This window comes from Lolium perenne, chromosome 2 (genome assembly GCF_019359855.2).
Source record: "Lolium perenne isolate Kyuss_39 chromosome 2, Kyuss_2.0, whole genome shotgun sequence".
NCBI lineage: Eukaryota > Viridiplantae > Streptophyta > Magnoliopsida > Poales > Poaceae > Lolium > Lolium perenne.
In genome coordinates, this window is record NC_067245.2 from 243164985 (window position 1) to 243237073 (window position 72089).

A 72089-nucleotide genomic window follows, 5' to 3' on the forward strand; every position below is an offset into this window, starting at 1 on the left:
CCAAAACCAATTCTCTTCATGCATGCTTGACTTCATAAGACAGAGTTTAGGGTTAGGGGGTTAGATACATTATTTGTCTAGTTTGAATATGTCTAGACTTTGTATATCAACTTGAATATATTATTGTACCATGACTCCACACAGCCCAAAATGCACATATTTTCAAAAGTTTTCATGCATGAGTACTTGTAACTAGTAAAAATAGAAAGTAAAAATAGGAACCCCATGTATGAAGGATACTAAAAAGAACTCTTTCACATTTTTTTGGTATAGATTATGAGTTTGCTTGGCTTCATACACAAGTGAGTACATGTCATGCAAAAATTAACACGAAATTTAGTTATCATGACCCATTTTTGGCAGGCATTGTGCATATCGCCTTGAGAAACATCTTTGCGAGCTAGTGTATTAAACGTTTATTCACATATAATGGATTTTTTTTTACTTTATTAGTGCACACAATGACAGAATCGGCCAAATGTGTATGATTTTTGTGAAGGTGCTAGAAAAACAAGATGCACTACGATGAAGCATGAAAGGAGGCAAGGGGAGGGATAGTGAAGAGGTGGGAGAGACCGAGAGATGAACCGCAAGGTAATTAAAAAATTGGGGCCAAAACGATTCCAACTTCCTAGGCATTGACCAACTTTGCCCCTCTTAACCCAACGTGGCAGTGAACCCGTATAAGCAACAACTTCCTCTTACTCCGCTTCTCCGAAATGGTAAGAGAACCTCTCCAGCTTAAGTAACCAATCGACATAGCTATGGCCTTCCGACTTGGCTCTGGTCGCCGCGCGCGTAGTCCTACCACCGACGAGGAAGCGGAGAATCAGCGCCGCCTTCGCTTCGTCCATCGCACACCAAGGCATAACCCGCCCGCTCTGCACTGGCCGGTTGTTAAGCCCGCGGCGGCGGCGCTGGCCGTGGAGCCCCTCGCCAGCCGCTTCCCGTGCGGGCCGATGGATGCAGAGGCAGGGATCTCCCACGCAACCCCGCATGCGACGCCCGCTCGGCCCTGGCCGGCTTTTCCGCCCGCGCATGCCGCATGGTTTTCTTTGCCAGCAGGTGAGATCCCCTTCCCGGCCGGCGCGAACGATGCGGAGGCAGGGAGCTCCCGTGGCCAGCCGCCTAATCCGACCGCACTTCAGGCGGTGCCGGCCGTGGAGCCAGGCCGTTCTTTCGAAGCGCATCACGGCGACGCCCTTTGCAGGAGCAACACCGCCAAGGAGCTCGTATATAACGTGATGTTCCCGGCACTCTATAGATGCCGGGATGCTCTGCAAGCTTTCGTGCAGGCTAAGAATGCGGCGGCTACAAATCCCAGGGACGCAGCATTGCAGCGGCGCGCCGATGAGGCTAAGGAGGCGCACGCTTTCCACCAGGCGTGCCTCAACAGGCTTAACATCCAGCACGGTTTCGTGCAACCGCCAAACGCCGCTCCAGCTAAGATCCAAAAATACTCCGGTGAGCATATCACTCCGGAGTAGAACAATTCAATTTCTAGTACTGTAGGAGTACTTTATTAGTGCACAAACCTGGCGAAATTAAAGGTGTGTTCTTTGTGTGTGATGTAAATCTAAAAATTTGAAGGTTATAGCAAAAACATTTCTTCACAAATATTCGATGTGTTTGCTTGGCCTTATCTATATATCCGGTGAGCATATATGGATGCCAAATTCTTAGTCACTCCAAAATGTACCAATTGACAGATGTGTTAACTTTGCTTCATGGAAAAAATAATGTCATGTAATTAAATGAGTTAACTTGGATTTCCTACGCTTGAATCCATAGGAAACTTTGTTCTAATGCACTATAATAATCAACCGAGTTTTTACACCAACAGGACTGTCACTTACGTGTGGTGCCCACGCGTGAGGTCCCACACTTCAGTGAGCACAAGTCACGTGCAATAGGTACGCAAACTCCCAGCCATCTTCTTTGTCAAGAGAAGACGCATCAGGATGCGTATTGGAAGTCTCTGGGTCCTTCAGGATCCTTCGGTTGTCCCTCTCACACACAAAAAAAAACAAATCTCTCTCATTCTCGGCCTCGCTCGACTCGCTCGCTCGCACCTCCCTGCTCACTGACAAACCCTGCACAATAGTCAACATCGTCACCCGAAAAAGGGGAGACACCATAATGCTCTCCCTTCTTCTGACCTTCCGAGTGAATGAGTGATCCCTCTTCCTCCGAGTTTCACTAGCTAGACGGGCAAACACACATGTGCTGCATAGTAATAATAAAAAGGTAGAAAAATCGATATACGAATCTATAATTAAATAGGTTAAACTAGGGTTTTGCCCAGTACTACAGATCAAGGTTCAAAAAAATCCAACTACGGGGTTCGAACAACACGATTCTAATCCAAGAATTTTTTCTACCTCATCCAAATGGCCTCAAACTATAGGGTTAGCATCTATCTAGTGCAGTATGTGTGAAAATGTATGCACTATGTGTGCTATAACTTGTATGTCTTTCAAATTTGAACCAAACTTGAATAAGTTTGAAATATTTGAAAAGGGGCTTTTGGCTTAAACGTTTGAAACCCAAAACGACTTCTCTTCATGCTAGACTTCATAAGACCGAGTTTAGGGTTAGGGGGTAGATACATGATCTGTCTGGTTTGAATATGTCTAAACCTTGTTTATCAACTTTAATGCTAACTATATGACACAAGAAGACTATGTGCTTGGGTTTTTCATTTTTCTATTTTTTTAATTTTATGCCCATATATTTGAATCTTGGCCAAATCCTAGGTTGGACAAAGATTTAAACAAGTTTAAAACATGAAAATGAAAAGGGAAGCCTCTATCCTTCTTAATTAGTCACTCTAATATGAAGTTTTTGGGAGGTTTTTGAAATTTCCATGTTTGAAACCCAAAACCACTTGTCTTCATGCTTGACTTCATAAGAAAGAGTTTAGGGTTAGGGGGTAGATACATGATTTGTATGGTTTGAATATGCCCAAACCTTGTTTATCAACTTGAATATGCTTACTATATGACGTACATAAGAAGACTATGTACTTTGGTTTTTCAGTTTTCTATTTTTTTAAATTTTCTGCCCACTTGAATCTTGGTCAAATTAATCCTAGGGTTGACCATGATTTAAACAAGTCTATAACATGAAATGAAAAGGTAAGCATGGATCCTTCTTAGTCACTCTAAAATGAAGCTTTTGGGATGTGTTCTTGAAATTTCCATGTTTGAAACCCAAAACGACACTTCTTTTCATGCTTTGGTTTTTCATTCTTTTGATTTTTTTCTGAATTTTTATGCCCATTTGAATCTTTGTCAAATATATCCTAGGTTTGACCAAGATTTAAACAAGTTTAAAACATGACAATGAAAAGGTAATTTGTGGCACCCCGGACCAACTGTCCGAAATACCCGTTATGCATTCACTCATGATCCCATGATCAGTGTAACATGAGCACATAACCGAACTGATAAACAGAGTTACAGCATCCATTACATAGTACCGAAATAATAAATAGTCTTACAAATGGTCTTATGACCAAGCCTTACACAAATGGCCACATCGGGCTGAATTCAAACATTCAAAAGCAGCGGATACAAATCAACTTCGTCGGGCCCAAGTCATGCCTTAAACCCTACAGGCAGCTGACCGGGGAAACGTCCTAAGTCGCATAGTCGTCCTGATAACCACCATCATCTTCGAAATCCTCCTCATAGTCTGGCCAAGTAAATAGCCAGGGACAAAGCCGTGAGTACATTTTGAATTGTACTCGCAAACCATTTACAAAGTAACATATTAAAGGGAACAAGGTACCGAGAACTAAACTAGGAGATCAAGAGGGAATATCTAACTTCATTTAAGAACATGTCATGTAGGAGAGAAGAAGTGTTTTGGTGGAGTTAGCATCTCAACTTCATGGGCGAAGGAGACACTTAAAGATTCATCTAAGACATCCCTACAAGATTTAATTTAAGAAGATCCTTCACTACATAAAACACTTAGGAAGGGTAGACCCACATTTTATTTCCTTTCCGACCATCTCATTATGGTCACCACCATTTTTCCAGTACTCTAAGTACTTCCAGAAAACACTTTCTTTTCTTGTAAATCCTTTAAAAACAAAACTCAACATAGCTAAGCAACAGCCATCCCAACCGTCCATGACCGCGGACGCGGCTATTCGAATAGATTTGACTCTGCAGAGTTTGCGCACTTTCCCCACAAGAACCGATAAATCCGCCGGGATCATCCCCGGATCGTCATACGAAAGTATGCGAGACTCGGATAATCGGTCATAGTCTTTTGCCTGTCTCCCTTAACATGAGCCCTTCCCTGCGGGCTTAACCCTTCTCGGCACCCCGGCAGCATACCTCCTTTTTGAGCGTATCTCCGGCGCCACGACAGAAGACCCTCAGTAATCGTCCGGCTGCAAGTTAATGCAGTGTATTGCCTCCTTCAGAGCGCAACCCGGTGTCAGAGGTCATCGTGACCCTCCTAGAGAGTGGTGAAGGTATCCCACGTTAAATTCAACAAACTACGGACTAAGCCCGTGCCCACTTTGGATATTGTGGTTGCGCTAGAAGGTTGTTCCGGGCGAATACATAGAACCATGTGTTGTTTTTCCCAAAACCAAGTTACCATACCACTTCTCCTTCAAAACCTCAATTTTGTTTTCTTTAAACCTTTACTCAAAGTTACACATGGGCAAGATCTCATCTTCCCAAGGTTTTTAAGAAAAACTTTTACAACAAGGTAAGACCTTGAGGGTTTTCCCAACCTAAAGTTTATGTGTGAACTAAGATGTACAATAGCATCAAGGTTGCCATCATACCATGAAGGGTGTCAACAACATCCATACTTACATGGAGCATGGATGAAGATAATCAAAAATTGGAGCAATAATCATGATGTTAACCCAAGTTTGTACTAGAATTAGGAGGTGTCAAATGAGTGAGTTTTAATCCACATACTTAGAGTACGCGAATCTACCAAGAGGGGATAAATACATACTTGGCGGCAAGTATGTCAAAGAGGAGAATTATCTCACCGAAAAACGCAAAGGATCAAGATGGGGAAGAATAAAAAGATCTCAACCAAGAACATAGAAAAATCAAGGAGTCAAAGTAAATGGCTTGCCTTGGCTGGCTAGTCCCTGGTCTTCTTCAACACCTTCTCCAAAATCCTCTCCTTCGGCTTCTCCCACGTTCGTATCTAGCGTCGCGAAAACAAAAGGGCAACATACAATCAACACATAACTCAAGAATCAAGTTTTGAGAGAATATGACAAAGCATGCAGGGGTATATGTTGTATTAAAGTGAAAACATGATTTGGCCAAATTTATGATGGAAAAAGGGTTGAGGTGGAAATCAATTAAAAAGAACAAGTGTTTAAAATGGACAACATTTCATGTGACAAAACATTTTTATAAACGATCCAGAATTAATATTAACAGGGACCAATATTATTTTTCTCAGATGGACAACAATAAAACAAGATTAACACAATTGGAAACAGTCAAAAATGTTAATTCTATGATTTTAGGATTTTTGTGGAGTGTACAGAATACATAGAGCAAGTTTATTAAACTAAAATTCGTGTAAAAATCCTAAAAATATGGGGCCAGTGGCAAGTGAAAGGTGTTAAAAATCTGGTTCTAACGTAGTTGATTTCAATTCATTTCGAGTTATAGATCTCAAATTATGAGCATTTTAGTTCACAGGTTTTAAATACAAAAACAGGAAAAGTTAAAGAATTGTTTAAACGGGAAACGGGCGGGAAAGGAGCTGGGCCGCGCTGTGAGTGAAACGGGCCGGCCCAGGAGAATTGCCACGCGGGCAGAGAAGAAAAAGGAAGAAAAACAAAAAGAAAAGGGGAGGGCCCGGGTGGGCCAGGCTGTGCATGGCCACCTGGCCTGCATGGCCCATGCAGGCGTCGGATGGGGATCCGATGGCCCATGGCCATCGTCTCCTCCACGCGAGCGCGGGGCACGATCGGCGGCCGCGTCTGGCAGAGAAAAAGGAGGGCGGCGGCCGGGAAACTCACCGGAGGGCGGCGGGTCGTCGATGGCGAGAGTAGGGCGAGGCAGGGGTGGCGTGGGATCGTCCAGGGGTGGCTCGGCGGCGTTTACTCCGTCGTCTTGGCTCCCGGCAGCACCTTCTCCGTCAAGGCGTCCGGCAGCAAGGCGTGGGGCGGCGACGTCCGGCGATCCTGGCACGGCGAGGAAGGGGTTAGGGTGACGTAGGAGGTGGCAGGGAGGGGCTGGGCGAAGAAGAGAGGATGGCGGCGTTTGGAGCTCTTGCAGCACCTCCCCGTCTTCTCCGAGGGCGGTGATCACCGGGCAGGGCTCCGCCGGGTGGTGGCGAGCAGCAGCCCAGAGCAGCGCCCTGGGCGCTCTCTGGAGTGTTGGTGGAGGTGGGGGAAGGGAGTGGGGAGTGTGTGAGGGTGGAGTGGGGGTGCGGGTGCCCTTTTATAGGCGGAGGAGGGCAACGGGCGGGCGACGGGCGGTGGTTCTGGCCAACGGGAGACGAGGGCTGGCGTCATCGCGGTGGGGCCGTGGTGACGTCCGCGCGGTGGCGTCAGCAAGCGGGGGAGTCGAGGAGGTGTGCGCGTTCACGAGGCGAGGGAGGGAGTCGAGGCGCCGAGCGGCAGCCGAGGCGCGCATGCGTCGTCGCCCCGCGCGGGAGAGATTTTCTCTCTGGCGCGCGTGTCCTCCAGGCTAGGGTTAGGGTGGGTAGATGGGCTGCTGGGCGTCGGGCCAGGGGAAGGGAGAAGAGAGAGGGGTCCAGGGGGTCCAAAAGGAGGTGGGGTGCGGGCCAGAATGAGGTGGGCTTGGGTGGTGGGTGTGGCACCAAGTGCCGGCCATGAGAGAGGGTCATGGCCTCCTCAAACTATCGGCCAAGCACCAAAGAAGAAGAGAGGGAGGGGCAGGAGGGGTGGTTGCCCTCTCGGATTTGCCAAAGAGAGGGAAAGAGAGGGGTTGAGAGGCCACGGCAATAAGAGAGAAAAGAGAGGGAGATAAAAAGAATAAAAGAAAAGAGAGGGGGAAGTGTTCCCCCTTCCTAGGGTTTTTCCCCCATGGAGAGAGGCATGGTGCATGGAGAGAAAAAGGGTGTCTTGTGGTTGCATGCACTCATGCACCCAAGTTTTTGATTAAGAGGAAAATTGTTCTAAGAGGAGAAGTTGGATGTGGGTGCCTCACTAGTGATGTCATGAAGTGTTTTTCTTCCTTTAGAAATTGGTACAAAACTAGTGACTAAGAGTTTTTAGTGAGGGAAGTTGTTTATTAACAAACATTTCTAACATTCCTAATCAAAACTACAAGCTATGCACACTAGGAAGCAAGATATATAAAAGTTTTTGTTGGCCCAAATTTTTAAAACTAGGGAATATGCAGGGTTTTGAAAAGTGGGTTGTGACAGACCTTCCCCCCTTAAAAGAATCTCGTCCCGAGATTCCGGAACTAAGAGCTGAAGAGATATGGGAACTCGCTCCGAAGATAATCCTCCCGTTCCCAGGTAGCTTCTTCCTCAGAATGGTTACTCCACTGGACCTTGAAAAACTTGATCTTTCTTCTGCGAGTGACTCTCATGGCCTCTTCCAGGATTCGGAGTGGTTTCTCGCGGTAGGTTAAATCCTGGTTTAGGTTGATAGAGCGATGGTCGATGTTTTTGAACACCTCGGGCTTATCAGGCACTCGGAGGCACCTACGGAGTTGGGAGACATGGAAGACATCATGAAACTCTGACAGTTCTGCGGGTAGCTCTAGTTGGTATGAGACTTCACCGCGGCGGGCAAGGACCTTGAAGGGGCCAATGTATCTGGGTGCCAACTTGCCTTTGACATGGAAACACTGCATTCCCTTGAGAGGTGTCACCCGGAGATAAGCAAAATCCCCGGTGTTGAAGGTTAAATCACGACGCTTGGGGTCGGCGTAGCTTTTCTGGCGGGATTGGGCAGCTTTCAAACGGTCTCGGATGAGTTGGACTTGTTCTTCAGCTTCTCGAAGTATGTCAGCCCCAAACACTTGGCTTTCTCCGGTTTCAGACCAGTTAAGAGGAGTGCGGCATTTTCGTCCATAGAGGGCTTCAAAAGGCGCCATCTGGAGACTGGTTTGGTAGCTATTATTGTAAGAGAACTCGGCGAAAGGCAAACAATTCTCCCATTTGGTTCCATAAGCTAGAACACAGGCGCGAAGCATATCTTCTAGAATCTGATTCACACGTTCCGTCTGTCCACCAGTCTGTGGATGATAAGCAGTGCTGAAGGAGAGCTTAGTTCCCAGGGCTTCATGCAACTTCTTCCAGAACCGAGAGGTGAATTGAGGTCCTCGGTCAGAGACAATGGTCTTGGGTACACCATGCAGGCTAACTATCCGGGATATGTAGAGGTCGGCTAAATCTCGGCCATTGTAGGTGGTCCTAACCGGGATGAAGTGGGCGACCTTGGTAAGGCGATCCACAATTACCCAGATGGAATCGTGTCCGCGGCTTGACCGTGGAAGTCCAGTAATGAAGTCCATTCCCACTTCCTCCCACTTCCATAGAGGGACCTTCAGGGGCTGAAGTAAACCTGCAGGGCGTTGATGCTCCGCTTTGATCTGTTGACACACGTCACACTTAGCAATGAAGAGAGCAATGTCACGCTTCATTCCATGCCACCAGAAAGTCTCCTTGAGATCTTGATACATTTTTGTTCCACCGGGATGAATGGAGTAAGGAGTGTTATGAGCTTCATCCATAATCAGGTGCTTTAATTCAGGGATAGTCGGTACACAAAGGCGCCCATTATACCACAAGACTCCTTCTTTATCAATGGAAAATCCAGCTACTTCCTCCTTGTCCATACGGCGTTTGATACCTTCGATACTCTCATGACCCTTCTGGGCTTCCTTAATTTGATCCCGAAGAGTGGGTTTTACTTCCAGTGTGGCAAGAAAACCATGGCTAACCAGCTCCAGTCCGAATTCTTCAAACTCTTGATACAACAAGGGTTGCTCAACCTTGAGACGGGCATTCAGCGAGCATGGTTCGCGACTAAGGGCGTCGGCGACCACGTTCGCCTTTCCAGGATGATAATGGATACTCAAATCATAGTCCTTTATCAGCTCTATCCACCTTCTTTGTCGCATATTCAGCTCCCTCTGAGTGAATATATACTTGAGGCTCTTGTGGTCGGTGTAAATGTCACACCGGTTCCCGATGAGATAATGACGCCAAGTCTTGAGTGCATGGACTACGGCAGCTAGTTCCAGGTCATGAGTGGGATAATTTTCCTCGTGTGGCTTCAGTTGTTGGGAGAGGTAGGCAATCACCTTTCCTTCTTGCATCAGAACACTACCAAGTCCGAGCTTGGAAGCGTCGCAATAAATTACAAAGTCCTTGGTGACATCTGGCATGGTGAGGATGGGGGCGGACACAAGACGCTTCTTGAGCTCTTGGAAACTTTCTTCACATTGTTTGGTCCACTCAAATTTCTGGCCTTTCTTGAGAAGTTGGGTCATGGGTTTGGCGATACTTGAGAATCCTTCTACAAACTTGCGGTAGTATCCCGCCAATCCGAGGAAGGACCTCACTTCGGTGGGGTTTGTTGGCGGCTTCCGATCCATGATAGACTTGATGAGAGAGGGGTCGACAGAGACTCCTCCGGCAGACAGTACGTGGCCAAGAAATCCGACTTCCTTGAGCCAAAACTGACACTTGCTAAACTTAGCGTAGAGCTTATGTTCCCTCAGGGTGCCCAAAACAAGGCGTAGGTGTTCCTCATGCTCTTCTTCAGATTTTGAATAGATTAGAATGTCATCAATGAATACCACAACAAACTTGTCGAGGTAATTCATGAAGACTTTGTTCATCAGGTTCATGAAGTAAGCTGGAGCATTGGTTAAGCCAAAGGACATTACGGTATACTCAAACAATCTGTAACGGGTGGTGAAGGCTGTTTTGGGGATATCCGACTCGCGTACTTTGAGCTGATGGTAACCAGTACGGAGATCGATCTTGGAGAAAACTCGGGCTCCATTCATTTGATCAAACAAATCTTCGATCTTGGGAAGGGGATACTTGTTCTTGATGGTTACGTCATTGAGCTTTCGGTAATCCACACACAGGCGGATGGTACCGTCTCGCTTGTCCACGAATATCACGGGAGATCCCCATGGTGAGGCACTAGGTCGGATTAGACCTTTACTCAACATATCGTCCAATTGTTTCTTGAGTTCAATTAGCTCTTGAGGATTCATGCGATAAGGCCTTTGTGCTATGGGTGCTGTTCCAGGGATAAGTTCGATGATGAACTCGATATCCCTATCAGGGGGCATACCGGGCAACTCTTCTGGGAAAACATCTGGATACTCACAAACGATTGGGACAAGATCGATGGGGGTTCCAGCGACACTTTGCTTACAGAAGGCTTTAGATGAAGGCACTGTGGCGGTGTATTTTATTTGGATTCCTTCGCTATTGGTTAAGGTGATAGACTTTTGGGCACAGTCAATGTGGCCTTGGTATTTAGTCATCCAATCCATCCCCAGAATTACCTCTAACCCCTGGGCTCCTAGGACAATGAGTTCTGCTTGAAAAGGAACGCCTAGGATTTCTATGGGAACTGGTTTGCAGGATAAGCGGGCTTTAGCGGTGGATCCAGGTATTTGAACAAGCATGAGTCTTCTCATGAGGGTAGGTGTCATTTTACTCTTTTTAACAAAGGGTTCGGTAACAAAGGAATGTGATGCACCGGAATCAAAAAGAACTTTGGCGGGGGTGGAGTGGACTAGGAACGTACCCAGCACAATATCAGGAGATTCTTCAGCTTCTTCAGCATTGGCATGGTTCAGGTGTCCTCTAGCAGTATTGGCTTGCTTCTTAGGTGGGGGCTTCCTCCCAGTTGCAGCACGAGCTTGACCTTGATTTGGTCTTGGTGCATTGGGGCGCTGAGCAGGGTTCATCTTGGAGGGGCATTCACGAGAGAAGTGTCCAGGCTGTCCACAAGCGAAACATCCATCTCCCTGAGTACGAGTATTGGGGCTGTTGCGGGGGTTGTTGTTGAAGTTTCCTCCTCCAGTACGAGGCTGCATAGTCTGGCGGTTGGTGTTGTTGTTGGAGGGGCGATAAGCAGGGGCTGGCGCTCGCTGAGGCTGAGGCGCCGGCCTAGGTGGAGGCTGGCTGCGGAACCTAGCATTGCTGGGTCCACTCTGCTGTTGCTGCTGCATCTTGCGCTTGCGGGACTCATAGGCTGCCTTGCGCTTTGACTCCACCATTATGGCGGCATCTACCAGAGATTCCAGATCAGGGTAAGGAACGGCCACGAGAATACTCTGAATCTCTTCATGAAGACCATTAAGGAAGCGGTCCCTCTTCTTCTCATCAGTATCGGTGTCCTGAGGTGCATATCTAGCCAAGGTGTTGAACTTGTCCAGGTAGTCGATCACACTACCATTGTTCTGCTTAAGGTTGAAGAACTCATCTCTCTTGATCTTGATTAAACCTGAAGGGATGTGGGCTTTGCGGAACTTAGTGGTAAATTCCTCCCAAGTGATCACATGATCAGCAGCTTGCATCGCCTTAACATTCTCCCACCAAGCTCTTGCGGGTCCAGCGAGAAAGTGAGTTGCAAGGACCACCTTCTCATTCTCGCCCACGGCCGCGACTTCCAGATTGTTCTCGATTGTACGGAGCCAATCGTCCGCATCAAGAGGGGCGGTGCACTTGGTGAATACCGGTGGATTAGTATTCTGGAAGTCCCTAAGCTTGGATCTTGGGCCGTCTTCACCATCTCCTCCATTGTTGTTGTTTCCTGCGGCAAGCTGTGCAATGTTCTGCAGAGCCGCAATGTTTGCTTGGCTTTCAGCGCGGGCAGCTTGACGGTCTTCCATAAGGATGCGAAGGATTTGAGCCATATTGGGTTCAGGTGGAGGTGGTGGAGGGTCGTTCTGGTGCGCTCCGCGGCGAGTGTCAACCATCTGATGAGATGAAGACATAAGACAAAAGGGAACAACTTTGATAGGCGAGTTCTTTCTAAGGGGAAGGGATGACAAGATGCATAAAAACTTGTTGAAAAAAAAAAAAACTCGGAAGCAAAGAAACATAAAAGCAAAAGCAAGCATCATCATCACATAGGTATCACCAAAAGATCATAGTTCACCACATCAAGGTCACCATAGGACCAATATCGTTCTACGCGATTACATCAGGGACATCATAACATAACTAGCGATGGTGCGGGTGCTCAAACTAGTCGTCGTCAAGGATGATGGTGTCATCCTTGGTCGGTGGCTCCTCAAACGGCGGCTCCTCGGGGTCTTCTTCCTCGGACGACTCGCGAGGGGTAGAGGGTGCTGGCTCCTCCGGCTCATCGTTGATGAAGTCCATATCATCCTCATCTTCCTCCTCGGACGGGTTGTTCTAATCGTACCCTTCCTCGTCCATGTAGTCATCATCATCACTGAGGAGGGCAGCATTCTCCTTACGGAGGTCCTCGCCATCATCTTCTAGCTCCTCTATCTTCGTCTCAGCTTCGCGGAGGGCCGTTTTGAGGTGCTTCACCTTCACCTTGAGCATGTACTTGGCCTCTCTTGCCCGGAGCTTGAGCTTCCGCTGGCGGCGAGCTCTCTTCCTCATCTCCGCAAGGTCCGCCTTGGTCTCGTCCAGCTCGTTCTTCAGCATCTCCTGCTCCATCCGGCTGATATCGAGGCTGTTCTGGGTCTTGCCGAGGATGAACTCCATCTGGGCAGCGTGGCGTCCGAGGGGGCAGACGTACGGCACGATGGTGGGAAGCCCCTCCTCGTCACGCCGCCCAAAGTGAGCATAAGGGAGGTTCATCTCCTCGAGCTCGGCACGGTGGTGGTAGGTGAGGCGTGCAAGAGCTGCCTGAAGCGCACGGATCAAACCGTCCTCCCACGTGCGCTCGAACAGCTGGATCTCGAACTCCGGGAGCTGCTTGACGTGGGAGCCCCGGATAGTGCAGACGATCATCCAGGACAAGTCCCCGTCATGAGGCTCCATCTGCCCGCCCTTCACCTCGGGGCGAAGGCGACCGACGGCGTGACACACGTCGAGCAGGGCGGTCTCAAAGAGGAACAAAGGCTGCGACTCTCCCACCTGACGGCTCCGGGTGTACATAACTTCCTCCATCTACACAAAATTTTAAGGTTAATACAAGTAGTAATATGATAAGTGTGCCAAATTTTAAGATACATAATATAAAACAGTTAAGATTAATGCAAGTAGTTTATCTCTAAGGAGAAAAATTTAGGGGAGAGACTAGGCATTCTTTCAGCTTAGAGTCATCTCGTTTTTGATATTAAAAATAGTTTTGCCCTAATTTTAACGTCCATGCTAACTATGGCTTTCCCTAGAGTCAGGATGGCTCTGATACCAGCTCTGTGGCACCCCGGACCAACTGTCCGAAATACCCGTTATGCATTCACTCATGATCCCATGATCAGTGTAACATGAGCACATAACCGAACTGATAAACAGAGTTACAACATCCATTACATAGTACCGAAATAATAAATAGTCTTACAAATGGTCTTATGACCAAGCCTTACACAAATGGCCACATCGGGCTGAATTCAAACATTCAAAAGCAGCGGATACAAATCAACTTCGTCGGGCCCAAGTCATGCCTTAAACCCTACAGGCAGCTGACCGGGGAAACGTCCTAAGTCGCATAGTCGTCCTGATAACCACCATCATCTTCGAAATCCTCCTCATAGTCTGGCCAAGTAAATAGCCAGGGACAAAGCCGTGAGTACATTTTGAATTGTACTCGCAAACCATTTACAAAGTAACATATTAAAGGGAACAAGGTACCGAGAACTAAACTAGGAGATCAAGAGGGAATATCTAACTTCATTTAAGAACATGTCATGTAGGAGAGAAGAAGTGTTTTGGTGGAGTTAGCATCTCAACTTCATGGGCGAAGGAGACACTTAAAGATTCATCTAAGACATCCCTACAAGATTTAATTTAAGAAGATCCTTCACTACATAAAACACTTAGGAAGGGTAGACCCACATTTTATTTCCTTTCCGACCATCTCATTATGGTCACCACCATTTTTCCAGTACTCTAAGTACTTCCAGAAAACACTTTCTTTTCTTGTAAATCCTTTAAAAACAAAACTCAACACAGCTAAGCAACGGCCATCCCAACTGTCCATGACCGCGGACGCGGCTATTCGAATAGATTTGACTCTGCAGAGTTTGCGCACTTTCCCCACAAGAACCGATAAATCCGCCGGGATCATCCCCGGATCGTCATACGAAAGTATGCGAGACTCGGATAATCGGTCATAGTCTTTTGCCTGTCTCCCTTAACATGAGCCCTTCCCTGCGGGCTTAACCCTTCTCGGCACCCCGGCAGCATACCTCCTTTTTGAGCGTATCTCCGGCGCCACGACAGAAGACCCTCGATGTCGTCCGGCTGCAAGTTAATGCAGTGTATTGCCTCCTTCAGAGCGCAACCCGGTGTCAGAGGTCATCGTGACCCTCCTAGAGAGTGGTGAAGGTATCCCACGTTAAATTCAACAAACTACGGACTAAGCCCGTGCCCACTTTGGATATTGTGGTTGCGCTAGAAGGTTGTTCCGGGCGAATACATAGAACCATGTGTTGTTTTTCCCAAAACCAAGTTACCATACCACTTCTCCTTCAAAACCTCAATTTTGTTTTCTTTAAACCTTTACTCAAAGTTACACATGGGCAAGATCTCATCTTCCCAAGGTTTTTAAGAAAAACTTTTACAACAAGGTAAGACCTTGAGGGTTTTCCCAACCTAAAGTTTATGTGTGAACTAAGATGTACAATAGCATCAAGGTTGCCATCATACCATGAAGGGTGTCAACAACATCCATACTTACATGGAGCATGGATGAAGATAATCAAAAATTGGAGCAATAATCATGATGTTAACCCAAGTTTGTACTAGAATTAGGAGGTGTCAAATGAGTGAGTTTTAATCCACATACTTAGAGTACGCGAATCTACCAAGAGGGGATAAATACATACTTGGCGGCAAGTATGTCAAAGAGGAGAATTATCTCACCGAAAAACGCAAAGGATCAAGATGGGGAAGAATAAAAAGATCTCAACCAAGAACATAGAAAAATCAAGGAGTCAAAGTAAATGGCTTGCCTTGGCTGGCTAGTCCCTGGTCTTCTTCAACACCTTCTCCAAAATCCTCTCCTTCGGCTTCTCCCACGTTCGTATCTAGCATCGCGAAAACAAAAGGGCAACATACAATCAACACATAACTCAAGAATCAAGTTTTGAGAGAATATGACAAAGCATGCAGGGGTATATGTTGTATTAAAGTGAAAACATGATTTGGCCAAATTTATGATGGAAAAAGGGTTGAGGTGGAAATCAATTAAAAAGAACAAGTGTTTAAAATGGACAACATTTCATGTGACAAAACATTTTTATAAACGATCCAGAATTAATATTAACAGGGACCAATATTATTTTTCTCAGATGGACAACAATAAAACAAGATTAACACAATTGGAAACAGTCAAAAATGTTAATTCTATGATTTTAGGATTTTTGTGGAGTGTACAGAATACATAGAGCAAGTTTATTAAACTAAAATTCGTGTAAAAATCCTAAAAATATGGGGCCAGTGGCAAGTGAAAGGTGTTAAAAATCTGGTTCTAACGTAGTTGATTTCAATTTATTTCGAGTTATAGATCTCAAATTATGAGCATTTTAGTTCACAGGTTTTAAATACAAAAACAGGAAAAGTTAAAGAATTGTTTAAACGGGAAACGGGCGGGAAAGGAGCTGGGCCGCGCTGTGAGTGAAACGGGCCGGCCCAGGAGAATTGCCACGCGGGCAGAGAAGAAAAAGGAAGAAAAACAAAAAGAAAAGGGGAGGGCCCGGGTGGGCCAGGCTGTGCATGGCCACCTGGCCTGCATGGCCCATGCAGGCGTCGGATGGGGATCCGATGGCCCATGGCCATCGTCTCCTCCACGCGAGCGCGGGGCACGATCGGCGGCCGCGTCTGGCAGAGAAAAAGGAGGGCGGCGGCCGGGAAACTCACCGGAGGGCGGCGGGTCGTCGATGGCGAGAGTAGGGCGAGGCAGGGGTGGCGTGGGATCGTCCAGGGGCGGCTCGGCGGCGTTTACTCCGTCGTCTTGGCTCCCGGCAGCACCTTCTCCGTCAAGGCGTCCGGCAGCAAGGCGTGGGGCGGCGACGTCTGGCGATCCTGGCACGGCGAGGAAGGGGTTAGGGTGACGTAGGAGGTGGCAGGGAGGGGCTGGGCGAAGAAGAGAGGATGGCGGCGTTTGGAGCTCTTGCAGCACCTCCCCGTCTTCTCCGAGGGCGGTGATCACCGGGCAGGGCTCCGCCGGGTGGTGGCGAGCAGCAGCCCAGAGCAGCGCCCTGGGCGCTCTCTGGAGTGTTGGTGGAGGTGGGGGAAGGGAGTGGGGAGTGTGTGAGGGTGGAGTGGGGGTGCGGGTGCCCTTTTATAGGCGGAGGAGGGCAACGGGCGGGCGACGGGCGGTGGTTCTGGCCAACGGGAGACGAGGGCTGGCGTCATCGCGGTGGGGCCGTGGTGACGTCCGCGCGGTGGCGTCAGCAAGCGGGGGAGTCGAGGAGGTGTGCGCGTTCACGAGGCGAGGGAGGGAGTCGAGGCGCCGAGCGGCAGCCGAGGCGCGCATGCGTCGTCGCCCCGCGCGGGAGAGATTTTCTCTCTGGCGCGCGTGTCCTCCAGGCTAGGGTTAGGGTGGGTAGATGGGCTGCTGGGCGTCGGGCCAGGGGAAGGGAGAAGAGAGAGGGGTCCAGGGGGTCCAAAAGGAGGTGGGGTGCGGGCCAGAATGAGGTGGGCTTGGGTGGTGGGTGTGGCACCAAGTGCCGGCCATGAGAGAGGGTCATGGCCTCCTCAAACTATCGGCCAAGCACCAAAGAAGAAGAGAGGGAGGGGCAGGAGGGGTGGTTGCCCTCTCGGATTTGCCAAAGAGAGGGAAAGAGAGGGGTTGAGAGGCCACGGCAATAAGAGAGAAAAGAGAGGGAGATAAAAAGAATAAAAGAAAAGAGAGGGGGAAGTGTTCCCCCTTCCTAGGGTTTTTCCCCCATGGAGAGAGGCATGGTGCATGGAGAGAAAAAGGGTGTCTTGTGGTTGCATGCACTCATGCACCCAAGTTTTTGATTAAGAGGAAAATTGTTCTAAGAGGAGAAGTTGGATGTGGGTGCCTCACTAGTGATGTCATGAAGTGTTTTTCTTCCTTTAGAAATTGGTACAAAACTAGTGACTAAGAGTTTTTAGTGAGGGAAGTTGTTTATTAACAAACATTTCTAACATTCCTAATCAAAACTACAAGCTATGCACACTAGGAAGCAAGATATATAAAAGTTTTTGTTGGCCCAAATTTTTAAAACTAGGGAATATGCAGGGTTTTGAAAAGTGGGTTGTGACATAATTAATCATGGATCCTTCTTAATTAATCAGTCAGTCTAATTAAAATGAAGCTTTTGGGAGGTTTTTCAAATTTCCATGTTTGAAACCCAAAACCACACTTCTTTTCATGCTTGACTTCATTTATAAGACACAGTGTAGGGTTAGGGGTAGATGACTTGTTTGATTTGAATGTGTCTAGACCTTCTTCATGAACTTTTGAATGCTTACTATATGACATAAGAAGATTATGTGCTTTCGTTTTTTTATTTTTTTATTTCTTATTTTATGCTCATTTGAATATTGGTCAAATCCTAGGTTTGACCAAGATTTAAACAAGATTAAAACATCAAAATGAAAGGGTAAGCCTGGATCCTTCTTATGCACTCTAAAATGTGAAGCTTTTGGGGTTTTTAAAAATGATCCTTCTTAGTCCATGTTTGAAACCCGAAACCACTTCTCTTCATGCTTGACTTCATAAGACAGAGTTTAATTAGGGGTTAGGGGTATAGATACATGATTTGTCTGGTTTGAATATGTCTAGATCGACCTTGTTTAACAACTTGAATGCTTACTATATGACATAAGAAGACTATGTACTTTGGTTTTTCATTTTTTTCAATTTTTTAATTTTCTACCCATTTGAATCTTGGTCAAATCCTAGGTTTGAACAAGATTTAAACAAGTTTAAAACATGAATAATTTTCTACCACATCTCTTCATGCTTGACTTCATAATACAGAGTTTAGGGTTAGGGGTAGCCACATACATGATTTTTCTGGTTTGAATATGTCTAGACCTTGTTTATCAACTTAATTGTATGCTTATTATATGACATAAGAAGACTATGTGCATTGGGTTTTCATTTTTTTATCCCCATTTGTTGAATCTTGGTCAAATCCTAGGTTTGACCAAGATTTAAACAAGTTTAAAACATGAATAATATGAAAAGTAACCTGCATCGATCCTTCTTAGCCACTCCAAAATGAAGCTCGTGGGAGGTTTTTGATATTTCCATGATTTTTCTGGTTTGAATATGTCTAGACCTTGTTTATCAACTTGAATGCTTACTATATGACATACACAGACTATGTGCTTTGGTTTTTGATTTTTTTTTGAATTCTTATGCCCATTTGAATCTTCGTCAAATCCTAGGTTTGACCATGACTTAAACAAGTTTAAGACATGAATATGACAAAGTAATCATGTATCCTTCTTAGTCACCCCAAAATGAAGCTCTTGGGAGGGTTTTTAAAATTTCCATGTTTGAAACGAAAAACCACTTCTCTTCACCATGCATGCTTGACTTCATAAGACAGAGTTTAGGGTTAGGGGGTAGATACATGATTTTTCAGGTTTAATACGTCTAGACCTTGTTTATCAACTTAATTGAATGCTTACTATATGACATAAGAAGACCTTGGTTTTTCAAAAAAAATTTGAATTTTTATGCCCATTTGAATCTTGTTCAAATCCTAGGTTTGACCAAGATTTGAACAAGTTTAAAACATGAATATAAAAAAGTAAGCATGTATGCTTCTTAGTCACTCCAAAATGAAGCTCTTGGGAGGGTTTTCGAAATTTCCATGTTTGAAACCAAAAACCACATCTCTTCATGCTTGACTTCATAAGACAGAGTTTAGGGTTAGGGGGTAGATACATGATTTTTCTGGTTTGAGTATGTCTAGACCTTATTTATCAACTTAATTGAATGCTTACTATATGACATAAGAAGACTATGTGCCTTGGTGTTTCATTTATTTTGATTTATTTTGAATTTTATGCCCATTTTTATGCCCATTTAAACAAGTTTAAATCATGAATATGAAAAATTAGTCACTCCAAAATGTAGCTCTTGAGAGGGTTTTTGAAATTTCCATGTTTGAAACCAAAAACCACTTCTCTTCATGCATGCTTTGACTTCATAAGACAGAGTTTAGGGTTTGGGGTAGACAGCACGCGCCGACGCGTGGACGAAATTTATTCTCTGTCCCCCTGACATGCACTTGCCAGTGTCTTCAACAGTCTGACACGAGCAGTGAAGCTTTTAGGCTGGTCATAGTGGTAAGTATCATGTAGTAGTATCATGCATATAATACTTGTATATGATACTATCTCTATAGTGGTTAGTAACATGAAGTAGTATCATAGCCATGCTATATTTATTATTTTTTAGAATCTCGATGCAAATTTGTGCACAAGATTTGTTTGGCATTAACTTTTCTCGTGACATGCACTATGTTACATTATCTACCTATGTTACTCTAATCTCCTCTCTCCTCCTTAATTAGCTGCCACATCAGCATTTTTGTGGGTCCAATGTGCATGATACTAGCTATGATACTAGCACTATGACTAGCCTTATGGAGCCCAGCGGAGAGGGGCTCCATTTCTCGAGCAGTAGCTAGGTGACATGGTGACATGCACCATATCACCGTGTGACATGCGGCCTAAATCCAAATTTAAACATTGCGAAAAAATCTGAAAAAAATCATGCACGTTCACAGCTCATATTAAGATAACCCCTAAAAATTTCAGATCAAAATTCGAAACATACATCGAGAAACAAAAAAGAGAAACTCAGATGTGAATAGTCTACAGAGAAACTCAGATTTGAATTCGGGAACTATTCATGACAGATTTCTCTTTTTTGTTTCTCGATGTATGTTTCGAATTTTGACTTGAATTTTTTAGGGGTTATCTTAATATCTATGAACATGCATGATTTTTTTCAGATTTGTTCGCAGTGTTCAAATTCTAATTTAAACCGCATGTCACACGGTGACATGCAATAGGTGCATGTCACCTGATCTGCGGTGACGCTGGGGCTAAAAAGAAGACCTTTCCACCTCATTTCCTCCACTGTTTCACATATTTTAGCTTCTATTTATGCGGTGCCGTGGAGGTGGGGGTCTGGTCGTCACCCTCCTCCTCCCCACCTCATTTCCTCCACTGTCTCGCAACTCCTTAATCTACTACTCCTATCCATATAGATGCCACTCAAATGGATGTATTTGTAGATTCATCCATTTTAGTGGCAGTTAATATGGACCGGAGGAAGTACTAATAATATGAGGCATGTTTTTGAGCTGGCCCTGTTTAGTAGAGTTTACATTTGAGAGTTACATCTTTCTACCACCATTATTTTTGATTTAGCTTGTCTTTTGTGCCCACCATTTTATCGAGCAGGGTTAATGCAAGATCCATAGCAAACTAGCTTCTCATGACATTTTTTTGGCGGAGTGCATCTTCTCATGGCGAGCTAGCGACTTTGCCACTAGAGTTTTTTTTGTTGAACTAGTACATTTTTTGGATTTTCCCATTTTATTTGTGCACAAGCTATGAGCCGCCCGCAATTCAGCACCATATATTGGCGGGATTTTCTAGTTCAATTGTTTTGTACTAGGATATTAGCAGGATGCTATCTTCTAGGGCTTTCATTTCCCCTATATCCAGCCCCACCCACGGACAAGTAAGGGCCTCTCTCCCTACCTCACACCTAGTCCGTCTCGCTCCCTCTCAGTCGTCCATCTGTAGCCGACATCCACCGCGCCGGAGCCAGCTCAGCGACGCCGTCAACCACACTCCGTCCGCTTCGTCGGATCTGCTTCCCCGACTCACTGGTTCATCTTACCGGCTGGCAAGATCGGTACACAAAGCGCCACCATGATCCACCGAACCAAAACGAATGGCCAACGCGCCACCTCCCCAGTCGACCAAGGTTGAACACTTTGTCCGGCAGCTTTTGTTATGTATTTGATTTCCGAGACTAGTTTATTGCTTGCTTCCACTGCTTGTTATTAGCATCTGTTTTTTTTTGTAATGCCTGCTAGATATTCCCCTCGAGAATGCCTACGAAGAATCTCGGAGGCAAAATATCTTGCAGAATAAGATAATTGCAGCCAAGCTCGGCATACTGTGGAATGGGACAAAATCACCGCACCCCAAGTCGTTGCCGAGATTTTTCACCCGTGTGATGTGCCGCCAAAAGGACGATTCCGTGGGGCAGCTGCTGAAGAAGGTATTTAGCCGCACTGCTCAAATTTCATATGTGTTGTTTGCTGATTGATTTGATGAACTTTGATTTGCAGCAGCTAGCCACTGCTCATGTTCCTAACAAAGACAGTGAGCGCGCCAGTGATGCAGACATTGGTAGAAAGGAGGCGGGATTTGGTCCTATTGTTCTAGCAAGCAATCATTTGAGGGGCCGCCTAGGATCAGCACATCTGGATCCTCCTGAGCTCAACATTAAGGAGGTAATTTTATAATAGTGTTTTAAACATGACATAATCTAATGTACTGAAAGAGATCAAACTGTCAACTTGAGTGGAGTGGTATAGATGGTAGAGATATAGATATAGATTTCAGATTTCCTAATTTTTTCTTGAAAATAGGGTCGCCCCGGCCTCTGCATCCAAATGATGCACCCACCCTTTTATTGCAATGTTTTAGACTCCATTTAAGGTTTAGAAACTCATGGGTTGCTCAAAGTGGTGACATGAATCAACCAACATATTTCCTTTTAATCTGCTGATTGATTTTATGCATGGCAAATCGCAGAAGCAAGTGACTGCTCATGTCCCTGCCAAGCAGCATTGTAGCACAGATGTCCAGAGTTCCAGTGATGCAAACGTTTGTAGGAACAAAACAGAAGGATGTGGCAATGGGGAAGCTAAGATTAGGCGTCTTCAAAAGGACTTGGATGTGGCCACTTGGCGGAACAAAGAAATGAACCGAGGATGGAATTCTACAATTCAAGATGGCCTACATGCTGTTGCTGATCTGCAGAAGCTAGTGGCTGGCAACTTGGTTACCGCTTTGGCTGATGCAGATGTCCATGAGATCAACTGGACGATCTTGGAACAGGTGAAAGCACGAGCAGAAACTCTGCACTCATCTTTGCAGGTAGATGATTTTCAAAGGGTGATGCAAGAGCCGCTATATGAATAGATTGTTGTTTTCAGTTGATGATGTCCCTGGTTCTTTTGTTTACTTATGTGCTTGGAGTACTTAATTAGGGGAACTGGCTTGTACAAGTAATTTTTTTCCGATAAAGTTGTACAAGTAAATGGCACATGCTTCGCATGTTTGACCAATTAAGTTAAAAAGCTTCACAAAATCCTGCGTCGAAGTTGTTTCACTAAAAAAAAGAGCTCTCACGTGCAAGGCACGTGTAATTTACTAGTATATACTAGTACTAGTAGAGATGGTACACCTAGACATTAGAGATTTGTTTGTTTTAAAGATATTTTTAATTGTGTACAAGATGGAAAATATAACTTTAGGGCATCCACAATGTTGCTATTGCCAAATCTGATACGATGGTGAATTTGGCTTTGGTGTGAAATATAGCAATAGCTCCACAATGTAGTGGTTCCAAATATTTATAACGTGGGACCCGCCATCAAGCTAAAACAACACATAAAGCCAATATGGAACTACTCTCACAACGTAGGGAACTAGTTCCAAATGCCAAAAGTGAAATTTGGCATCGGAGCACCTACTTGCTCCGGTTCCTTGTTTTTCTGGTTTTGGAACTACCTCTACAATGTATGGAACTAGTTCCAAAAGCCAAAAATCAAATATGGAACCACTTTTGGCTACACGTTGTGAATGCTCTTAGCAAATTCCTAGTATTTTTCATGGTCGATATAAAAAAAGTATTTTTCATGGTTGATGTAAAAAAACAAGTTTTTTTCATGGTCGATGTAAAAAAAGAGAGAAAACATGTCTCATAAAAAGCCTTATGGTTAGCACATTTTTTTACGGAGTAACTCTTTTTTACATAGCCCAAATTACTATTCGATTTTCCATTGAAATATTTTATGTGTATAAAGCAAGCGAAGAAGTACACATGCATTTTTCGTTTTATTCTTTTTTGACATTTTTCAAAATGTATAGAATACGAATTTCGAAATAAAGAGATCATATGCACCCAAGAACCAACAAGCATATCCCCTTGACCCCGAACATACTCAGGGCCCTTTTGTTGTGGCTTTTTTTTTTTACCTTTTTGGCTTTTGGATTTTGGAAGCCAAAAACAAATATTATATTCTTTTGGCTTCCAAAATCCAAAAGCCAAAAAGCCACACCAAAAGGACCCTCAGCTTCAGACCTGGGATTTCGTAGGCTAGGGTTCCACAGTTTTCCACCAACCAGTAATAATTTCAACTCTGCCCCAAAATTCCCGCCGAAATCCCCCCCTCCCGCTTCCAAAATTCAAAGCGATGTGAAATAAGTACAGTGTCGATCTTATCCCCCCGGACCGCTCAATTCAGACCTATCACCGGCGGCGCCGAACCCCGCATCTCTCTCTCACGCTTCCACCCTGCATGACCCACCGGATCATCTCACACGCCGGCGCCGGCCCACTGTCCCACTCCCACACCAGCACTACTACCTTCTCATCGGCCACCGTAGTGACCGACGACGTTCCGCCGTCTCCCTTGCTTTTTAGCAAGCCGGAGTAGCTTCCACCTCCCCCACCCCCACCGACGACCACTGTACCATACGAGCTCCTCCGTAGCCGACTTCCACCGCCGCCTTGTCAGCGACAGTCACCATCGCCGGGTTCTCGTATCTTAATCCCCTACTCCTTCCATCCACCGGACTGGAGAGATGGGCGCCTCCATGGTCCAGGGCAGGAAACCAAAGCGTACACACGCCACTTCCAAGAAGGTTGATATGGCCGCATTCGTTATGCATGTGATTCCGAAAAGTATTTTTTTGCTTACTTGCACCGCCATCTCATTAGCATTTTTTTTTGTAATGCATGCTAGATATTATTGCAATACAGAAGAATGAATTAAAAGAGAAACGGATACGGAATATATGTAGAAGATATGCAAGCCGTGTGGGCACAAGCATTTGTAACGCTATTGCCTCTAGTGCAAACCTGAACAAAATCGGAGAAGAACCCTTTCCCCTCCCCAAAGATAAAGAACAATGTTATGATTCACAATTTGATCCTGCTGAGCCTCTTGGAGAGCTGACTCAGGAAGATGCCTTGCCTGACCATTCTCCTCAACCCCACCAGGTGATTTCTGTGTTTTTACTTTGAGATATCTGTTGCAACTTCCATGTGTTGTATACTTGTATCCTGAATCCCACCAAACATGTTCACATGCCACCTCTAGGTCTCCTTAATGCATCATATATATGTTTCAGCATGCACGTCATCCTTTACTGTTCTTCATTCTATCCCATTTGCATATCATCATATATGGGACTTCTGTAGACTGAAATATCGTTTATGTGTGCTAGGAATCTGCAGCTTCAAGTAAGAATTTCGCGGGAACCACCAATGAGAGGAAGACCATTCAATATGCACCTGAATCGGTGATAGAACAGCTGCAACCAAAAAAGAAACCTGCTTCTGCTACTAGACAGTCTCAGCGATTCATGGCACTAGTTGAAGAAAATAACGAAAATGCTAAGAGTACTGAAATAAAAAAAACGTGGTGAACACCCCAAGAGGTTGAATCAGCCACCTGTTACCAATCCAGTCAACCAGCGACAATCGGCAGCAGAACCAGTTTCCACAGCAACTTCTCAGCCACAATTGGCAGCAGAACCAGTTTCCACAGCAACTTCTCAGCCACAATTGGCAGCAGAACCAGTTTCCACAGCAACTTCTCAACAACAATTGGCAGCAGAACCTGTTATCACCAGAATTTGACCGAGTCAGAGGTGGGCCGCGATCAAGATGGGCTTGAAGATTATATACGGAAGAAATACGTGGATCGGCCTTATATGCAAAGTGGGGCTAGATTGCCCATATATCTGTAATATAGTAGATCGCATCTTAGATTAGAAGATAGAGTTTTACCCGTGCACGGTTAGGTGCACGCCTAAATTAGAAAGTCCCCTGGACTATAAATATATATCTAGGGTTTATGAAATAAACAACAACCAACGTTCAACCAACAAATCAATCTCGGCGCATCGCCAACTCCTTCGTCTCGAGGGTTTCTACCGGTAAGCATCATGCTGCCTAGATCGCATCTTGCGATCTAGGCAGCAGAAGCTTCATGTTGTTCATGCGTTGCTCGTACTGAAGCCTTTTTGATGGCGAGCAACATAGTTATCATAGATGTGTTAGGGTTAGCATAGTTCTTCGTATAACATGCTATCGTAGTGCAACCCTTGCATATCTAGCCGCCCTTACACCTATCTTAGGTGTAGGGGCGGCACCCCGCTTGATCATTATTTAGTAGATCTGATCCGTTACGGTTGCTCCTTGTTCATCAAGGATTAGTTTAATATCTGCAATAGTTAGGCCTTACAAAGGGTTGGAGGATCCAGCGGCACGTAGGGTGTCGTTTGCTAGTCCTAGACAGGATGTTCCGGGGATCAACCTCGTGTTGGTTTTTAGGCCCTATCTAGGATCGGCTTACGATCACCGTGCGTGGCCGCGAGGCCCAATCGTGAGTAGGATGATCCGATTATGCGGTGAAAACCCTAAATCGTCGTAGATCGCATTAGCTTTATCTTGATCAAGCAGGACCACCATATATTCGTGCACCTCGTACGAATCATGGGTGGATCAGCTCCCTGAGCCGATTCACAGGATAACCTGAGAGCCGATCGAGGCTCGTATTTAATGTTTACGTGTATGCCATGCAGGAAACTAAGCGAGGCATCTCCATCACCTTCCTGACCAGGTATAGGTCAGGTGGCACGCCCTTGCATCAGCATCGGACGTGTGTACCAGAGGCTTTGCGGGCCGTCGCTTGGAGGGACCTCGGCCAGCCGCAGCCCTAGGTTGTTCCCGGCTCTACTGTGTTGCCCGTCGCTGCCCGCCGGTGGGTTTTGACCGCAACACATTCTGGCACGCCCGGTGGGACAAGCTTCGTCATCGACCACATCACCATCTACATCTGAGATGGCGGACGGCACTCCAGTCACGTACGAGGATCTGACCGACGAGCTCAAGAAGAAGTATGACGAGATCAAAGTCATCCTCGAAGCCGACCTCATCGGCTCTTTCCACAGAACCCGTTCACATGGCATCAGGTGGAAGGGGTTCTCGCCTAATGGTGCACTCGATGGGATAGACCTCTCTGCCCCGTCGGAAGAACGCACCAGGTCCCTGCGGCAGGAGATCAACTACTTGGTGGCTCACTCGCTACACCGCCACTCTGAGAACCTGGTAAACACGTTGGAGCGTGTCGCTCTTCGCGTGATCCAGGAGATCATGAGGCACCAGTACTCGCCGTCAGGACCAGCTCTCGGGACGCATCAAGGAGAGTTGCCACTCCAGTCCCGTCCACCGCTGCCATTTGCGTTGGCAGCACCAGAAGTGCCGACTTCACCGGCATTCGTCGTCTACAAGATCGGTGGTGACCCTAGTGACTACCAGTTCTTGCATGAGGCGCCTAAGGAGATCCCTCACGGGTACACGTGCACGTATGTGCCAGATTGCGGCAACTGGGCGCTCACGAACCAGGCCACAACATCAGGGACTTCTGGGAAAACAGGAGGGACGTCAGCGACAGATCTTGAGAAGCAGACGTGGCTAACTAAGTACGCCACCCCGACGAACCTCCAGAGCTCAGCTCCTGCAGTTGGCTCAGAGCTGGAAAAGCAAACATGGCTGGCTAAGTACGCCACCCCGGCGAATCTTCAGAGTTCAACTCCTGCAGCCAGCACAGCGGATCAGATCAGCACCATACTGAGAGACCAGTTCGGCATGGTGCCGAAAAGGAGGGCAATCGGCTATTCCAAGCCGTACCCTGACGACTACGAATTGATCCCGCTACCACCTAAATATCGGCTCCCTGATTTCTCCAAATTCAGTGGATCAGATGGTTCCAGCTCCATCGAGCATGTGGGCCGATATTTGGCACAGCTAGGAACGGCCTCAGTGTCGGATTCACTACGCGTGAGGTTCTTCTCACAGTCCCTCACGGGATCGGCTTTCGGGTGGTACACCTCGTTGCCACCAGACTCGATCCGGACTTGGAAGCAGTTGGAAGAACAGTTCCATATGCAGTATCACTCAGAGGCTTCCGAGTCTGGCCTTGCCGATCTAGCACAAATACGTCAGAAGCGTGGAGAAACTGTGACAGAATACATCCAGCGCTTCAGGAATCTTAGGAACCGATGTTATTCGGTTCGTGTGACTGAAAAGGAAGCAGTCGAGTTGGCAGTAGCGGGCCTTGCAACACCGCTCAAGGACATGGCCTCCCAAGCAGACTACCCCTCACTGGCGCACATGGTTCAGAAACTGTCGGCATATGAACAGCGCCACCCGGACCTGTACCAGGATAAATTCAAGCGTGCAGTAGTCCTGGTCGAGGCAGAGGAAGATGAAGTTTCTGCGGGAGATCAAGAGGTAGCAGTGGCTGAATGGACTCGGGGGGCAACCCCCGTGTCCTGCAAATGGGTAAAGCCACCAGGCCCGCCCAGGGGGTTTGATTTTGACGTGACCAAAACTGAGCAAATCTTCGACCTCCTGCTCAAGGAGAAGCAGTTGACGATTCCTGAAGGTCTCAAATTCCCCACGGTACAAGAGCTGAACGGAAAGCCATACTGCAAATGGCATAACTCGCTCTCCCATGCCACCAACGACTGCAGGGTGTGGCGTCAGCACATCCAAGCGGCGATAGAAAAAGGGCGTCTGATTTTCAGCCAGTACGCCATGAAGGTCGACACCCAACCCTTCCCCGCCGTTAACATGGTGGAATGCACTTACCCTGAAGGTTGCCAGCCAGGGTCCTCGTTCAGCGTCAACATGGTAGGACCTGGGCACCACTCTGGCAAAGATGGAGACGAGGGCAGCTGCTCTCGTAGCAAGGACACAGAGGAGGCCGCTCCACGCGATCGGCTCCGTTATGATGGCAAGCGCTACGTCACAGAGGGAGAAGTGAAGAACATAAGATATCAGCGACCCCTCTCTGATCACCTCCTCAACAAGTATGTGAGTCAGTATGACCAACGCCGACGATCCAGCGATGATGATGAAAGAGATCGTCTGGCTAGAGAAGCCAGAAGATATCATCGGCATGATCGCGATGAGGAGGAGCACGAGCGCCGTGCCAAAGGAAAACCAAGGGAGCAAGATGACAACGACAGGCACTGGGACTGCCCCTTCTTCAGACACTGCTGGGATTCAGGAATGAGCCGATTGCCCACAATCGGCAATTGCCCAGAATGCAACCAGAAGAAGAAGGAGGCAGCCAACATGTCTGTGTTCAGGCGCTTAGGGCCTCTCCCGCCACAAAGCAAACGCACTGAGTCCCCTCGGTGGGAAGATCTCGAGGATTCAGAAGATGACGGACAAGAAGAAGAAGACAGGTACCACCGGCCAAGGTGGTGCCCTGATGGACTCAGCCGTTCACAAAAGCGCAGGGTTCAGCGATTGCGCGGCCTGGAGGAAGCCGAAAGGTTATACTTGCATACGCTAAGGAAGGCACGACCTGATCTGGCTGTGAAAGTTCAGCGAACCCTGGACGAAGAGGGTCGTCCACGAAAAATGGAGTGGCGTCCCAAGCAAAGGAAAGCCGATGATGAAACATCGGCTGGCACAAACATGGTGTTCATCCTCCCTTCGGAGTTCAGTGCTCCAGGATTAGACAAGGCACCTGTGGCACAACTTGACTGCGGCCCACGGCCGGTTATCTTTGAGAAGCCACGAGAAAGGAGCTACAGACATCTGAAGGCCCTGTACTTGCGAGGTTATATCGATGGGAGGCCTGTAAATAAGATGCTGGTGGACACCGGAGCGGCAGTCAACATCATGCCATACTCTATGCTACGTCGGCTGGGACTCTCTAGCTCAGATCTAATCAAGACCAACGTGACATTGAGGGATTTCAACGGCCAAGCGTCTGACGCACAAGGTGTTCTGAACGTGGATCTGACCGTAGGAAGGAAAACTATCCCTACAACATTCTTCATCGTCGATAGCACGAGCACTTATGCTGTTCTGCTAGGAAGAGATTGGATCCACGCCAACTGCTGCATTCCCTCCACGATGCACCAATGCATAATACAGTGGGATGGAGATGAGGTAGAGGTCGTCCAGGCCGATGACTCAGCCGAAATTTCAACGGCTGGCATGAACGCACGGGAAGCAGCAGGCCAAGAACCCCTCTCAGGTATCAATTTGGACGACTGCGAGCGCATCGACGTGACGAAGGGAAGGGTTAAGCTGGTTTTATCCACTGGCCTGGCCATATAGCTGAAGCAAAGCGATGAGCAAACATGGCAAGGCTGATCCTTGTGATCGGCCCCAAAAATCTATGAAGGGACATTACAGAACCTTCAGTCAGCGCTTCAATCATTATGGAGGCCGATCCCAGCAATCGGCCAAAATTATCCTCACCACATGTTCTGCTTGTGTTCGTCCTTGATCCTACCGGAGCCGACGTACGAATTACAGAGCCGACATCTGCCATTCCCTGACAGATTCGGCTCGGGGGGCACCTAAACACGATGAACATGGGAACAGGTGCAGGAGAACATGTGTGCAGTGAAATATTGGGGCCGATAGGAGAAAATCGGGCAGTAAAAAAAAAATTTACAGCCGATGCAAGGGCATCGACTTTAGAACTAAGAGGCGAAGCCGATGCGCAGCCATCGACTCTAGTGCAATTATACGAGGTTTACCGGATCTCCACCAAATCCAGTTCAGCTGTGGGGCCTTCTGCTTCTTCGCGGGAGTAAAACAATGAGAACTTCTTCAGCTGCTTCGAGCCGATCCGGGTTCCTGAACCTTCTTGTCGAGGATTTCCAACCTTTGATACTAGTTCAGCCGTGTTGACAGAAGGGGTATATCGGCTTTCTAAGGAAGAAAGGTGATCGGCTTTGGCGCATCCTCTCTGACATTCTCGCCTCGAGTAAGACTCGGGGGGCAGCAGGCCTGGTGGGTGCTCTGTTCAGGAGCCGATTGGGGTACCATCGGCTGATCTTTCGTCGCAACCTTCTTCACAAATGATGAGTGTTAAAGAAGACCACTAGGTTTGGTTGGAAGAATTCAAAGGCTTCCCTAAAGATTCTACATTATCCACCAGATTTCAAAATCATCAGTTGAAGAATGGAAGGGTGAATTTTAAAGGACCGATGCGTTGCTATCGGCTCATTACGCATTGGCAAAGGGGACAAATCGGCAAGGTCAGTATGAGAGGAAATCGGCTAAATTAAGCTCAAAGGAAATCGGCAAAATCAAATTGGGAAAAGTTCTTCATTTATAGGCGAGATTTCTTACATAAAGAGCTGATTGCTCTCAAAAGGAAGTACTAGGGGATACATTGCCCCATCTACTGCTACTAGCCCTATACTAGAGGTCCTATCTACGGGCCGTCACTGCCCTCGTCATCGCCGTCGTCGCCGCTGTCGGCGCTGCTCCCGGCGGGCTCGTCGTCGCTCCAATGGCCGCCGACCGGGCCCTCATTGTCCTCGTCCTCTTCGTCAGCGTCATCGTCGTCGCTGTCGAAGTCGCTGAGGTTTCCCGGCCAGGGGCAGAACCGCTTGGCCGGCGGCTCGTCGGAGGAGGTGTCGTCCTCCTCCTCCTCCTCTTCTTCCTCCTCCTCCTCCTCGGGAGAGGTGAAGTCGCAGGAGAAGCGATCGTCGTCGCTCTCCTCCTCCGTTTCCCCGTCGGCGAGGAAGCAGAGGTCACTTTCCCCGTCGGTCAGGGACTTGTCGTCCTCCGACCAGATGGAGAAGTCATGGCTAGACTCCTCCCCGGCCTCAATGGCGCGGCGGGTGTTGGCTGCGTGGACCTCCGCCGGGTTTGGCTCTGGCGTCGGCTCGCGGGAGGAAGAGGAATGGGTGGAAAGATCCGATGAAGCAGAGGAGGAAGAAGACATGGTGGCGCAGGAGGGCTTTTGGAGTGCTAATGCGAAGAAGATGCGGAAATAAACTGTGCGGAGCGGTTAAATAAAAGGGGATATAGTGGAAATTCAATGCCACAGCAGTTTCCGAGGAAGTGGTGCCTAAAAGAAAAAAAAACTGCTAGGTCACGCGGAGAAGTTGAGAAGGCAAGGCATCATGATGACGGATACTGCAACGGTTCTGCCACGACATGACCCAACGAAGGAAAAGCAGAGTGATTTTGGAATTACCAATTCCAAAACCAGGGGGGCATGTGTTATCACCAGAATTTGACCGAGTCAGAGGTGGGCCGCGATCAAGATGGGCTTGAAGATTATATACGGAAGAAATACGTGGATCGGCCTTATATGCAAAGTGGGGCTAGATTGCCCATATATCTGTAATATAGTAGATCGCATCTTAGATTAGAAGATAGAGTTTTACCCGTGCACGGTTAGGTGCACGCCTAAATTAGAAAGTCCCCTGGACTATAAATATGTATCTAGGGTTTATGAAATAAACAACAACCAACGTTCAACCAAAAAATCAATCTCGGCGCATCGCCAACTCCTTCGTCTCGAGGGTTTCTACCGGTAAGCATCATGCTGCCTAGATCGCATCTTGCGATCTAGGCAGCAGAAGCTTCATGTTGTTCATGCGTTGCTTGTACTGAAGCCTTTTTGATGGCGAGCAACGTAGTTATCATAGATGTGTTAGGGTTAGCATAGTTCTTCGTATAACATGCTATCGTAGTGCAACCCTTGCATATCTAGCCGCCCTTACACCTATCTTAGGTGTAGGGGCGGCACCCCGCTTGATCATTATTTAGTAGATCTGATCCGTTACGGTTGCTCCTTGTTCATCAAGGATTAGTTTAATATCTGCAATAGTTAGGCCTTACAAAGGGTTGGAGGATCTAGCGGCACGTAGGGTGTCGTTTGCTAGTCCTAGACAGGATGTTCCGGGGATCAACCTCGTGTTGGTTTTTAGGCCCTATCTAGGATCGGCTTACGATCACCGTGCGTGGCCGCGAGGCCCAATCGTGAGTAGGATGATCCGATTATGCGGTGAAAACCCTAAATCATCGTAGATCGCATTAGCTTTATCTTGATCAAGCAGGACCACCATATATTCGTGCACCTCGTACGAATCATGGGTGGATCGGCTCCCTGAGCCGATTCACAGGATAACCTGAGAGCCGATCGAGGCTCGTATTTAATGTTTACGTGTATGCCATGCAGGAAACTAAGCGAGGCATCTCCATCACCTTCCTGACCAGGTATAGGTCAGGTGGCACGCCCTTGCATCAGCATCGGACGTGTGTACCAGAGGCTTTGCGGGCCGTCGCTCAGAGGGACCTCGGCCAGCCGCAGCCCTAGGTTGTTCCCGGCTCTCCTGTGTTGCCCGTCGCTGCCCGCCGGTGGGTTTTGACCGCAACAAAACCAGTTTCCACGGCAACTTCTCAGCCACAATTGGGATCAGCAGTAGTTGTGGTAGGAAATACTGCCCAAGGACACACTGTACCAGTCCCAGCTGACACAACCACAACTGGCCAAACACTGCTAGCACAACATCAACAAACTGTTGATGATCTCCCACTGACCCATATTAGTCCTGCCATAGACAACTCCCCTGAGGATGAGCCCCACACCGAAGAAGGTACATTTTCCAATGCTTATAGTTTCATTCTCCGTTATAAAGTTATACTTTATAGATAAATAAATAAATATAGATATAAATATAAATATATATATCTACCTTGATAGCTTGATGTAATGCTTAACTTTGTAGTTGCACCACGATCAAGAAAAACGAGGGGCCCAGCAGTCGGGAAAATGTTCGTAGCTAAGCTTGCTGGGATGGAATCAAGATTTCGCCTTTCATCTATCATAGGTGGCAGAAGGCCACTGGACCCAGAAGAATCTTGTAAATTAGCATCGGATGTAGGAATTTTCGTCAGGAATGAAATTCCTATCTTCCCAACATGGAAAGAGCACGTAGACACCTCTGCGCATTTTGAAAAATTAGTGCACAGGTTACACGTAAGTCATCTTTCTCTTGGTAATGTTACTCATACTAGTATACCACATTGGCACGTCCCGTTCCTTCTAGCTTGTTGTTGGCTCTATGTATATCGCACCAACGGTTTATATTGTTGTGAACAGTTAAGGTTCGAGTTCGATGAGGACCAAGAGGAAGTAAAGCATGTTCTCAACGAGTCTATTCTCAGGTATCTGCTTGATATCGCAGCAGGCTAAAGAAGAAATACTTCACTTGGAAAGATTATCGGGAGTGTTCCAACTATATCTCCTTTTAAGCAAATGACTGACAAACAGTGGGGAGATCTTGTGAAGCACTGGTCTGATCCAAAGAATATGGTATGATTTGTAAGACTGAGACCAGATCACATCTTGGATTCTTATTTATAGCAGTGTCTCACTAGTCTCCTTTTTGCAGAATTTGGCTAAACAGAATCAGAAAAACCGCGGTAAACTACTTTTACCTAGCCGTACGGGATCTCGTAACCTTATAGTGCACATTCGGCAAAAAGTAAGGACATGTTGTTTTATACTTCTATTTAGAAATATTTTAGTAAAAGATCATGCAGAGTATATACACCAGTGTGCAGCTTATATTATGATCCTCCATTTCAACCACGTTATTCGATTTATAAATGGTAGTACTAAAATGCAGATGTTACATAATGCAAGTAAAAGGGAACCAAACAAAGAGATGACTCTGCCAGAGATTTTTGAAGCATGCCAGAAGAACAAACTTGAAGTGATTGGAGAAGTCGCACAGAGTGTTCTTGTAAGTCTACTAAAAGATTGAAATTTTGTGACGACTCACATCCCAACTTGTAGGAGTAGTAAAGTACATGTCAATATGATATTATATATGTTTATTAAAATTTATGTGATGTGAATCAGACATGCCAAACTGTAGGAATAAAAGTAGGTCATACACATGATAAATCTACTATCAGCAAGTTTCTCTGTAGTAACTATCATGTTTACACATGTGTACGAACTGAATTTTTTGCAGGAAGATATGAAATTAGAGATGGCAAAACCCGGTAAAAACGGTCTGGAAAAAACCGATGAAGAATGTGTGAAGGAATTTTCTATGGCAATAAAAAAGAAAGGCATTGCCAAAAACACTTTCTTACAGAATGCTGGACTGCTGAAGTGCAAGTCCATGTCCAAGTCAAAGTATTTGCATGCTCAAGTTCTAGAGGAGCAACTCCAAGTAGAACGAGCTGCATCAGCTGCGCTAAGACTAGAAGTCGACAATTTTAGAACGATAGCAGCACAGAAGGAGGCCCTCTTTGGAGCAGGTTAGGAATGCTAGTAAGTAGTAAGAAGAGTATCTGCTAGATAATTGGAGATGAACGGGGACGATGACAGTCATTACCTTCATCTTGTAAAATGGTTCCTTAGTCTGAGCATATTTCGTATGTGCATTTATACGCAATTGCTATGATCTTGGTGGTCGTTTCCTTGTTGTGATGTGGATTTTTTGAACCGGAACCCCGCTGATTGTTAATATTATAAGTGGATTGCCTAGCCCTTTCCATCAGTTCTGACTTGTGGTTCCGTTGGCTCGTGGATGAAGCTTGACATGGTATCAGAGCCCATAGTCTCAAGTTCGGACTTTTGGTCGCGTTGGCTAGTGCATTAAAGCTTGACACTGATGATTTTCTGTGATCCATTGATTTCCAGCTTTCTACATATAGCCCAGGTCTAGAAGCTTGTCAACTGGTCTGGTTCATTCATCGCTGTATTGAGTGCAATGAACGGAACAGTGCTTCTCCTTTGTGTTGTGCTGCAACACACTTGTTCCCGCTTCGTACAAAGTAGTTGTGAACAAAGATACTTATGTATACTACCAAATTTCGACTCCATATAATCAATAGCTTAACAACCGTCTAATTCAAAATCTCAACACTGTAGCATATACCTCCTGCCTATTGAATACAATTATTTCACACACTGAAATATTTTGTACGCGTTTTGAATTGGAGAACATGGGAACCGACTTTGGTTTCTGATTATGACTTGATGTGACCCTAGGCCCTGGATTCCTGAGCAGAAGGTATGTGTAAAAACAAAGAGATTACGAAGTGCTAATTCCCTTTTTTTTGTAAGTCCTGGTGGCATTGACACTCCTTTCTTACTTGCTATATTTTTTTGGTGTTTATATATAATAGAGAATTACCAGCTTATTGTCGAACCCGTTAGATTTTGGGCAATAATTGTTACGTGGCTGCTTCTTAATTAAAGTTTATCATGTCATGTAGATGGATTTGTGAAAGATGCAGCGGGTCGTTCTTCAGATCGTCTACATGGGATTCCCATCTACATGTATGTTCATGGTTTCATGGAGTACTTCAGCTCATAGCAGCCACATACGATCCTGCAAGATTTGCATTTTTTTTTTACCTTGCAAGATTTGCATTCAATGTATCGCCAAGGCGCGTTCGTGAGAACTCTAGAAACATCTTTGTCAGACTCATTTTGGCACGCGCAGTTCCCGAGCGAATCCAATGAATTTTGACCGTTCTCTTAAAAAAAAGGAACTTTGACCGTTGGATCAAGCGTTGGAGAACTGATGTGCCAACAGCCAATAATTATGATCGTGGTAACCGATTTTCAACGTGATGATGAATTGATGTGACATTTGGCCGTACTAGTACGGTCTCATATTTTTGTATTACTTAGTACTTGGACTGTGGCCAAATTGAAATCTCATTCCAGCGGCAAAACTTCCCTTGAAAAATACAAATATTTCACACGCTTCTAACTTCCCATTCTACCCTCGTAAAGATGACAACAATGTCCATGTATAAGTCGGTTGGTGGGGGGTCTACCCGTCATTTTTTTTTCGATCACCACCTCCCTAGCTCCGGAAACCCCCCGAAAAAAAATTCATTTCCCTCACTCTCTCCTCTGAGACCACCCACCGGAACTTCCCAAGTCCCTCTCTCTCCCACCTCCACACGGCCACCGCACCGGAACATCCCCGCCGGACTTCCCTGGCCTACCCGAGGCCTCGCGATCCTCGTCATCCGGCTGTCTGCCGGAGCCGCTTCATCGACGCCGTCATCAACCGGACCGGATCATCCCCGCCGAACCTCGAAACCATATACTCATCCAGCAGTCTACCGCAGTCGTTTCAGCTGCGGTATCGTCCACCCCACCGGAGCCGCTTCGCCGGATCCGTCGTCCACCGCATCGGATCTAGCTCACCGACACCACTGTGCATTAACCGGATCTGCTTCACCGGCGCCGTGCATGATCTAAACTCTTCTACTGTCGCTTTTCTATTGCTTGCCTGCAAGTTCTTGTTTAATCTTGGGGGAACCTGTTTGTGCTAACGACGCGCCGTTACGTTTTTGCAGATGAGATGAGTAACCATGAAGTGTAATGGCCGTCTCTCCAACCCCAAGTAGCACATGTAGCGTACTTCATCACCGGATCTATCAACCCCAGGAAGATCTGCTGTGACTCCCACAGAGTGCTTCTCCTAATGTAAGTCCCTTGTTTTAGCGCCATGTTCTGGGTTCAGATGCTTGTTTGTCTGAAGCTCTTTTAGTTCATTCCTAGCTATGACCGTAACACCTTGCTATTTTCTACTTCATTGCTAACTTTAAGCGATTGAACATTTTGGTTTGCATTCCCTGCTCTGTAGATGTAGCCATCATAACTTCTATCTTGCTCAGTCGTTGTTACAAAAATTATAGGTATTATAGTAACATCCTGCTATTATTTAGTTCATGGCCAATTTTAAGTAATTGCACATGTTGGTTCGCATTCCCTGCTCTATAGCTTTTGGCATCGTAACTTCTATATTTGGTTTACATTCCCTGCTCTGTAGATCTAGCCATCATAACTTTATCTTGCTCAGTCGTTGTTACAAAAATTATGGCCTGCTACTATGTTGTTTGTGCCAATTTTTTACTCCATGAACATGTTGGCTTGCATTCCCTGTACTACAGGTGATGCCATTGTTTTGTATCTAGTTCATTGTAAGCTAACAAAGTAAGGACTTAGTTTGGCATGCTATCACTCTGCTATCTAGCCTGTAGTACAAATATACTTGTCATACTACTAGATAATAATTTTGCGTGCCATCTTGTTCTTCAAAAGCTGCATTATTGACTTGTTTCTCTGACTTGGCATGACGCTCAAATATGGAAAGCTGAACATATTGGTTTGCATTCCCTCTTATACAAGTTCACAGGTGATCCCACTATATTCTGTATCTGGTCCATCCTAAGCTCCAGCATTAACTATATATCCTCTATGTGTTGCTCATTACAAGTTTATATCCCGAAACATCTTTATTTGCATCCCCTTCACTATAAGTTCAGGAGTATTATTTAGTTCACGGCCAAAATGAAGTAATTGCACTTGGCACATGTTGGTTCACATTCCCTCCTCTTTAGCTTTTGCCATCGTAACTTCTATTTTTGGTTTACATTCCCTGCTCTGTAGATGTAGCCATCATAACTTCATCTTGCTCAGTCGTTGTTACAAAATTTATAGCCTGCTACTATGTTGTTCATGCCAATTTTGTACTCCCTGAACATGTTGGTTTGCATGGGACTCGACAGTAGTAAGTCTGCTGTTTCATTCTAACATGCTCTATTATATTGGATGTTGGTATGCGGCATGCACTCTTTGTTTGCTTATTGTGCGCATTACAATGATCTTGTTATAACGACGAAATGATGAGTTCCAAATTCTTTGGCAAACAATATTGTAGTGTCTTTGCCTTTCCATTGTTGCTGTCTTAACTTGTAATGTCTTTGTTTCAGATATAGGTGCTGCATGGACAACTAAAAAAGATTTGCCGGATCCCTTCATTGTATTGCTAGGTTTAATTACCATTCAATTTCTCTGGGTTCTGTAATATTTTTTCAATGCCTTGCAGCTGATGTAATATTTAGTTAGTTTTTATAGTTCTTTCGCGCATTTTTTCTTTGGTGCTTGTGGTAAGTGAGGCTATCCGACAGAAATCAATGTTGCGTAAATATTCTCAGTAGCTAAATCACGAATTCCCATCCCTTAAACGGCCCAATTAAGCGAAATCACATATGTGCCGGCCCGCAAAATCCTAAAGCGCCTATTACGCCGGCATATAAACAGCAACTAAACGGGCTGGCCCACTTACTTATTGGGCCAGCCCACTTGATTTACTGTGGACCCCACACTTTTATTGGGCCAGCCCACTTGCTTTAAGTTGGACCCCACCCACTACTGGGCCGGCCCACTAACTAGTTGGGCTAGCCCAATTGCTTTTGTGGTGGCCCCCACATACTAAATGGGCCAGCCCTTTAAGACGAAAGTGGGACCCACCTGTGTTTTTGGCCCGGCCCACTATCTTGTTGGGCCGGCCCACTTGCTATATGGTGGACCCCACATACTAAATGGGCCGGACCCTTAACAGGAAAGTGGGACCCACCTGTGTTTTTGGCCCGGCCCACTAGCATGTTGGGCCGGCCCACTTGCTATATGGTGGACCCCACATACTAAATGGGCCGGCCCTTTAACAGGAAAGTGGGACCCACCAGTGTTTTGGCCCGGCCCACTATCTTGTTGGGCCGGCCCACTTGCTATATGGTGGACCCCACATACTAAATGGGCCAGCCCTTTAACTGGAAAGTGGGACCCACCTGTGTTTTTGGCCCGGCCCACTATCTTGTTGGGCCGGCCCACTTGCTATATGGTGGACCCCACATACTAAATGGGCTGGCCCTTTAACAGGAAAGTGGGACCCACCGGTGCTTTTGGCCCGGCCCACTGGCTTGTTGGGCCAGCCCATTTGATCAAATGTGGACCCCACGTACTAAATGGGCCGGCCCGATAGCAGGAAAGTGGGACCCACATGCTAATTGGGCCGGCCCAATAACTTCTTGGGCCGGCCCAGTTGCCTTAATGTGGACCCCACTTTGTAAATGGGCCGGCCCGATACCAAGAAAGTGGGTCCCACATGTCTTGTGGGCCGGCCCTTTTGCCTGTTGACCGGTCAATCGAGTGCATTCGGCCCGGCCCACATGCTTAGTGGGCCGGCCCATTAAAGTTTTGACCAGTCAACCTTAGAGGTTAGGCCCGGCCCACGTAGCGATGGACCAGCCCAGCTATATAGTTGACCGGTCAAACTAAGTCAGGCCCGGCCCGCAAACTTAATGGGCCGGCCCGCTTAAGACGTGGTAGGCCTCGTGTGGGCCTACCATCTACCACGGGTTTCAGCGGTTAACGCCGTTAATCGCGATTAACGGCGTCTGCCACATGTCAGTTTGCATGACGTCAGCAGTCAACGGGCTCCCGGAAACACTTGGGCAACGGTCCGATTTTCCGTGGCGGAAGGGCGCCCAAGCGCGACGGACCGAAAAAATCGTCGTAGGATTTTGCCTGACGCAGTTTCCACAACAGAACCCATATCGTCGGGTTAGGCCCATAGGCGACGAAAAATACCCCTTAGCGGACGATTTTGAGACGTTGTCTATCAGAACTTTTCTTGTAGTGTGGTGTACCTGGTAACACATTCCCTTGCAAGCGGGGTGTGAGGCAAGGTGATCCTCTCTCACCTTTATTGTTTTTCGCTGGAGCTGAGCTTTTACAAAAAGTAATTAACAAGGAATATCAGAATGGCAGACTCAATTTACCTATTCCCTGTGGTGGATATTTCCCAGTAATTCAATATGTCTACGACACAATTCTGGTTATGCAAGCATGTGGCACTCAGCTGGCTCATCTTAAGAGTATTTTAGTAGACTATGCAGTCTCAATAGGATTAAAGATAAATTTTCATAAATCCAACTTAGTTCCAATAAACATTTCTGCACAAAGAGCACAAGAGTTGGCAGATATTTTTGGTTGTTCAGTTGCTCAAATGCCATTTACCTACCTGGGTCTGTCAATGGGAACAACTAAGCCCACGGTTATAGATTTGCTACCGCTTGTGAATAGAATTGAAAGGAAAGTTACTACTTCAACTCTACTTTTATCTTATGCAGGAAAGCTTGCCTATGTTAATGCCATTTTGTCATCAATTTCTATGTACGCGATGTGCTCCATAGAAATAAATCCAAAGACAATGGAACAAATTGAAAGGTTAAGACAAAGATGCTTATGGGAGAAGAAAAAAGATGATTCTGAGAAAAAAATTTCATTAGCGGCTTGGGATATGGTTTGGAATCCAAAAGACAAAGGGGGACTAGGAATACTTCATATGAAAACACAGAATCAAGCCTTACTTATGAAATATCTGGACAAGTTTTATAATAAAAAGGATCTGCAGTGGGTTGATTTTGTATGGTCATCATATTATCAAAATTTAGTACCCCATGCCGCTGATAATTGTGGATCTTTCTGGTGGAGATCGGTTATGAAATTATCACCAATTTATAGAGGAGTATCCCAATGCACAGTTGGTCAAGGTTCATCAGTGTTATTCTGGAAAGATGATTGGAACCATGGTATCGTGCAAAATAACTATCCATGCTTATACTCATACATTTTAAATGAGGACTGTTCAGTGGCTGATTTCTGCTCAACCAATGACCTTAGGGATTTGTTCCACTTGCCCTTAACTCCTGAAGTTTTCAACGAGTGGGAACAACTACAAAGTACCACAGAACAAAACCTGCATATTACTTTGCAGAATGATACATGGAAATATAAATGGGGAGGGAAATTTACATCTAAAAGCTTCTACAACTATTGCTTTTGAAACATAACACCACCGACTCCTTTTTTATGGATATGGAAATCAAAACTTTGGCCAAAACTAAAATTCTTTGCATGATTATTATTGGCGGACATACTTAATACGAGAAATATGCTCAAAAGGAGGAATATTAATATTGGAAATAATTTCACTTGCCCCTTATGCAACATTGGAGAAGAAGAAACACTTGTACACCTATTCTTGAAATGCCCCTTTAGTTCTAGTTGTTGGCCCAGATTAAACATAACGTTGCTTGATGCAAACTACAAAATAGACATCATATCCCAGGCTCACTCAACGCATCAGGGTCCACTCTTCTTTGAGAAAATTATCATTCGTGCGTGGGGAATCTAGAAAGAGAGAAACAATCTTATTTTTAGGAATATTAGACCAGCTAGAGCATCTTGGAGAGAAAGATTTTACTCCGACTTACTTTTTCTTAGGTTCAGGGCACCTCAAAACATGGTGGATCACATTTATAGTCTTATAGACACATTATAATTTTTCTTTTCTTGACCGTCATTGTAAAGGTTGTTTACACCAAACTATGTAAATATCTGTGGTAATGAATGGAATACCACAGTAGGAGCCTCTCCTATCGTGTCTTTGTCGAAAAAAACACAACCAAAATACTTTGCCCCAACTTACAGTGAGGTTGTCAATCTCACTGGTTTTGCTGAAAACAAAGGATTCGACGTATAGTGTGGAAAGTGATGTTTGTTTGCAGTGAAATAAAGAGAGATCAGTGGTTTGCAGTAGATGGATTTATCAGTGTAAAAGATAGGACAGGTGTTGATACGTCTCCAACGTATCTATAATTTCTTATGTTCCATGCTTGTTTTATGACAATACCTACATGTTTTATACACACTTTATGTCATTATTATGCGTTTTCTGGAACTAACCTATTGACGAGATGCCAAAGTGCCAGTTCCTGTTTTCTGCTGTTTTTGGTTTCAGAAATCCTAGTAAGGAAATATTCTCGGAATTGGACGAAATCAACGCCCAGTATCTTATATTTCAAGGAAGCTTCCAGAGCACCGAAGAGGGGCCAGAGGAGAGGCCCAGGGCCACCACACGTGGTGGCGGCGCGGCCAAGGGGGGGGCGCCCCCCTGGTGTGTGGAGCCCCCGTGGCCCCTCCGACTCCGACTCTTGGCCTATTTAAGCCTTCCTGACCTAAAACATCGAGACGAATAAGCCACGGTACGAGAAACCTTCCAGAGCCGCCGCCATCGCGAAGCCAAGATCTGGGGGACAGGAGTCTCTGTTCCGGCACGCCGCCGGGACGGGGAAGTGCCCCCGGAAGGCATCTCCATCGACACCACCGCCATCTTCATCACCGCTGCTGCTTCCCATGATGAGGAGGGAGTAGTTCTCCCTCGAGGCTAAAGGCTGTACCGGTAGCTATGTGGTTACTCTCTCTCTCCCATGTACTTCAATACAATGATCTCATGAGCTGCCTTACATGATTGAGATCCATATGATGAGCTTTGTAATCTAGATGTCGTTATGCTATTCAAGTGGATTTTACTTATGTGATCTCCGGAGACTCCTTGTCCCACATGTGTAAAGGTGACAGTGTGTGCACCGTGTGGGTCTCTTAGGCTATATTTCACAGAATACTTATTCACTGAGTTATGATTTGAGTTGGATGTCTCTATGAAATTGTGGTGTGTTAGTACCTCCTATGAATGCTCACAGTGACAGCGTGGGGTGTTTATTAGTACTTGGGAATACATCTTTAAGGTTTACCTACATGATGAATTAGAGTTTGTTATCTTGCCAGAGTGTAATTCAGAATAGCATAGTGAAGTGCTTATTTATATTCATTTATGATTGCAATGTTGAGAGTGTCCACTAGTGAAAGTATGATCCCTAGGCCTTGTTTCCGAACATCAAAACACCGTTTATTTACTGTTCTGTTGCATGTTTACTCGCTGCCATATTTATTTCAGATTGCTATTACCACTCATATCCATCCATATTACTTGTATTTCACTATCTCTTCGCCGAACTAGTGCACCTATACATCTGACCAGTGTATTAGGTGTGTTGGGGACACAAGAGACTTCTTGTATCGTGATTGCAGGGTTGCTTGAGAGGGATATCTTTGACCTCTTCCTCCCTGAGTTCGATAAACCTTGGGTGATTCACTTAAGGGAAACTTGCTGCTGTTCTACAAACCTCTGCTCTTGGAGGCCCAATACTGTCTACAGGAAAAGAAGCCAACAGTAGACAGCAAGCTATTTTCTGGCGCCGTTGTCGGGGAGGAAAGGTAAAAGGCACTCACACTCCGGTCCCAGGTAACTAAGTTATTTTCTGGCGCCGTTGTGAGTGCTCGAAGCTATTTCCTTTAGATCCTGCAATTGAATCTTTTTGTTTCTTGTTTTTCACTAGCTAGGCATAATGGAAAGTAACAGTGAGCTTTTTAAGCTATTTCCTGAGTTAATACATGGATTGTTTGATGCGAAAATTAAAAAACCTATGGAACCTTATTTGCATGCTAGTAGTAATGATATTAGTATGAACGCTTTGAACACCATTGTTGCTAATACTATGGAAAATTCTAAGCTTGGGGAAGCTGGTTTTGATGAGCATGACATTTTTAGTCCCCCAAGCATTGAGGAGAAAATTTTCTTTGATGATACTTTGCCTCCTATTTATGATGATTATAATGATAGTAGTCTTTTGGTGCTGGCTACTATGGAGAGTAAATTTTATTATGATTATACTATGCCTCCTACACTTTATGAGAATAATAATGATAGCTACTTTGTTGAATTTGCTCCCACTATAATTAATAAGAATGACTATGCTTATGTTGGGAGTAGTAATAATTTTATGCATGTAGCTCATGATAAGAATGTTTCATTTGATAGTTATATTGTTGAGTTTGTTCATGATGCTACTGAAAATCTTTATGAGAGAGGAAAATATGGTTGTAGAAGTTTTCATGTTACTAAAACACCTCTCTTTTTGCTGAAAATCTTGAAGTTGCGCTTGTCTAATCTTTCTATGTTTGTTGCATTATGCTTCATGAATTTATTTATTTACAAGATTACTTTTCATAGGAAGTGGGTTAGGCTTAAATTTGTTTCATATTTGCTTTTTGATGCTCTCTTTTGCTTCAACTCTTATTTCTTGCGAGCGCATCATTAAAATTGCTGAGCCCATCTTAATGGCTATAAAGAAAGCACTTCTTGGGAGATAACCCATGTTTTTATTTTACTACAGCACTTTTGTTTTATATTTGATTCTTGGAAGTTGTTACTACTGTAGCAACCTCTCCTTATCTTTATTTTATTGCATTGTTGTACCAAGTAAAGTCTTTGATAGTAAGGTTGATACTAGATTTGGATTACTGCGCAAAAACAGATTTCTTAATGTCACGAATTTGGGCAGGGTTCTCTGTAGGTAACTCAGAAAAATCTGCCAATTTACGTGCATGATCCTCAGATATGTACGCAACTTTCATTAGTTTGGAGCTTTTTCATCTGAGTAAGTTTAGTGCCCCAGAAAATTTCGTCTTTACAGACTATTCTGTTTTGACAGATTCTGCCTTTTATTTCGCATTGCCTCTTTTGCTGTGTTGAATGGATTTCTTTGTTCCATTAACTTTCAGAAGCTTTGTGAAATGTCCAGAAGTGTTAACAATGATTATGTCACCTCTGAACATGTGAATTTTTGATTATGCACTAACCCTCTAATGAGTTTGTTTCGAGTTTGGTGTGGAGGAAGTTTTCAAGGGTCAAGAGAGGAGAATGATATATGATCAAGAAGAGTGAAAAGTCTAAGCTTGGGGATGCCCCCGTGGTTCATCCCTGCATATTTCAAGAAGACTCAAGCGTCTAAACTTGGGGATGCCCAAGGCATCCCCTTCTTCATCAACAATTTATCAGGTTTCTTCTATTGAAACTATATTTTTATTCCGTCACATCTTATGTACTTTACTTGGAGCGTCTGTGTGCTTTTATTTTAGTTTTGTTATTTTCATTCTCTGAATAAATGCTTGTGTGGGAGAGAGACACGCTCCGCTGGTTCATATGAACACATGTGTTCTTAGCTTTTAATGTTCATGGCGAAGGTTGAAACTGCTTCGTTAATTGTTATATGGTTGGAAACAGAAAATGCTACATGTGGTAGTGGTATAATGAAACACTTGCATAATCTTGTAGATCATTGAGCTTTGATAAGTTGATTCTTTGCAAACGTTTTGAGGTATTTAGATGGTAAGGCTTGCTGGATAAATAAGTTAAAATTAGTAGTGGATTGTTGTCTTTAAGCTTGTGTCGTACTACAAACTCTATTTAAATAGTTGAAGGTGTAGTTGGACTTGATAGCTTTCCATGTCTGAGAGTTCATCGTAATAACTAAGTTGTGCTGAAGGTCGAGGGAGCTAGCGGGGTACTTGTGCCACCGTGAACGGCCCTCCTTGGAGTAAATTTTAATCATGCTCTTAATGATGAACCTGCTAGTTGTTTGCAATAAGCTTGTGAGTTCTTTTTGACTAATGTTAAGCTACAGTTTTTGGCACTTCCACCATCCAAATTTGCTAGCCTCTTTGGTACTGTGCATTGCCTTTTGCTCACATTGAGAATTGTGCATACTTCGCCGGTACATCCAAACCCGTGGGAGGACTTTCTCTTGTTCTCCTACACATAAGCCCATACATCTCCTCAAAACAGCCACCATACCTACCTACCACAGCATTTCCATAGCTATTCCGAGATATATTGCCATGCAACTTCCATTTTACATTACATGTTGTCATTTATTATTTATATATTGCTTTGCATGATCCTATACAGGTGATGTGTGGTTTACTCATGTTACGCTAGATCATTGCACATCCTGCTACACTGGCAGAGGCATACAATTTTATATATCATGTTTTATTCATTATGAGTTATTTGTACCAAAAAGTGTGTTTTCATATTAGGATGTTGCCCCTAAAAGTAAAAAGATCCATGGAGGCCATCAAAAAGAGAAAAAGAAAAGAAAGAAAAAATAGAAAAGAAAAAGAAAAGGAAAAAAAAAGAATAAAGAAAAAGGGGGCAGCATAACTATCTTTTATCCACACTTGTGCTCATGTTTTAGCACCTGCATTATTTATAGTCATCATTTGTGCTCATGTTTAGCACCTACACTCCATATGAGAGAGTTTTCATGTTTTACTAGTATAACTATGTGGGAAATTTACACTATAGAACTTGGGTTGTATATTCCAATGATGAGCTTCCTCAAAAGTGCTCTAGGTCTTCGTGAGCAACCAAGTTGGATGCACCCCCACTAGTTCCATTGGAGAGCTTTCATACACATATAGCTCTATGTGCATCCGTTGCATGGCAATCACTACTCCTTGCATAGCTTCGATTATAAGACTTCCTCTTGTCTAATAATCACTTATAGCTTTGTAAGACTTTCATCCATTTGGCCTTCCAAACCCCCATTAACGTTCTTTATGCCATAACATCCTGGTGCTAATACCAAATTCTTGCGCTCACCGGTTGAGTAGACTTCAAAACAGTTGATTCATGACGTTCATGTTTATGTTTACTTGACTGAATCCTTCTTATGTTGTGAAAATTTACTTGATGCTTGGAATGAAGGATAGAACTTCTACGCTGAATACTTAACACATCTTTAATGAACTTTGTACGGTTTCATGTCTTTGAAGCAATAGTTCATGAAAACTTCTAGCTTGTTTAACTCTTGCATTATCATCTCTTATATCAATATAGACATTTGCTTTGAGTGATTTGATCTCAGCATATCCTTTACATTATTATTGGATCGAGATTATGTTGGTAGCATGTCACTTCAGAAATTATCTTTGTTATCGTTTACCTACTCGAGGACAAGTAGGAACTAAGCTTGGGGATGCTGATATGTCTCCAACGTATCTATAATTTATTATGTTCCATGCTTGTTTTATGACAATACCTACATGTTTTATACACACTTTGTGTCATTATTATGCATTTTCCGGAACTAACCTATTGACGAGATGCCGAAGTGTCAGTTCCTGTTTTCTGCTGTTTTTGGTTTCAGAAATCCTAGTAAGGAAATATTCTCGGAATTGGACGAAATCAACGCCCAGTATCTTATATTTCAAGGAAGCTTCCAGAGCACCGAAGAGGGGCCAGAGGAGAGGCCCAGGGCCACCACACGTGGTGGCGGCGCGGCCAAGGGGGGGCGCCCCCCTGGTGTGTGGAGCCCCCGTGGCCCCTCCGACTCCGACTCTTGGCCTATTTAAGCCTTCCTGACCTAAAACATCGAGACGAATAAGCCACGGTACGAGAAACCTTCCAGAGCCGCCGCCATCGTGAAGCCAAGATCTGGGGGATAGGAGTCTCTGTTCCGACACGCCGCCGGGACGGGGAAGTGCCCCCGGAAGGCATCTCCATCGACACCACCGCCATCTTCATCACCGCTGCTGCTTCCCATGATGAGGAGGGAGTAGTTCTCCCTCGAGGCTAAAGGTTGTACCGGTAGCTATGTGGTTAATCTCTCTCTCCCATGTACTTCAATACAATGATATCATGAGCTGCCTTACATGATTGAGATCCATATGATGAGCTTTGTAATCTAGATGTCGTTATGCTATTCAAGTGGATTTTACTTATGTGTTCTCCGGAGACTCCTTGTCCCACGTGTGTAAAGGTGACAGTGTGTGCACCGTGTGGGTCTCTTAGGCTATATTTCACAGAATACTTATTCACTGAGTTATGATTTGAGTTGGATGTCTCTATGAAATTGTGGTGTGTTAGTACCTCCTATGAATGCTCACAGTGACAGCGTGGGGTGTTTATTAGTACTTGGGAATACATCTTTAAGGTTTGCCTACATGATGAATTAGAGTTTGTTATCTTGCTAGAGAGTAATTCAGAATAGCATAGTGAAGTGCTTATTTATATTCATTTATGATTGCAATGTTGAGAGTGTCCACTAGTGAAAGTATGATCCCTAGGCCTTGTTTCCGAACATCAAAACACCGTTTATTTACTGTTCTGTTGCATGTTTACTCGCTGCCATATTTATTTCAGATTGCTATTACCACTCATATCCATCCATATTACTTGTATTTCACTATCTCTTCGCCGAACTAGTGCACCTATACATCTGACAAGTGTATTAGGTGTGTTGGGGACACAAGAGACTTCTTGTATCGTGATTGCAGGGTTGCTTGAGAGGGATATCTTTGACCTCTTCCTCCCCGAGTTCGATAAACCTTGGGTGATTCACTTAAGGGAAACTTGCTGCTGTTCTACAAACCTCTGCTCTTGGAGGCCCAACACTGTCTACAGGAAAAGAAGCCAACAGTAGACAGCAGGGGTCCACAGTTCACTAGAGGTGTCTCTCCATAAAGATAAATAACATGATGGGTAAAGAAATTACAGCTGGGCAATTGACAGAATAAAGACCATACATGATGAGGTGATTACTATGAGATTCATGTGGGCATTACAACAAGATTCATAGACCGTAATCCAACTGTATCTATGACTAATAATCCACCTTCAGGTTAGCATCCGCACCCCTTTCAGTATTAAGTTGCAAACAACAGATTATTGCATTAAGTAAAGTGTGTAAAGTAAACAATAGAATTATCCTTGGATAAAGAATTGTTGTTTTATCCCTAGTAGTAACAACACATCTACAACCTCAGGAGTTATTGTCACTCTCCCAGATTACTAGAGGCATGAACCCACTATCGAGCATAAATACTCCCTCTTGGAGTCACAAGCACATACTTGGCCAGAGCATCTACTAGCAACGGAGAGCATGCAAGATCACAAATAACATATAAACAGGTCTATAATCAACTCAACCATAGTATTCAATATTCATCGGATCCCAGCAAACACACCATGTAGCATTACATAAAGATGATCTTGACCATGATAGGTAGCTCACAAGATCTAAACATGAAGCATAATGAGTAGAAGACAACCATCTAGCTACTGCTATGGACCCGTAGTCCAGAGATGAACTACTCACGCATCACTTCGGAAGCGGGCATGGTGATGAAGAGGCCTCCGGTGATGATCTCCCTCTCCGGCAGGGTGCCGGGAAGAGCTTCATAACCCTCCCGAACTAGGGTCGACAATGGCGGCGGCTACGGAACTTTTCGTGGATGGAGGGTTAGGTGTTTAGGTTTTTCCCGAGGATGTGAATATAGGCGAAAGGGCGAGGTCGATGGACGCCCGAGGGGCCCACACCACCCCTAGGTGCGACCAGGGTGTGGCCGGCGCCTAGGCATAGCTTGGCCGCCTCCTGGATCTTCTCCGTCTCTCCTTTGGACTTTGTCTTCATGACAGTAAAATACGAACTTCGGCTTTTGTTTCTTTCAATTCCGAGAATATTTCCTGTACAACTTTTCTGAAACACAAAAATAGCAGAAAACAGGAACTGGCACTGTGGCATCTTGTTAATAGGTTAGTTCCAGAAAATGCATAAAAATGCCACGAAGTGTAAACAAAACATATAGAAGTTTGTGTAAAACAAGCATGGAGCATCAAAATTATAGATACGTTTGCTACGTATCTGCATGCCCAAGCTTAACTCCTGCTCGTCCTCGAGTAGGTAAGTGATAACAAAATTAGTTTTTGAGGTGACACAAAGCCAACACAATCTTGATCAAGTTATTGTAAAAGTATTGTAAGATGAGATCAAAGTACTCTAAACATAGGCATGATAGATATAATTCTAACAATAGAACTTAGCAACTATGTTACAACATGAGAAATAACTCAAACAAAATATCATGAATAATAGTGCACTGAAAGCAACTGTTTGTTTTTTTAGGATAGAGAAAACATAGCAAAGCGGTATTCAGCTTGTCCTTCATGGAATAGCAAAACATAAATGTCAGGACACCTTTAAAGTTCAAAAGGGTGACTAGATACAAATAATTTGAGAACAAAAAATAATATAATTATTAATCAATCAATAATAGATTTTGGGACTATGCACATTATACTCAGAATGACAACTATTCTCTATTAATTGATGCATAAAGTTAGAAGATGAAGACTAAAAATAAAAAATAAAAGAAAGGCCCTTCGCAGAGGGAAGCAAGATTACTCATGTGCTAGAGCTTTTTATTTTGAATAAAATAGAGGTGTTGAAAATGTATTTTGAGACATATGTATGTCTATGTCAACGACTGGTATCAAATGGTCTATCATCCTTTCATATTTAATGGCTTCAAGAGTGGCTCCCATAGAGAGAACAATAAAGTTCCTCTTCTCCTTTGTTTGGATAAACTAAGTTCATGATTTCTCAAGCCCATAGTGTTAGGAGATTTATTTGATTATTTGTTTATTTTATATTTAGTGGGTTGGGCACCCTCTTTCCTGCTCTTTTTGCAATATTAGGGACTAGCACATTATGCATGCTAGTCCCAAAATAAACATGAAAGAGATAATAAAGCATTCAACACTTCCTCATGAGATAAAACAGAAACACAAAACAGGTAATAATTTTTGAAGGTTTTAAAGGTAGCACACAAGCAATTTAGTTTGGAGTGGCGGTGAAATACCACGTATAGGTAGGTATGGTGGAAACAATTGGAAAATTTTAGTTTTTGGGAGTTGGATGCACGAGTAGAGATCATACTCAGTACAAGTGAAGGTAGCAAAAGAATAGGAGCGACCAATTAAGAGAGAAATAATGACCATAATCATACTCAGTACATAGTGTCTTGAAAGATGACCCGATATTTTTGTTGATGAAGAAGGAAATGTCTTGGTTATCCCCAAGCTTTGACGCTTGTAACTCTAGGATATTTATTGGGGTGCCATGGGCATACCTAAGCTTGAGCTTTTGTCCATCCTTCATCTCATCACATCATTCTTCTCTCCCTACACTTGAAAACTACCTTCATACAAAACTTCACACAATTTTCATTAGCAGTAATAGTGCAATAAAAATAACAAATCTACTTTGGTTCAGATCTAAAATAAGTAAAATATCCATTAAAACATTAGCTACTTTAGCAACTTCTTTTAAAAACTATTTCTCTCAAAATAACTTAAAAAGAAAACGATTAAGAGGCAAATGCAAATAGTGGCAGAAATCTGTCAAAACAGAACAACACGTAAAGATTGATTTTTTCGAAACTCCTCTATTGCTCAAATAGAAAAGTGCAAAACTAATGGAAGTTAGATAATAACCCGGGACATATGATCAAAAATTATCAGATCAATCCGACGTTCTGACTAAGAATACATTTTTTTGTGGCGGCACAAAATATGTTTCACGACAGCAGCTTCTTCAAATCTTACCTTCTTCCTAATAGAGGCTATCCTTGGCAAAAAAAAATGAAATAAAAAGGATAAGGAGAGGTTATTACAGAGGTAAAACTTTCAAGACTCAATAAAAAAAATTACAGAAAGAAAACATGGGTTATCTCCCAAGAGTGCTTTTCTTTAACGCCTTTCAGCTAGGCGTAGAAAACTTGAATCAACTATTTTCAAGTGAAGAAGCATCAACATCCTAATTTTTCCTAATAATAGAATCAAAAGGTAACTTATTTTTATTTCTAGGGAAGTGTTCCATACTTTTTTAGTGGGAATTGATATTTAATAATCCCATCTCTCATATCAATAGCAGCACCAATAGTTCTAAGAAAAGGTCTTCCCAAAACAATAGGATAAGAAGCATTGCATTCAATATCCAAAACAACAAAATCAACAGGGACAAAGTTATTATTAACCATAATGAAAACATCATTAACTCTCCCCAAAGGTTTCTTCTTAGCAATATCAGCAAAATGAACATCCAAATTACATTTTTTCAAAGGTGGAAAATCAAGCATATCATAAATTTTTCTAGACATAACAGAGATGCTCGCACCAAGATCACATAAATCTTTGCAATCAAAGTTATTCACTCTCACCTTCATGATGGGCTGCCAACCATCTTCTAACTTCCTAGGAATAGAACAGTGATTTGCAGTAGATGGATTTATCAGTGTAAAAGAAAGGACCGGGGTCTACAGTTTACTAGAGGTGTCTCTCCATAAAGATAAATAACATGTTGGGTAAACAAACTAGAGCTGGGCAATTGATAGAATAAAGACCATACATGATGAGATGATTACTATGAGATTCATTTGGGAATTACAACAAGATTTATAGACCGTAATCCAACTATATCTATGACTAATAATCCATCTTCAGGTAAGCATCCGCACCCCTTTCAGTATTAAGTTGCAAGCAACAGATTATTGCATTGAGTAAAGTGTGTAAAGTAAACAATATAATTATACTTGGATAAAGCGTTGTTGTTTTCTCCCTAGTAGCAACAACACATCTACAACCTCAGGAGTTACTGTCACTCTCCCAGATTACTAGAGGCATGAAACCACTATCGAGCATAAATACTCCCTCTTGGAGTCTGATACGTCTCAAACGTATCTATAATTTCTTATGTTCCATGTTACTTTTATGATGATACTCACATGTTTTATACACACTTTACATCATTTATACGCATTTTCCAGCACTAACCTATTAACGAGATGCCGAAGAGCCAGTTGCTATTTTCTGATGTTTTTGGTTTCAGAAATCCTACAAAGGAAATATTCTCAGAATTGGACGAAATCAACGCCCAGGGTCTTATTTTTCCACGAAGCTTCCAGAAGACCAAAGAGGATACAAAGTGGGGCCACGAGGTGGCGACACACTAAGGCGGCGCGGCCAAGGAGGGGCCCGCGCCGCCCTAGTGTGTGGGCCCCTCGTGACGCCTCCAACCCTGCCCTTCCGCATACTTAAAGCCTCCGTCGCGAAAACCCTAAAGAGATAAGCCACGATACGGAAAACCTTCTAGAGCCGCCGCCATCGCGAAGTCAAGTACGGGGGATAGAAGTCTCTGTTCCGGCACGCCGTCGGGACGGGGAATTGCCCCCGGAAGCCATCTCCACCGCCATCTTCATCGCCGCTGCTGACTCCCATGATGAGGAGGGAGTAGTTCTCCCCCGAGGCTGAGGGCTCTACCGGTAGCTATGTGGTTCATCTCTCTTTCCCATGTGATCCTTATGTGATCATGAGCTTTGTATCACTATTAATCTATGTGCTACTCTAGTGATGTTATTAAAGTAGTCTATTCCTCCTCCATGATGTAATGTTGACAGTGTGTGCATCATGTAGTACTTGGCGTAGGTTATGATTGTAATCTCTTGTAGATTATGAAGTTAACTATTACTATGATATTATTGATGCGATCTATCCCCCCTTTCATAGCTATTGTTGACAGTGTGTATGCTATGTTAGTACTCGGTCTAAATTGCAACGGTCTATTATGCATTCTAGAGGTTACTTAAATATGAACTCCGGATGTTGTGGAGCTTGTTTACTCCGGCTTGAGGTGTGCTTTTATAGCCCTACACAATGAATGGGGTTTGTTATCCAACAAGAGAGTGTAGAGTATTTTTATTATGTGATCATTGTTGAGAGTGTCCACTAGTAAAAGTAGGATCCCTAGGCCTTGTTTCTAAGCATTGAAACCCCATTTCCAACAAGTTCTGTTACATGTTTGCTTGCTGCCATCTTTATTTCAGATTGCAATTACTACTTACAATCATCCATATTACTTGTATTTCACTATCTCTTCGCCGAACTAGTGCACCTATACATCTTACAAGTTTATTAGGTGTGTTGGGGACACAAGAGACTTCTTGTATCGTAATTGCAGGGTTGCTTGAGGGGGATATCTTTGACCTCTACCTCCCTGAGTTCGATAAACCTTGGGTGATTCACTTAAGGGAAACTTGCTGCTGTTCTACAAACCTCTGCTCTTGGAGGCCCAACACTGTCTACAGGAATAGAAGCGTGCGTAGACATCAAGCTATTTTCTGGCGCCGTTGCCGGGGACGTGAAGGAAAAGTACACCACAGAGATTTCTAACTCCCACGTCAACTGCACGCCAGCAAGCTATTTTCTGGCGCCGTTGCCGGGGAGGTAAGGTAAAAGGTATTCACATCCTCCGACTACTAAGCTATTTCCTAGCACTGTTGCCGGTGTGTGAGTGCTCGAAGCTATTTCCTTTAGATTCTGCATATATATCTTTTTGTTTCTTGTTTTTTTATTTCACTAGTTAGGCTTAATGGAAAACAACAACAAAATTAGGGATCTTTATAGTATTTATCTTGAATTAGGACATGATGTGTTTGAAGAGAGAATTTAAAAACCATGGAACTTTGTTTGCAAAATAGTTGTAGCAATGTTATTAGCATGAACTCTTTGAACACCATTATTGCTAATGCTATGGAAAAATCTAAGCTTGGGGAAGCTGGTTTTGATGAGCATGATATTTTTAGTCCCCCAAGTTTTGAGGAGAAAATTTTCTTTGATGATACTTTGCCTCCCATTTATGATAATTATAATGATAGTGGTATTTTGGTGCCACATACTATGGAGGATAAAGTTTATTATGATTATACCATGCCTGCAATTTATGATGATTACAATGATGGTTGTGATAGTTTTACTCCCACTATTACTAATAAAATTGATTATGCTTATGTGGAGAGTAATGATACTTTTGTGCATGTGAATAAGAATGCTTTATGTGATAGTTATATTGTTGAGTTTGTTCATGATGCTACTGAAAGTTATTATGAGAGAGGGAAACATGGTTATATGCATCTAAATAATATTAAGTTTCCCCTCTTTATGTTGAGAATCTTGAAGTTGCGCTTGTGCTGCCTTTCTATGCTTGTTGCATTATGCTTACATGACTTGTTTATTTACAAGATTCCTTTTCATAGGAAGTGGGTTAGGCTTAAATTTGTTTCATACTTGCTTTTTGATGCTCTCTTTTGCTTCAACTCTTATTTCTTGCGAGTGCATCATTAAATTTACTGAGCCCATCTTAATGGCTATAAAGAAAGCACTTCTTGGGAGATAACCCATGTTTTTATTTTGCTACTGTTTTGTTGTGTCTTGGAAGTTGTTACTACTGTAGCAACCTGTCCTTATCTTTATTTTATTGCATTGTTGTGCCAAGTAAAGTCTTTGATAGTAAGGTTCATACTAGATTTGGATTACTACGCAGAAACAGATTTCTTGCTGTCACGAATTTGAGTAGAATTCTCTGTAAGTAACTCAGAAAAATCTGCCAATTTACGTGAGTGATCCTCAGATATGTACGAAACTTTCATTCAATTTGAGAATTTTCATATGAGCAAGTTAAGTGCCCCAGAAAAATTCGTCTTTACGGACTGTTCTGTTTTGACAGATTCTGCATTTTATTTTGCATTGCATGTTTTGCTATGTTTGATGGATTTCTTTGTTCCATTAACTTTTAGTAGCTTTGTGCAATGTCCAGAAGTGTTAAGAATGATTATGTCACCTCTGAATATGTGAATTTTTGATTATGCACTAACCCTCTAATGAGTTTGTTTTGAGTTTGGTGTGGAGCAAGTTTTCAAGGATCAAGAGAGGAGGATGATACAATATGATCAAGAAGAGTGAAAAATCTAAGCTTGGGGATGCCCCCGTGGTTCATCCCTGCATATTTCAAGAAGACTCAAGCATCTAAGCTTGGGGATGCCCAAGGCATCCCCTTCTTCATCGACAACTTATCAGGTCACCTCTAGTGAAACTATATTTTTATTCCGTCACATCTTATGTGCTTTACTTGGAGCGTCTGTGTGTTTTATTTTCGTTTTGTTATTTTCATTCTCTGAATAAATTCATGCTTATGTGGGAGAGAGACACGCTCCGCTTTTTCATATTGAACATTAGTGTTCTTAGCTTTACTTTTAATGTTCATGGCGAAGGTTGAAACTGCTTCGTTCATTGTTATTTGGTTGGAAACAGAAAATGCTTCATGTGGTAATTGGTGTAATGTCTTGAATAATTTGATACTTGGCAATTGTTGTGCTCAAATAGATCATGTTTAAGCTCTTGCATCATGTACTTTGCACCTATTAATGAAGAAATACCATAGAGCTTGTTGAAATTTGGTTTGCATGATTGGTCTCTCTAAAGTCTAGATATTTTCTGGTAAAGTGTTTGAACAACAAGGAAGACAGTGTAGAGTCTTATAATGCTTGCAATATGTTCTTATGTAAGTTTTGCTGTACCGGTTCATACTTGAGTTTGCTTCAAACAACCTTGCTAGCCTAAGCCTATTATTGAGAGGGATTACTTCTCGTGCATCCAAAATCTTTGAGCCAAAAACTATGCCATTTGTGTCCACCATACCTACCTACTACATGGTATTTCTCTGCCATTCCAAAGTAAATTGCTTGAGTGCTACCTTTAAAATTCCATTCTTTGTCTTTGCAATATATAGCTCATGGGAAAAATAGCTTAAAAACTATTGTGATGAAGAATATGTCGCTTATGTATCTTATTTCTTATAAGTTGCTTGTTGAGCGGTAACCATGTTCCTGGGGACGCCATCAACTATTACACCTTTGTTGAATATCATGTGAGTTCCTATGCATGTTCGTCTTGTCTGAAGTAAGAGTGATTTATCATGATCAAATGGTTTGAGTATGCATATTGTTAGAGAAGAACATTGGGCCGCTAACTAAAGCCATGATCCATGGTGGAAGTTTCAGTTTGGACAACAATCCTCAATCTCTTATGAGAATATTATTTGTTGTTGAATTCTTATGCATTAAAGAGGAGTCCATTATCTGTTGTCTATGTTGTCCCGGTATGGATGTCTAAGTTGAGAATAATCAAAAGCGAGAAATCCAATGCGAGCTTTCTCCTTAGACCTTTGTACAGGCGGCATAGAGGTACCCCTTTGTGACACTTGGTTGAAACATATGCTATGCAATGATAATCCATGTAAATCCAAGCTAATTAGGACAAGGTGCGAGCACTATTGGTATACTATGCATGAGGCTTGCAACTTATAAGATATCTTATGCATAACACATATGAATTATTACTACCGTTGACAAAATTGTTTCTATGTTTTCAAAATAAATAGCAATCCATGCTTCCCTCTGCGAAGGGCCATTGTTTTACTTTTATGTTGAGTCAGTTTACCTATTTCTTTTTGTCTTAGAAGCAAACACTTGTGTCAACTGTGTGCATTGATTCCTACATACATGGTTATTTGCATTCATCATATTACTTTGTGTTGACAATTATCCATGAGATAAACATGTTGAAGTTGAAAGCAATCACTGAAACTTATATCTTCCTTTGTGTTGCTTCAAAACTTTCTACTAAGAATCTATTGCTTTATGAGTTAACTCCTATGCAAGTCTTATTGATGCTTGTCTTGAAAGTACTATTCATGAAAAGTCTTTGCTATATGATTCAGTTGTTTAATCATTGTCTTTACCATTGCTTCGAATCACTTCATTCATTACATATGCTTTACAATAGTATTGATCAAGATTATGATAGCATGTCACTTCAGAAATTATCCTTGTTATCGTTTACCTACTCGAGGGCGAGTAGGAACTAAGCTTGGGGATGCTTGATACGTCTCAAACATATCTATAATTTCTTATGTTCCATCCTACTTTTATGATGATACTCACATGTTTTATACACACTTTACATCATTTATACGCATTTTCCGGCACTAACCTATTAACGAGATGCCGAAGAGCCAGTTGTTGTTTTCTGCTGTTTTTGGTTTCAGAAATCCTACAAAGGAAATATTCTCGGAATTGGAGGATACGAAGCTTCCAGAAGACCGAAGAGGATACGAAGTGGGGCCACGAGATGGCGACACACTAAGGCGGCGCGGCCAAGGAGGGGCACGCGCTGCCCTAGTGTGTGGGCCCCTCGTGATGCCTCCAACCCTGCCCTTCCGCCTACTTAAAGCCTCCATCGCGAAAACCCTAAAGAGATAAGCCACGATACGGAAAACCTTCCAGAGCCACCGCCATCGCAAAGTCAAGTTCGGGGGACAGAAGTCTCTGTTCCGGCACGCAGTCGGGACGGGGAATTGCCCCCGGAAGCCATCACCACCGCCATCTTCATCGCCGCTGCTGACTCCCATGATGAGGAGGGAGTTGTTCTCCCCCGAGGCTGAGGGCTCTACCGGTAGCTATGTGGTTCATCTCTCTTTCCCATGTGATCTTTATGTGATCATGAGCTTTGTATCACTATTAATCTATGTGCTACTCTAGTGATGTTATTAAAGTAGTCTATTCCTCCTCCATGATGTAATGTTGACAGTGTGTGCATCATGTAGTACTTGGTGTAGGCTATGATTGTAATCTCTTGTAGATTATGAAGTTAACTATTACTATGATAGTATTGATGTGATCTATTCCCCCTTCCATAGCTATTGTTGACAGTGTGTATGCTATGTTAGTACTCGGTCTAAATTGCAACGGTCTATTATGCACTCTAGAGGTTACTTAAATATGAACTCCGAATGTTGTGGAGCTTGTTTACTCCGGCTTGAGGTGTGCTTTTATAGCCCTACACAATGAATGGGGTTTGTTATCCAACAAGAGAGTGTAGAGTAGTTTTATTATGTGATCATTGTTGAGAGTGTCCACTAGTGAAAGTAGGATCCCTAGGCCTTGTTTCTAAGCATTGAAACACCGTTACCAACAAGTTCTGTTACATGTTTGCTTGCTGCCATCTTTATTTCAGATTGCAATTACTACTTACAATCATCCATATTACTTGTATTTCACTATCTCTTCGCCGAACTAGTGCACCTATACATCTTACAAGTGTATTAGGTGTGTTGGGGACACAAGAGACTTCTTGTATTGTAATTGCAGGGTTGCTTGAGAGGGATATCTTTGACCTCTACCTCCCTGAGTTCGATAAACCTTGGGTGATTCACTTAAGGGAAACTTGCTGTTGTTCTACAAACCTCTGCTCTTGGAGGCCCAACACTGTCTACAGGAATAGTAGCGTGCGTAGACATCAGAGTCACAAGCACATACTTGGCCAGAGCATGTACTAGCAACAGAGAGCATGTAAGATCACAAATAACATATAAACAGGTCTATTAGCAAATCAACCATAGTATTCAATATTCATCGGATCCCAAAAAAACAACATGTAACATTACATAAAGATGATCTTGATCATGATAGGCATCTCAGAAGATCTAAACATGAAGCATAATGAGTACAAGACCCTCTAGCTACTGCTATGGACCCGTAGTCTAGAGATGAACTACTCACGCAACACTTCGGAGGCTGGAATGGTGATGAAGAGGCCTCCGGTGATGATCTCCCTCTCTGGCAGGGTGCCGAGAAGAGCTTCAGAACCCTCCCGAACTAGGGTCGACGATGGCGGCGGCGATGGAACTTTTCGTGGATGGAGGCTCGGGTGTTTAGGTTTTTCCCGAGGATGTATATTTATAGGCGAAAGGGCGAGATCAATGGATGCCCGAGGGGCCCACACCACCCTAGGAACGGCTAGGGGGTCGCACGCGCCTAGGCATGGTGTGGACGCCTCCTGTCTCTTCTCTGTGTCTCCTTGATACGTCCAAAACGTATCTACTTTCCCGAACACTTTTGCTATTGTTTTGCCTCTAATTTGTGTATTTTGGATACAACTAACACAGACTAACGCTGTTTTCAGCAGAACTGTTCTGGTGTCTCATTTTTGTGCAGAAATCCAACTTTCGGGAAAATCCTCGGAATTTATGCAGAAGGCCCTATTTTCCCAGAATACTGACGGAGCCAGAAGGTCAAGTAAGGTGGAGGCCCGAGGGCCCCACACCATAAGGCGGCGCAGCCTAGGGGGGGCCGCGTGGCCCTATGGTGTGGCCCCCTCGGCCGGCCTCCGACGCCCTCCTTCGGACTATTTATCGGCCTCGACCTAAAAACGCACGGGGAGAAGTCGAAGTCGCCAGAAAGCCTCCAGAACGCCGCCACATCGCGAAACTCCATCGCGGGAGCGAGAAGTCTCCGTTCTGGCACTCCGCCGGGACGGGGAATTGGAGGAGATCATCGCCATCATCACCGCCAACGCCTCTACATCAACCAGCCATGTTTCCCCCATCCATGTGTGAGTAATTCCCCCGCTGTAGGCCGAAGGGGATGGTAGGGATTGGATGAGATTGGTCATGTAATAGCATAAGATTGTTAGGGCATAGTGCCTAGTGTCCGTAATTGGTACTTTGATGATATTGTTGCAACTTGTTATGCTTAATGCTTGTCACTAGGGCCCGAGTGCCATGATCTCAGATCTGAACATGTTATTGTTTCATCATGATATTCATTGTTTTATGATCTTACCTGCAAGTTGTATACACATGTCGCTGTCCGGAACCGATGGCCCCGAAGTGACAGAAATCGGGACAACCGGAGGGAATGGTACCGATGTGAGGATCACATGTGTTCACGGAGTGTTAATGCTTTGCTCCGGTACTCTATTAAAAGGAGTACCTTAATATCCAGTAGTTTCCCTTGAGGCCCGGCTGCCACCGGCTGGTAGGACAAAAGATGTTGTGCAAGTTTCTCATTGCGAGCACGTACGACTATAATTGGAACACATGTCTATTGATTGCATTGTACTTGGACACCGTATTATTATTATCTGCAAATGCCCTGCTATGATTGTTACATGAGTTTCTCTCATCCATGCAACGCCCGTCATCCGTCCCCGTGCCTACAGTATTTTAATCCTGCTGTTTACTATAATCACTACTGCTGTCTTTTTTACTCTGCTGCTGTTATTTCACTACTGCTACTGCTATAAAACTGTTACGACTGATAAACTCTTGCGAGCAAGTCTGTTTCCAGGTGCAGCTGAATTGACAACTCCGCTGTTAAGGCTTCCAAGTGTTCTTTGTCTCCCCGTGTGTCGAATCAATAAATTGGGTTATACTACCCGCGAAGACTGCTGCGATCCCCTATACTTGTGGGTCATCAAGACTGTTTTCTGGCGCCGTTGCCGGGGAGCATAGCTTTATTTGGAAGTTCACTTGGATTGATATTGTTCGCTGCAAATTCTCCATCATGGGTAAACCTCGCGATACTAAGGTCGCCATATTACCATCCACTACAAGAAAAGATACAACTCTGAGTACCTCTGCTGCTCTTGATTCACCATCTGTGATTGATAAACTTGTTTCACCGCCACATGCTTCACATGCGGGTACTTCTACTGAATCTAAAAATTCTTATAATATTGATGATGCTTCTGCTGTGCTTGATGATAGTGGTTCATTGGGATCTTTTCTAGATGCTACAATTGCTAGGTCTAGACAAATTGAAAATACTGAAACTCCTAATGAAAATGCTACTACACCTGTTAATTCACCTGAACTTGATTATTCTAGTGATGATCCTGATGAAGATTATGTGGAGCTTAATGATGATTTTATTGAAAAATGCAATGCTACTACTGATGCAAGAAAAATTAAAAAGTTGCTTGCAGAACATGTTGTTAGATATAAACTGTCTCCTGATCCTAAATTTGCCACATCTCCTATAAACATTAAGGATAAAGATTATGATTTTTCTCTTGATCTATCTCATATAGCTATTGTTGAGAAAACACCATTTTGTGGTACTGAAAAAGAAAGTGCTGTTGAACACATGATTGAGTTATCTACTCTAAGTAGCTTGTTTTCTGATGATGTTAAGAAGCGTACTTACTTTGTTGCTAAAATTTTTCCATTCTCATTAAAGGATGATGCTAAAATTTGGTATAATAGTTTGCCACCTAATTCTATTAAAAGTCCAAAATAATTGCTTGATGTTTTCTTCCGTAAATACTTTCCTGCTAGTGCTCAACATATTGCTTTGCAGAGAATTTATAATTTTGACCAGGAAGATGGAGAGAAATTGCCTGAGGCTTGGGCGAGATTTTGCTCTCTTATTAGAGCTCGGCCTGATCATGATTTGGAAAAGCATGATTTACTTGATATATTTTATAGTGGACTAACCATTGAGTCTAGGGCATACCTGGATAGTTGTGCTGGTTGTGTTTTCAGGAAAAGAACTCCAGACGACGCTGAAGAATTATTGGCTAAAATAGGCCGGAATCATGATGATTGGACTACGCCTGAACCAACTCCAACGCCAATATTGAAGAAGAGGGGTATGATTAAATTAAATGATGAGGATATGAGGGAAGCCAAGAAGTCTCTCAAGGAGAAAGGTATTAAATCTGAAGATGTGAAGAATCTTCCTCCCATAGAAGATATATGTGAGATAATTCCCCCTTCATCCATGATTGAGGTAAACTCCCTTCAACGCTTTACTAGGGAAGATATTCCGTATTCGAAACCTCCTGCACAATGCTTAGATGAGTTTGATAATTATATTGTTAAGCAAGAAAATTTTAATATGAGAGTAGAGAATCATTTAATGGAAAATTCTCAAGCTATTAGGAATTGCATGATATTGTAGAGAGAACCTCCAATGATGTTAAGATGCTTGTTAAACATTTTCATATGGTTCAAACTCAAATTGATCAACTCACTAAAGTGCAAAATGACTTGTTGGGAAATAATTCTAAAGAGAAACATGCTTATGAAGTAACAACTAGAGGTGGTGTCTCTACCCAGGATCCTCTATATCCTGAAGGGCATCCCAAAAGAATTGAACAAGATTCTCAACGCATTGAACCTAGTGCTCCTTCTAAGAAGAAAAAGAAGAAGAAACATAAGAATGTTGTTGAATCCTCTGAACCTGTTAATGATCCTAATAGCATTTCTATTTCTGATGCTGAAACTGAAAGTGGTAATGAACATGATAAAGATAATGATAAGAATGATGCTTCTGATAAAGAAGATGTTGAAGAAGAACCTGAAAAGCATGCTAAAAATAAAAAGTACACTAAAGAAGATTTTATTGCTGAGAAACATGGTAATGAAAGAGAACCTTGGGTTCAAAAGCAAATGCCTTTTCCTGCTAAGAAACTAAAATCAAAGGAAGAAGAACACTATAATAAATTTTGTGATTGGATGAAACCTTTATTCTTGCAAATCCCTTTGACTGATGCTATTAGATTGCCTCCTTATTCCAAGTATATGAAAGATATTGTTACTAACAAAAGGAAAATCCCCAATGAGGAAATTTCCACTATGCTTGCTAATTACTCTTTCAATGGCAAAGTTCCAAAGAAGTTGGGAGATCCAGGTATACCTACTATTCCTTGTTCTATTAAGAATAATTATGTTAAAACTGCTCTATGTGACTTGGGAGCCGGTGTTAGTGTTATGCCTTTTTCTCTTTATAAGAGACTTTACTTAGATAAGTTGATACCTACTGATATATCTTTGCAAATGGCTGATAAATCTACTGCTATTCCTGTTGGTATATGTGAGGATGTTCCTGTTCAAGTTACTACTAACTGCTTGATATTAACTGATTTTGTTGTGTTGGAAATGCCTGAAGATGATAATATGTCTATTATTCTTGGGAGACCTTTTCTTAACACCGCAGGGGCTGTTATTGATTGCAATAAAGGAAAGGTTACTTTCAATGTTGATGATAGGGAGCATACCGTTTATTTTTCCAAGAGGATTGAGAAAGCGTGTGGAGTTAATACTATTTCTAATGTGAGAACTATCAAAGTGGGAACTATTGATTGTCCTATATATGAGCCTAAAGAAGAATATCAAACTCTCGTGATTGGATCCATATCAATACAATTCAAGGTAACATGATTGATTTGAGGTTTATTTCTTCTTATGCTATGTAAAATTTATTTGGTGGCAAGACTTGATCAACCTTGTTAACAAATACTTTTTATATGCATAGAGGAGGTAAACAACATCTCTTTCTTCATCCACTTGCTCTAGTTGCTGTAGCACTTTTAATTTGCAAAGTTCCTTAGTTGTTTGGAGATTTCAAAAAATTTCCTGGCCAGTAATAATAAACTTAATACCCAGAAATGTGCATTTTTCAAAGTTTTCAAAAATTCACAAAAATTATACCGTTGGTCCTATTTTTCGACGAGGCACCTGGGAGTACCAGAGGATGACCTGTGGGGCACCACAGGGTGCCACACCACAGGCCGGCGCGGCCAAGGAGGGGGGCGCGCCACCCTGTGGTGTGGGCCCCTCCTTGCCCCACTATCTCATCTCTTTCTCCCAGCATCTTCTCTCTCCCGAAAAACTCGAACCAGCTTCCTCTCACTCGCGTTTTTGCTCAAGAACTCCAGATTTCTCGATCTCTTTGCTCAGCCCAGATTTCTGTCTGAGATTTGGCACATTTGCTCTTCGGTATGTGTCTCCTCCGATTATCCAAGTAGAATTTTGTTTGGTTGAGTATATCTTGAATATTTTGCTGCTGTAGGTAACATGTTTAGTGAGCTTGCATGCTTGTTCTAAGTTGTATAAACTAGTTTTGATGCATGATTAGTACTCTAGCAAGTTCCTATAGTAGTTCCCCTTGATTATATGTCACCAAATCAAATTTTATATTGTTTGTTGAAAATTTCAAAAAATGGAGTGGAGTAGATATCAACTTAACCAACAAGAATTGGAGGTCCAACAAGTTATGAGAGTGAATCGTGAAGAGGGAGTATACCCCTCTTACTACCCGTGCGCGGATTTCATGAGAAGCGCGGGAATATTGGAAGATGTTCGGAGTCTAATTTCTCGTGCAGGGCTGAGTGATTTTGTTGAAGGAGAGCCAAGCCAATATGCAAAATTAACTATGTCTGTTGTGCAGGACTTTAAGTTCAATTGGTCGCGATCTAACCCCATGGTTCAATATAAGATTTATAATAAAACTGTCAACTTGCCATTCAGTGATTTTTGTGCAGCAATTAGAGTACCGCAATGGGGGTCATGCGAGAAGATAAGGGGATCGCCGCAAGAACTTTTAAGCCTCTTCAAGATGATTTGCTATGGGAGGAGTTTCTCAGAGGATAGTGGTAAAATCACTAGTATTCAGCTCCCAGCTATCCGCTACTTTGCTTATTTCATTACTAAATGCGTTCTTGCTAGAAAGATTGGTGGTAGACTATCTATTCCGGATTTAGCTTTTCTAGCTGCGGCACTGCAAAGTAGTAGGACTTATAATTTGGGGGCATTGATAGCTTATAGACTTGCTACTAACCGTGAGAAAGGTGGAATTTGTGGAGGTCTCATCGCCTCTCGTTTACTAGCTTTGCATAATGTAGAACCTCATCATCTTGACATTCCACTTTCCATAGAAAAACTTGACATAGTCTCTATGATTAGACATGAATTTGTTTCTGACTCCTCCAACTTGGGTAACCTGTTTTACAAGATGACATTTTATAAGAAAGTCTGGAGAATAACTAAGAAAACTGAGAAACTAGTAAGATTGCCTGCGCCTGTTCTGTTTAACCTTGATTCCAGGGAAGATTGGTCGGTCACAGAAGGTGCACTGAATGCACACATAGAGGGAGGAGGCCATCATGCAAGAGACAACACGGAGGAGGCCGAGGAACATCTTGACTCATCGTCCGATGTAGCAAGTTCCTCGCATCAACATGTTGGGCATGTGGAGCCTCCACGCTTTTCTTCTGCACAGGAACTTTACTATGACTACGCCATGAATTATCCACCGGCGAGGAACAGCGACCCTCGTTGGGGTTGAACTCCACTTAGGCCAAAAGCCTAAGCTTGGGGGGAGGTATACCGGCATCACTCATTCTTTGCATATTATAATTGCTGGATACTTGTACATACTTGTTTTGTCTCTTTGAGTGGTTTTCCAATGAGAGGGAGATGATATTTGGGGAAGTGCTGCCTGAAAACAGATTCTGGACTGTTACTAGAAAAATTCGTGCGCACAGCCAGAACGTTATTTTGAGCTGCCAATTTTTGTGCAGGTTACCCAGGTTGTTATCTAACTTTCATTAGTTGAACACTTTTTGAGCTGAGCAACGTAAGATTTTTGTAAAAATCGATTTCTGTACTGCTGTCAGGTTTTGGCAGATTTCTGCCATCTCACTTTTCTGTGTTTCTTTTAGTTTTCATTTTCTTGTTCTTGCTTTGTTTCTTTCCTAAAACACAAAAAGACCAAAAATATTTCTGCTGTTTCTCTTCACCATTTGTTTATCTTGGTTTCTTGCATTTGTTTCGCTTTATTTGCTATTGCTAGTTTGCTATAAGAAAACCCAAAAAGATTTTGCTTTGTTTGCTTGTTTCCTTTTGTTCTTGTTTGCAATTCGAAAACACTAAAAATATTTGTTGTTCTTCTTTGGTTTGTAAAGTTCATCTTGAGTTCAATGGTCTTCGGTGGCTGGAGCATGGTTTTCATTTCATATTATCCAAGCTATACAAGTGAAAAGGCAATAATGACGATCTACGACAATCTGATTGTGGTGAGAGGCTGGTATGAACTCTATTTGTTTTTATTTTTGTACATATACTCATCCATGTGAGCATGCTTAGTTGGTTCATGTGAGGTATATGTTACTTGAGAAAGTCTAGTAGTTTATGATCTCTCATGTTTAACTCCAATTTATTAATATGAGTAGCATGTCATGGATGTTTGCTTGCATTGTTTTATTCATAAGTAGGTATGGCATTGTGGTATCCTCCTCTGAATAATTCATTTATATCGACTTGGCACATGCTCACGCATGCATATGACTGAACAAAAAGTCAATTAAGCCTCGATGATCTATATTGCTTCAGAGTTCTTGTATCACTTTTATGCCTCCGTTAATTTATTTTGCCGCAAGCATGATTATGACAGTTACTGCTCTCTTGATTTGTCGCTCCCTAGTCTTTTGCTAGCCTTCACTTGTACTGAGCGGGAACGCTGCTCGTGCTTCCAAACACATGAAAACCAAGTTATTCCAGAGTGTCCACCATAAATACCTATGCATGGCATTTCAAACCATTCCAAGTAAATTCTCATGCGCTACCTTTAAAACCTTCAAAATGCTTCTCAATTTGTGTTTATGTTTCATAGCTCATGAGGAAGTATGTGGTGTTTAGCTTTCAACCTTGTCATTTACTTTTGACGGACTCTCATATGGACTAGTGGCACATCCGCTTATCCAGTAATTTTGCAAAAAGAGCTGGCAACGGGATTCCCAGTCCCAAATTAATTAACCTAAATAGACACTCCTCCATGGTTTGTGATTGTTGGACGGCACCCGAAGGATTCGGTTAGCCATGGCTTGTGTAAGCAAAGGTTGGGGGGAGTGTCATCATCATAATAAAACTAAAATAAAAAGGCACTCCTTCATGGTATGAGATTGTTGGTAGGCACCCGAGGATTCGGTTAGCCATGGTTTGTGTAAGAAAGGTTGGAAGGAGTGCCACATAAATATGCAAATAATTCATGGGAGCCGCTCTTGAAAGTCCGGTTGGCGAGGTAGTTGGTGTACCCATTACCATTCGTTGACAACAACAAACACCTCTCAAAATGATTTTACTCCTGATTTCAAAAATGAAAAGCTCTAGCGCATGTTAATCCCTGCTTCCCTCTGCGAAGGGTCAATCTTTTACTTCTATGTTGTGTCTCCATTATTTCTTTGAGCACTATCTTGAGAGCACAACTGTCATTCTTAGTATAATATGCTTGTCTCAAAATATGATTGATTGTGGTATAACTTTGACGCTTTTATCTTTGACAATCACTACTTCTAGTCTTTCTATGAACTCCAGAGGTGCCTGGGCATTTATGTTTTGCCGATCAAATATGGGCAAGCGTGATACCACTTTATCATACTCTCTTATGAACATTGCAATCCTGCTTATATACATGGTTCATGATGCTTATTATTAATTGTTGGTACCTCTCCATGATTGACATAGCTGTTAGATGATCTTATTTGCATGTATCTCATTATGAACTGCTTAAGTATTAGCCATAGCATGAGAATATATACATCATATGAGCAAATGTGTTCGTGAAAGTTCTTTTATCGCTCAGTTGTTAACTGAATTGCTTGAGGACAAGCAATAAGCTAAGCTTGGGGGAGTTGATACGTCCAAAACGTATCTACTTTCCCGAACACTTTTGCTATTGTTTTGCCTCTAATTTGTGTATTTTGGATACAACTAACACGGACTAACGCTGTTTTCAGCAGAACTGTTCTGGTGTCTCGTTTTTGTGCAGAAATCCAACTTTCGGGAAAATCCTCGGAATTTATGCAGAAGGCCCTATTTTCCCAGAATACTGACGGAGCCAGAAGGTCAAGTAAGGTGGAGGCCCGAGGGCCCCACACAATAAGGCGGCGCGGCCTAGGGGGGGCCCGCGCGGCCCTATGGTGTGGCCCCCTCGGCCGGCCTCCGACGCCCTCCTTCGGACTATTTATCGGCCTCGACCTAAAAACGCACGGGGAGAAGTCGAAGTCGCCAGAAAGCCTCCAGAACGCCGCCACATCACGAAACTCCGTCGCGGGAGCCAGAAGTCTCCGTTCTGGCACTCCGCCGGGACGGGGAATTGGAGGAGATCATCGCCATCATCACCGCCAACGCCTCTACATCAACCAGCCATGTTTCCCCCATCCATGTGTGAGTAATTCCCCCGCTGTAGGCCGAAGGTGATGGTAGGGATTGGATGAGATTGGTCATGTAATAGCATAAGATTGTTAGGGCATAGTGCCTAGTGTCCGTAATTGGTACTTTGATGATATTGTTGCAACTTGTTATGCTTAATGCTTGTCACTAGGGCCCGAGTGCCATGATCTCAGATCTGAACATGTTATTGTTTCATCATGATATTCATTGTTTTATGATCTTACCTGCAAGTTGTATACACATGTCGCTGTCCGGAACCGATGGCCCCGAAGTGACAGAAATCGGGACAACCGGAGGGAATGGTAGCGATGTGAGGATCACATGTGTTCACGGAGTGTTAATGCTTTGCTCCGGTACTCTATTAAAAGGATTACCTTAATATCCAGTAGTTTCCCTTGAGGCCCGGCTGCCACCGGCTGGTAGGACAAAAGATGTTGTGCAAGTTTCTCATTGCGAGCACGTACGACTATAATTGGAACACATGCCTATTGATTGCATTGTACTTGGACACCGTATTATTATTATCTGCAAATACCCTGCTATGATTGTTACGTGAGTTTCTCTCATCCATGCAACGCCCGTCATCCGTCCCCGTGCCTACAGTATTTTAATCCTGCTGTTTACTATAATCACTACTGCTGTCTTTGTTACTCTGCTGCTGTTATTTCACTACTGCTACTGCTATAAAACTGTTACTACTGATAAACTCTTGCGAGCAAGTCTGTTTCCAGGTGCAGCTGAATTGACAACTCCGCTGTTAAGGTTTCCAAGTGTTCTTTGTCTCCCCTTGTGTCGAATCAATAAATTGGGTTATACTACCACTACAAGAAAAGTTGCCATGGCCGACGAAGTTGAAGTCGCGCCGTGGTTGCTGGTGTACCATGGCCGACGATTTTGGGTCCCTCCGTGGTGCATGTCAAAACTTTTTTTTTCTCGTTTTTGAGGCCACCTAGCCCGACGAAAGCGGCCAAAACGTCGCGTATGGTGGCCCGGGACGTGGTGCATCTCGAAATCTCGGGTTCGCTGGCCGAGTCAACGCAAATCCGCACCGCCGAGGGATGTAGGGCCCAGATGGCAGCCTCTCTGGCATTGTTTTTTTTCTCGATCGCGCCATCTCGTTCAACGTTCTCCGATCGAGCCGTTTACGATGCAGGATCATGGGTCCCGCATGTCATCCTCTATGAACCAAAATTCTTTCTATTCTTGGATTTTTTTTGACCCCCTGATTTCTGGCTACTTCCTTTTTCTTTTGATCCCTTGCCGCCTTGGAAACGTTGAGACCGCTGCTACTACATGGGACCCGCATGTCATCCTCTATGTGCAATCAACTTTCTTTTCTTGGAGTTTTTTTTGGCACCTCATATTTGGTCACTTGCCTTTTTTTTCGATCCCCTGCCACCTCTCAAACGGTGATACCGCTGCTGCTAAATGGGACCCGCATGTCATCCTCTATGTACTATAAAACTTTCTTTTCTTGGATTTTTTTTGGCACCTCATATTTGGTCACTTGCCTTTTTCTTTCGATCCCCTGCCGCCTCTCAAACGGTGATACCGCTGCTGCTAAATGGGACCCGCATGTCATCCTCTATGTACTATAAAACTTTCTTTTCTTGGTTTTTTTGTCACGACTTATTTTGTCAATTTCCTTTTTCTTTAGATCCCCTGCCGCCTCTCAAACGGTGATACCGCTGCTGCTAAATGGGACCCGCATGTCATCCTCTATGGACTATAAAACTTTCTTTTCTTGAATTATTTTTGGCTCCTGATATTTGGTCACTTGCCTTTTTCTTTCGATCCCCTGCCGCCTCTCAAATAGTGAGACCGCTGCAGCTAAATGGGACCCGCATGTCATCCTCTATGAGCAATCAACTTTCTTTTCTTGGAGTTTTTTTTGGCACCTCATATTTGGGCACTTGCCTTTTTCTTTCGATCTCATGCCACGTTTGAAACGTTGAGGAACCTGCAGGCTCATGGGACCCGCATGTCATCCTCTATGTACTATAAAAGTTCATTTTCTTGGTTTTTTTCACCCTCTGATTTTTGGCAATTTCTTTTTTCTTTTGAACCCCTGCCGCCTCTCAAACGGTGATACATTGCGCTAAATGAGACCCGCATGTCATCCTCTATGTACTATAAAACTTTCTTTTATTGTATTATTTTTTGCTCCTCATATTTGGTCACTTGCCTTTTTCTTTCGATCTCATGCCGCCTTTGAAACGTTGAGGAACCTTTGGCTCATGGGACCCGCATGTCATCCTCTATGTGCTATAAAAGTTTATTTTCTTTATTTTTTTCACCCTCTGATTTTTGGCTATTTCCTTTTTCTTTTGATCCCTGCCGCCTTGGAAACGTTGGGTAAGCTGCTGACTCCTGGGACCCGGTTGTCATCCTCTTTGTTCAATCAACTTTCTTTTTCTTTTGATCTCAAGCCGCATTTGAAACGTTGAGACCGCTGCTGCTAAATGGGACCCGCATGTCATCCTCTACGTACAATAAAGTTTCTTTTCTTGGATTATCTTTGGCTCGATATTTGGTCACTTGCCTTTTTCTTTCGATCTCATGCCGCCTTTGAAACGTTGAGTAAGCTGCTGGCTCATGGGTCCCGCATGTCATCCTCTACGAACAATAAAAGTTTCCTTTCTTGGATTTATTTTTTACCCATAATTTATGGATATTTTACTTTTTATTTTGATCTACTGCCACCTGAAACGATGAGGACGCTGTTGGCAGGTCGGTCCCACATGTCATCCTCTATGAACAATAAAAGTTTCCTTTGGTGGATTTATTTTTGACCCCTAATAAATTTACGGCTATTTCCTTTTTTCTTTTGATCCCCTGCCGGGAATTGTTGAGAATGCTGCTACCTCATTTTTCTTTTGGTCTGTGCCGCCTTGGAAAAGTTGAGAACTCTGCTACTAAATGGGACCCGCATGTCATCCTCTATGTACAATAAAGTTTCTTTTCTTGGATTATTTTTGGCTCCTGATATTATGTCACTTGGCTTTTTCTTTCGATCTCATGCCGACTTTGAAACGTTGAGGATGCTGCTGCCTCATGGGTCCCGCATGTCATCCTCTCAGAACGATAAATGTTTTCTTTTCTTGTATTTTTTTAAAAACTGATTTTTGGCTTTTGTTTTTTTTATGTCCACTGCCGCCTTTTAAACGTTGAGTACGATGCTGGCTCATGGGTCCCCGATGTCGACCTCCCGTACAAGAAACATGTGATATTTTATTTTGCGGACAATAAACGTTGTATTTCGCTCCGAGCTATTGCAAACGGAAAAATTAAATATTTATATCTACATAAACACTCTTATATGTTGAATCTCCTTTTTTTTGTTTTTGTGTAGCATATGAATCTCGTTTTTTTTTTTTTGAGAAAAATCCGACCTTTCCTGTTTTGGAGTGGGCTGAAATTGTACGAGTCAAAAGGCCCAGCAGGATAGTTCGAAGGCCCAGATGTCCAGATACAGCCCAATTGAAATCTTTCTTTTCTTGGATTTTTTTTCACACCACGATTTACGGCTACTTCATTTTTCTTTCGGTCCTGTGCCGCCTTGGAAGCGTTGAGACCGCTGCTACAAAATGGGACCCGCATGTCATCCTCTATGTACAATAAAGTTTCTTTTCTTGGATTATTTTTGGCTCCAGATATTATGTCACTTGCCTTTTTCTTTCAATCTCATGCCGACTTTGAAACGTTGAGGAAGCTGCTGGCACATGGGTCCCGCATGTCATCCTCTATGAACAATAAAAGTTTCCTTTGTTGGATTTATTTTTTTCCCCTAATT

At 43.7% G+C, this 72089-nt stretch overlaps 1 protein-coding gene across 1 annotated transcript; it reads left to right on the forward strand.

Moving 5' to 3' along the window:
- Positions 1 to 21024: 21024 nt before the first annotated feature.
- Positions 21025 to 22323, forward strand: LOC139835767 (uncharacterized). The gene is made up of 4 exons (XM_071825632.1): positions 21025 to 21094; positions 21207 to 21394; positions 21465 to 21629; positions 21934 to 22323. The coding sequence occupies exons 1-4, from the start codon at positions 21040 to 21042 to the stop codon at positions 22321 to 22323; spliced, it is 798 nt and encodes a 265-aa protein (XP_071681733.1). The 5' UTR covers positions 21025 to 21039.
- Positions 22324 to 72089: the final 49766 nt, after the last annotated feature.

What these genes read in the sequence shown, in the direction of transcription:
- LOC139835767 (XM_071825632.1), top strand. Translation starts at nt 21,040, where the DNA reads ATGATCCACCGAACCAAAACGAATGGCCAACGCGCCACCTCCCCAGTC. An exon ending in TGGGGCAGCTGCTGAAGAAG is followed by an intron (nt 21,395 to 21,464) that starts GTATTTAGCCGC and finishes TTTGATTTGCAG; the next exon opens with CAGCTAGCCACTGCTCATGT. An exon ending in CTGAGCTCAACATTAAGGAG is followed by an intron (nt 21,630 to 21,933) that starts GTAATTTTATAA and finishes GGCAAATCGCAG; the next exon opens with AAGCAAGTGACTGCTCATGT.